Source organism: Cajanus cajan, chromosome 5 (assembly GCF_000230855.2).
Source record: "Cajanus cajan strain Asha chromosome 5, NIPB_CcT2T_4, whole genome shotgun sequence".
NCBI lineage: Eukaryota > Viridiplantae > Streptophyta > Magnoliopsida > Fabales > Fabaceae > Cajanus > Cajanus cajan.
Window position 1 is genome coordinate 52,059,361 of NC_138521.1, and position 72,089 is coordinate 52,131,449.

General features: G+C 39.3%; 4 protein-coding genes across 4 annotated transcripts in view; 3 read left to right on the forward strand and 1 right to left on the reverse strand.

Annotated features, from left to right (window-relative positions):
- The first annotated feature begins 25,672 nt into the window (after positions 1 to 25,672).
- LOC145958070 (uncharacterized) lies at positions 25,673 to 26,851 on the forward strand. Its single transcript, XM_083074531.1, has one exon. The coding sequence runs from the start codon at positions 25,673 to 25,675 to the stop codon at positions 26,849 to 26,851; it is 1,179 nt and encodes a 392-aa protein (XP_082930657.1).
- A 19,161-nt stretch (positions 26,852 to 46,012) lies between these two features.
- LOC109792544 (AP-2 complex subunit mu) lies at positions 46,013 to 52,387 on the forward strand. The gene is made up of 13 exons (XM_020351966.3): positions 46,013 to 46,260; positions 46,421 to 46,598; positions 47,498 to 47,588; positions 48,290 to 48,384; positions 49,301 to 49,390; positions 49,461 to 49,509; positions 49,586 to 49,724; positions 49,992 to 50,108; positions 50,369 to 50,459; positions 50,550 to 50,692; positions 51,002 to 51,116; positions 51,879 to 51,923; positions 52,009 to 52,387. Exons 1-13 carry the CDS (start codon positions 46,178 to 46,180, stop codon positions 52,087 to 52,089), a joined length of 1,317 nt encoding a protein of 438 aa, XP_020207555.1. The 5' UTR covers positions 46,013 to 46,177; the 3' UTR covers positions 52,090 to 52,387.
- A 1,122-nt stretch (positions 52,388 to 53,509) lies between these two features.
- On the reverse strand, positions 53,510 to 54,362 carry LOC109792545 (late embryogenesis abundant protein 18). Its single transcript, XM_020351967.3, has 2 exons — positions 54,136 to 54,362; positions 53,510 to 53,927 (listed from the first exon to the last, which is right to left on the reverse strand). The coding sequence occupies exons 1-2, from the start codon at positions 54,220 to 54,222 to the stop codon at positions 53,691 to 53,693; spliced, it is 324 nt and encodes a 107-aa protein (XP_020207556.1). The 5' UTR covers positions 54,223 to 54,362; the 3' UTR covers positions 53,510 to 53,690.
- A 13,908-nt stretch (positions 54,363 to 68,270) lies between these two features.
- The window catches only part of FDC2 (2Fe-2S ferredoxin-like superfamily protein), a 5,589-nt gene continuing 1,770 nt past the window's right edge, over positions 68,271 to 72,089 (forward strand). The window contains exons 1-4 of the mRNA XM_020350312.3: positions 68,271 to 68,531; positions 68,751 to 68,814; positions 69,933 to 70,021; positions 71,286 to 71,354. Coding sequence (XP_020205901.1) covers positions 68,325 to 68,531; positions 68,751 to 68,814; positions 69,933 to 70,021; positions 71,286 to 71,354 — 429 coding nt within the window. The 5' untranslated portion in view covers positions 68,271 to 68,324. The remainder of the gene's footprint in view (positions 68,532 to 68,750; positions 68,815 to 69,932; positions 70,022 to 71,285; positions 71,355 to 72,089) is intronic.

The window sequence follows — 72,089 nt, forward strand, 5'->3', positions numbered from 1 at the left end:
TTTTTGATATGATTGACCATGACACAAGGCATTTAATCTCTTCTCTTCAATTAGGTTCAACTGATCATAGAGAGCCTGAACCCATTATGCTTCCTCGAGTTTAGTTTCGGCCAATACTCTTAGAGAAGGTACCTCAACTTCAATGGGAATGACTGCTTCCATACCATAAACTAGAGAATACGAAATTGCCCCAGTAGAAGTGCAAACAAAAATGCGATATCCATGTAGAGCAAAAGAGAGCATTTCATGCTAATCCCTGCAGGCAACCACCATCTTCTGAATAATCTTCTTTATATTCTTATTTCCCGCTTCTACTGCCCCATTCATCTTAGGATAATATGGTGAATGATTGTGATGTTGAATTTTGAACTCTTCACACAACTCTTTCATCATCTTGTTACTCAGATTGGTCTTATTATCAATAACGATATGAATTGATAGACCATCATAATAACAAATTAAATCTCTTTTGATGAACTTGACCACCACATTGCTTGTCACAAGGATAAAACAATGGCCTTTTGATGCTTTTGGTTCATTTCTCTTCTTTTTCATTTTCATTGTTTTGATGGTATCATAAACAAGCTAAATTAAATGGGACCATTGTGTTGTTCCTGTTTTGAGGGTGAGCCTTGTTTGAGGTAATTTTTGAGGTAATTGAAGAAAATTTTCACTTTTAGGCTCAAATTTGGGTAGCAAGTGGTATATTTTTGGAGATAGAGAAACATAATCATACATCATTTCAAATCTCAATTGCTTATTTTTAAAGGTTAATCCTAAGACAAAACTTAATGAACTCCATGTTGCTCCTTTTCTTTTTATCTTTTTTTTCTTTTTTATTGTCCTTGTAGACCCCTAAAATTGTCCGGGTCGGAAATAAAGCTTGAAGACTCTCGAAGACTGAAGGATAATCAGCCAGAAGGACTCCTCGAAGGCCCTAGGAGGGTTCTCTGTAGGTCTAGAGGTCTTAGAATAGCTCAAAATAAGGAAGTGGAGGGAAAAAGCCCAATACGGCCGTACTGAACTTAATACGGCCGTATTGAAGCTTCAATACGGCCGCAGCGAAACTCAATACGGCGTATTGAAGTTTCTGAAACTTCAATACGGCCGTACTGAAGTCAATACGACCGTATTGACACTTCAATACGGTCGTACTGAAGTCAATACGACCGTATTGACACTTCAATACAACCGCAGCGAACTCAATACGGGCGCATTGAAATTTCTGAATTTCAATACGACCGTATTGAACTTCAATACGACCGTATTGAAGTTCAAAAATTTCAATACGGCCGTATTGCCCCTGTAGGCCGTATTGCGCCTATTCCCTATAAATATGACGTCAATTGGACGTCATTCCACACTTTCACACTCAGTTTTGACTCCCTCCTTGAGTATTCTGGGGTTTTTGAGCAGTGTTCTGCCCTAGAAATCTCTCTGGGAGTCGATCCGACGAAGTTCTGGAATTCCGAGCACTTAGCTTGGAGATTCGAACCTAGTCGAAGGGAAATCCTCCGGATTTCCATAGTCAAAATTTTATAGGAGAGAGCGAGCGAGCTTGTAGAGCGAGGGAACGCCAAAAAGCTTCCCAGTTTTACTCAATATATAAAAGCACGCTTCAAGAGGTTTCTTCTTAAATCCTTCCTTTTACTGCTTTCTGTGTGCATATTTAAACTGTCATCATGTAGATAGTTAATTTATAATCGCTTATAATAAATAGGGGTAATTTAGTAATTTTATACTGTTATTTTAGAATATAATCTGTCATAGGGAACCCGAAAGGGGCGCTGTGGGGTGCTAACACCTTCCCCACGCGTAACCGACTCCCTTACCCGACTCTGGTTGTAATGGCCAAAGTTGATTTATAAAATCAATTGCCTTATCCCTTTTTCCAATGTTTTGAGTAAAACATTGGTGGCGACTCCACGAACCCTCCTTTTACGAAAACCACTAATCCATGGAGGGTCCCGCTTGGGATTAATATGGATTGGTGAGACGTTTTAATAAATAAATTGGATAGGATCGACAAGGTCTCAGTTTGAGAACAAGTCGTTCTAATAATCCAATACATTCTCAAAACTAAAATAATAAGCGAGCTCGACCGTCTTCGCGACCGCCGAGGCCCGTTCGGGCCGGTGGCGACAGATGGCGACTTCACTGGGGAAGCCTCGAGAGTCAGTCCCATTTAGTGACAGATTATTTTTAACAAATAATAGTTAAAATTACTTTATTACCCCTCACTTGTATGATAACATGTTTATCTATTTGGCCTTAATAACTGTTGTATGTTTAATTTTCCGCAATTGTTTGAAATAAAATTGCACACAAACCTTTGCACACAACAGTTCCCTCTATACCCGGGGGCATGAGTGATTAACCATAGGGAGTGGATGTTAGTACGGCCGGTTGTCGAATGGGTCTATAGGTGCCCGTAGACCGTTGTCGGAAAACATCACTCAAGGTGATAACCATGAACTTGAGTCCGACGGTGCGTTGGAACTTTCCATCGACCTACGACGAGAGGAATTGGGTCCCTATAATGGGGGCACCTTGGGGGCCTTTGACCAAGTGAGAACAGTTAGATCCTCCTTGAATATGCACTTTTCTGCAGGAGACCCCTACCTCGTGATTCGCTCGTGACTGTTCGTGGATGAGTGAATTGTTTGTGTAAATGCTTATGTGCAATTGTTTGTGCATTAATAAATAACCTCGTGATAAGGTCTAAAGAATAATCCCCATGCATGAAAATGTCATGACATGAGAGGAAAGACCATGTGTGAAAATATAATAAAAGTAAGGAGCATAGACATCATTATCAATAATACCTCATGCATCCTCATCATCATTTATAGGTTCACTAATACCCTCTCGATGTGAGTGAAAGAGACCCGTGACTATTGAGATTCTCCGTTGTGGAGAGATAATAGCCTAGGGAGGGTGATAAACTTTCATCTTAAAAAGGCAGCGCCTCAAAGATGAAAGATTATCAAGCTCACATCAAGAGTCTATTCATATCATAAATAAGCTAATTAGAATAAACATTCATTTTAGAAAGTGGCTGGTCACCTCTCTGTCCTCACACGCGCAAAGAAAATCAAGAAAATGGAAGCGCTAGAGGAACAAAACAAGAAGCTCACGACCGAGCTTTCACAGCTCAAAGAGCAGATGGCGCAAATGTTGGAACTCATGCGTCACCATAACATTCATGGATCTCATCACAGTGACCATGGGTCCCATCATGAGGGAGAGGAGGAAGAGCATGAAGAAGATCCTCCACATGCCATACCTATTGGGGCTGGAATCATGATTAAAGAGCCCGAAGTTTCAAAAGAACAATTCCACGCCCTAGAGGATCGGCTAAGGGCTATGGAGGGGCATGATTTTGACATCAAAGATGCCGCCGACATGTGCTTAGTGAGGGATATTCAATTCCCTCCCAAATTTAAAGTGCCAGATTTCCCGAGATACGTGGGATCGACTTGCCCCAAGAGTCATCTCACCATGTACTGCCGAAAGATGGCTGCATATGCCACAAACGAAAAGCTCTTGATCCACTGCTTCCAAGAGAGCTTGGCTGATACCGCACTCAACTGGTATATGCAGCTAGATGGAAATCAAGTATGTACATGGAGGCAGTTGGCCGACGCCTTTCTCAAGCGCTACAAATACAACATCGACCTAACACCCGATAGGTCAGATCTTCAAGCCTTGAGTAAGAAAAATGATGAATCTTTCAAGGCGTACGCCCAACGATGGAGGGAGTTGGCGGCACAGATAGAGCCCCCGCTGTCGGATAAGGAGACGGTGTCCTTATTCATCAACTCGTTGACTGGTCCCTATTACGATAAAATGATAGGGAACACAACGACACTCTTCTCGGACATCATCACCATTGGGGAGAGAGTGGAACAAGGACTTAAAAGTGGGAAGCTAGCAAAGCCCTCCCAATCATTCGAAGCTAAGAAGACCTTTGGGAAGAAGAAGGAGGAAGGAGTCAACGCCATAACCATTTCTTCATCTTCTTCCACTTCGAAGTCAGGAAGATCGCAATTCATCCCTGTGAAGAAGTTTGATAAACTTCCGACCACTTATAGCGATCTCCTGCCGAAGCTAGTAGAAGCCAAACTTCTAGCTCATGTTCCACCAAGGAAGATCGACCCACCTTACCCCGATTGGTACAAGCCACAAGACAAATGTTTATACCATTCGGGGGCACCAGGGCATTCAACAGAGAGATGCCTAGCTCTCAAATACAAGGTCCAAAACCTTATTGATGCCGGGTGGGTCACCTTCGATTCGACAGCGCCCGACGTGAGCAAGAATCCTCTGCCAAAGCAGGAGTAGAGAGAAGAACAAGCCACGATAGGGCCCCTTCATATTTCTCTTTTAGGGACTCATGATCAGTACCCGAGATCATGAGAACCTTTTCATGTAAATAAGGGTTTTGTACAGTTTTAATACATATCAATAAAGAGGCATTTTTCACATTATTCTCTTTTTTGTTCTTTTCTCTCTTTCCTCATTAACATTAATAATTCTAAACCTAAACAGAACCAATAAAATAATTATGTCTGTAATTGTTCGCTCTGACCGGGATCCGAAGGTGAAAGAGTTGAGTTGGACAGTGATGAGGAAACCACTTCTCCGGATCTGCAAAGATTGCTAGATCAAGAAGCTCGTCAAGAGAAATTGGAGACTATAAATTTGGGGCATGGCCGAGAGATAAAAGAGGTCAACATTGGGACCCATATCAGTGATGAAATAAGGACACATGCTTCCACTATGATTATAATAAAATCATTCTTTCTCATTGCTTCTTTTCTTGCTTATAATAAAATTCTAAACCACATTTTTTAACCCTGTTTGAATAAACATGAATGAGGTTAAAATCATCTTAATAATAATAAACCCACATCATTTTTATGTGGAAGTGTGTGTGTCAACTTGGAGCACCTTTTCTTGGCCTCAATAAGTGCCATCATGGATAAAGAAATCCTAAAGATAAAAAGACCCGCTAGGAATCCCACAAAAGGGTGACCTAGGCAAAAGTTAGGGTTACAAAATAAAAGCAAAAGACCCGCTAGGAATCCCACAAAAGGGTGACCTAGGCAAAAGTTAGGGTTACAAAATAATGAACAAAAACAAAAGCCCGCTAAAACTCCACAAATGGATGTTTTAGGCAAAAGTTAGGGCAAAAGAAAAACAAAATAAATCCATGATGGTACCATCAATTGAATTCAACAAGGGGCTCAAGAAAAGCTATCCAAGTTGTCAAAGCACAATCATTAATAACAAAGATGTGCTTAACTTCATAAAGTGTTTAATCGAACAAGCCTAAACACATAAGCCTACCTCGGCTAACCATTCTTACAAAAACCATTTTTTCAAAAATAAAATAATCCCCTCTAAAACACAAACTTCAGAATAAAAAATATCTTTCTCTTCTTTTCTCTCTTGTCCCAAAAGATTTTAGAATAATCTAGTGGAAGCATGGAGAAATAAATCATCACTGATCTGAACAACAAAATGGTGGAAGAACTATGCCAAGAATTCAAGATCCAACACCACAATTCTTCCCCATATCGGCCAAAGATGAATGGGGCAGTCGAGGCAACCAATAAGAACATCAAAAAATAGTGCAAAAGATGGTTGTCTCATTTAAAGACTGACACGAGATGTTACCCTTCGCTCCTCATGGCTACAGGACTTCAGTACGTCCATTTACAGGAGCTACTCCATTCTCACTCGTTTATGGGGTGGAGGCAGTTCTACCCATCGAAGTCGAGATACTCTATCTAAGGGTAATCATGGAAACAAAACTTTCCGAGGCAGAATGGGTTCAAAGCCAATATGACCAGTTGAACCCTATCAAAAAGAAACGGCTGAACGCCATATGCCATGGTCAAGCCTATCAGAGGAAGATCAAAAAGGCTTTTGACAAGAAAGTCCACCCTCGAGTCTACCATGAGGGAAAGTTGGTAATGAAGAAATTACTACCAACTCAAAAAGGGCAAAATCGGAAAGTGTGCCCTAAATCACGGAGGACCATACGTGGTAAAACGAGCCTTCTCAGGAGAAGCATTGATTCTCACAAACAGGGACGGAGAAGAACTTCGATACCCAGTCAACATTGACGTGGTAAAGAAGTACTATGCTTGAAGACGTTGCTTGCATAGGCCTGCTAGGATGAAAACCCAAAAAAGGCGTCCTAGGCAAAAGTTAAGGCAAAATAAAAAGCCCGCCAGTACAAGGGTACTAGGCAAAATAACGGCAAAATTACCCCGTTAGGATACGTCCTAAGCAAAAGTTAGGGGCAAAAGAATAAGATATAAAAACAAAGCAAGCAACGATCACTTGAACCGAAAACCGAAAGGCGGTTCAAGTGATAATCTTCTAGAAGCAAGCGTCTTGCAGTATCTACACTCCTGGCTCAGGCATCTCACCCGAAACGATTAGGGGAACGGGAAGAGCGACAATTACAGATATAATTGTTTAAGCCAAAAATGTATAGCCTACCTTGGCCAGCCATTCTTCAGAAATTTCCTTCTGTATATCTCTCTGTAAAAACACTTGTGAATATCAATAAAAATATCCATTTGTTTCTTTTCTTTCTTGACCATGTGATTATGCCTCTGAATTGGTTTTTCATAAAAATTGTACGAAATTCCATTAATAATCGGTCAATAAAAGAAAATTGGAGGGGTTCCTGTAAAATCCATAATCTCCTGCATAAAGGCTCACAAAAATACTCCCTCGCGTCAATGACAGAAAGTCCTCCAAGAAGAAGAGGATAGGGAGAGCCACTCACTTTTCTAAATAAATGAACAAAAATAAAAAAATTGTATTGCATTTGTGCATCACACACACATTAGTTGCACATTCAAAGACCTTATCATGAGGCAACCGCATAAAATAGAAAAATAGAAAATTGCTTGTGTATGACAACAGCAAACAAAATGCAAAGATTCAAAAAATCAACAGCGTCATACAGAATAACTGAGCCTGGAGAGGCTTGCCGAAAGAATACTCTCAGAATAACTGAGCCTGGAGAGGCTTGCCGAAAGAATACTCTCAAAATAACTGAGCCTGGAGAGGCTCGCCGAAATAATACTCTCTCAGAATAATTGAGCCTGGAGAGGCTTGCCGAAATAATACTCGTACAGAATAATTGAGCCTGGAGAGGCTTGCCGAAACAATACTCCCACAGAATAATTGAGCCTGGAGAGGCTTGTCGAAATAATACTCCTTCAGAATAATTGAGCCTGGAGAGGCTTGCCGAAATAATACTCCTACAAAATAACTGAGCCTGGAGAGGCTCGCCGAAATAATACTCTCTCATAATAACTGAGACATTTCTGTACAGAAAAAGCCGAAAAACAACAGAAAAGGCAAAAATACAGAAAAAGCCAAAAAATGACAAAAAAGGCAAAAATACAGAAAAAGCCAAAAAATGACAAAAAAGGCAAACATACAGAAAAAGTCAAAAGTCGACAAAAAAAAGATTTCACATCTTTCAGAATAACTGAGCCTGGAGAGGCTTGCCGAAACAATACTCATTCAGAATAATTGAGCCTGGAGAGGCTTGCTGAAATAATACTCCTTCAGAATAATTGAGCCTGGAGAGGCTTGCAGAAATAATACTTCCTCAGAATAACTAAAGCCTGGAGAGGCTTACAGAAATAATACTCCCCCAACTGTGCAGAATAACTGAGCCTGGAGAGGCTCGCAGAAATAATACTCCCCAGAGGGAACCTCAGCTCAAGCTCACGGAAAAATCCCCAGCGAGAGCTATCAAAGCAAAATCGACGCAAATCCCCAATGGAAGTGCGATCATCCAAACAGTATATACAAGTCAAAGAACTTAACACTTCCTCAGTGGAAGATAGCTCTCCGACTCAAAGCGCTGAGCGAGGCTAAGCCTGTAGAGGCTTCCTAAATAATACTCTGGGATACAATAAGATCCCCAAATCCCCAATCGCCTACTCAAGAGGCATCCCTGCAAAAAGGAGAAGAAAATCAAAAATATCAATAAGTATTCCCCAAGTGGAATCCGGCTCTTAGCCAAACATCGAACGTCAAGCCGATACGCCTAACAGAAGAGGCTAATCAAAATCAACGACGAAATCCCCCAGCGGATAATAGCCTACACAGAGGCAACACAATCAGAAAATCAAAGAGAGACACCCGAATAAGGACAACCGGGATACTCCACTCACGTCAAAAGGACGTCAGCCAAACATAAGGCATCGCTCAACTCAGAGAGAGAGCATCTGTGTCTACACCCCAAGGAGTCAAAAATTCCCATGGGTACCAACTAAGCAATGCAAGTTGGGACACAAGAACCTATGAATGACTGCACATCCCCTAGACGGATCCCTGCGTTATCCAGCCCTCAGCGGCACAAAATCAGAAAAACAAACCGTCGAAGCAGCATTGTGGACTGTGGAGACAAACTATACTCAACTACCTCATCTTTGAGAGGCAAAGTCTGGAGAGACGATACTCAAACGAAGTCTGGAGAGACAGTACTCAAACAAGGTCTGGAGAGACAATACTCAAACAAGGTCTGGAGAGACAATACTCAAACGAGGTCTGGAGAGACAATACTCAAACAAGGTCTGGAGAGACGATACTCAAACAAGGTCTGGAGAGACAATACTCAAACAAGGTCTGGAGAGACGGTACTCAAACAAGGTCTGGAGAGACGGTACTCAAACAAGGTCTGGAGAGACAATACTCAAACGAGGTCTGGAGAGACAATACTCAAACAAGGTCTGGAGAGACGGTACTCAAACAAAGTCTGGAGAGACGGTACTCAAAGTCTGGAGAGACAGTACTCAAGGTCTGGAGAGACAGTACTCAAGGTCTGGAGAGACAATACTCAAGGTCTGGAGAGACAATACTCAGCCATCAGCGTCGTCAGAGGCACGTTGGTGTTAAACTTAGCTACCGAGGTTGTCAGAAGCGCCGAGGTATGCAACAACCTGGAGAGGCTACTCTATAATTTTCCACCGGAAGACGCTACAAGTCAGAAGGTTGGCACATCACCCGGACAATTGGGTCAACTCCTTTACTTGTCAGCCGGTACACCAAAAGACCGTCCGACTAAGTAAAGGGGGGCAGCTGTAGACCCCTAAAATTGTCCGGGTCGGAAATAAAGCTTGAAGACTCTCGAAGACTGAAGGATAATCAGCCAGAAGGACTCCTCGAAGGCCCTAGGAGGGTTCTCTGTAGGTCTAGAGGTCTTAGAATAGCTCAAAATAAGGAAGTGGAGGGAAAAAGCCCAATACGGCCGTACTGAACTTAATACGGCCGTATTGAAGCTTCAATACGGCCGCAGCGAAACTCAATACGGCGTATTGAAGTTTCTGAAACTTCAATACGGCCGTACTGAAGTCAATACGACCGTATTGACACTTCAATACGGTCGTACTGAAGTCAATACGACCGTATTGACACTTCAATACAACCGCAGCGAACTCAATACGGGCGCATTGAAATTTCTGAATTTCAATACGACCGTATTGAACTTCAATACGACCGTATTGAAGTTCAAAAATTTCAATACGGCCGTATTGCCCCTGTAGGCCGTATTGCGCCTATTCCCTATAAATATGACGTCAATTGGACGTCATTCCACACTTTCACACTCAGTTTTGACTCCCTCCTTGAGTATTCTGGGGTTTTTGAGCAGTGTTCTGCCCTAGAAATCTTTCTGGGAGTCGATCCGACGAAGTTCTGGAATTCTGAGCACTTAGCTTGGAGATTCGAACCTAGTCGAAGGGAAATCCTCCGGATTTCCATAGTCAAAATTTTATAGGAGAGAGCGAGCGAGCTTGTAGAGCGAGGGAACGCCAAAAAGCTTCCCAGTTTTACTCAATATATAAAAGCACGCTTCAAGAGGTTTCTTCTTAAATCCTTCCTTTTACTGCTTTCTGTGTGCATATTTAAACTGTCATCATGTAGATAGTTAATTTATAATCGCTTATAATAAATAGGGGTAATTTAGTAATTTTATACTGTTATTTTAGAATATAATCTGTCATAGGGAACCCGAAAGGGGCGCTGTGGGGTGCTAACACCTTCCCCACGCGTAACCGACTCCCTTACCCGACTCTGGTTGTAATGGCCAAAGTTGATTTATAAAATCAATTGCCTTATCCCTTTTTCCAATGTTTTGAGTAAAACATTGGTGGCGACTCCACGAACCCTCCTTTTACGAAAACCACTAATCCATGGAGGGTCCCGCTTGGGATTAATATGGATTGGTGAGACGTTTTAATAAATAAATTGGATAGGATCGACAAGGTCTCAGTTTGAGAACAAGTCGTTCTAATAATCCAATACATTCTCAAAACTAAAATAATAAGCGAGCTCGACCGTCTTCGCGACCGCCGAGGCCCGTTCGGGCCGGTGGCGACAGTCCTAACTTTTGCTTAGATCGCCCTTTCGGGTTTTCAGTCTAACGGACTTTACATTTTTTCACTTTTTTTTTTATTTTTTGCTCATAAGACTTATCACCATTAAATGTGGTAGATGGTCGGACAAATACTCATAAAATGATAAATTTGCCCCGATAAGAAATCTTCAAATTTCTATTGCCAAACTTTCTAATTGAGAATCATCCAACAGATTTGACTTTTTATGAGGACAAACTCTTCATTTTTGGAAGAATAATGAGAAAACTATGAGATGTAATGGGACAAAGACAATTTATGACAATGAAGATAACAACACAACTTGTTATGCAAGTTAATGAAATAAGTACTTCAAAAGGTTAACAATGATTTTAAAACCATGTCAATTGACAAGTTAATTTGTCAAAGAGCTCATCTTCTTGATTGAGAATTAAATGTAAGTGAGAACAATAATTTCATGTTATTCCCCATTTTTCTTTGTTTCCTTTTTTTTTGAGACATTGCATAAATTTGTTGCTTAACATCCTCTTTAAAAGAAAATAATCAAATTAGATAGTTGTTATTTTTTTTAAAATGACATGAATGAGAAATCAATTAGACCTTTATTTTACTATGAAATGCATGTATAAAAGAAAAATGTTGGAATGACTAATTTGAAATAAAAAATGTTTTTTTTTGTTTTTCTTTTTTTGATTTTTTTTAGAGAAACAAATGCATTTTTCTTGCGATGATAAAGTGAGAATAAATGCAATTATGACAAGAAAAGATGATGGATATGTCTAATGGATATGCCTAACATGATTACTTAATCTAAATAATGCTTATGCGTGAATGTCATGAAAAATTATGAAAATATTGAATGTTATGAGATACATTTTAGACTAAATGCTCAAATGAAATAATGATCTTACTTTGAATTATGCAAGAGAAATTTATTCATTTTCCTTAAGAAACAAAAGTGTCAATGATGATCACAATTGCAATCTTTTAAAGTTGTATGCATGATTTCATAAAAAAAATTTTATGCAAAGATGTAAAATGTATATCATGAATAAATTATGAAATGTAGATGAATGCATGCATGCATGAATAGTTTTGTGGTGATGAATGTTATATTGAAGATGTGTGAGATATGATAAAAGTCAAAAAAAATGTATGATGTGTATTATGAAATGGAATAAAATTCTCTTCTTCTTTTTTTGCGTCATTCGAACGTAAAGGTAGCATATTGCTCCTGTGATACTTAATAAGGACATCCTTAAGTTGAAAACTCTATGGACTACTAACACGTGTTCCTCTCAAAAGGGTGGGACTATAGTTCTAAAATAGATTCCTAGAGCCAATAACCCTTCTTAGGATATTAGTCACAATAATAGGTAAACTATTAGAGGTGATAATACCCTTGAAAGGATCAAACTCTAAGTGAGGCCTTCATAATAACCAAACAAGATGTTCATCAAGAAGGTTACTACTACTCAACCTCTTACTATCCTAAGTTGCACTCAAGTCCGGGCATAGGACCCCACTCATAAACGTGTGTAAAATTATGCAAGTGAAATGTGTGAAGGGAGAAACCTTATACTATCCAATCTACAAAACATAGCACATATGATAAAGAAATAAAATCCTTATATCCTAAAGTTCAAATTACACAACACATATTTATATAATTCATGCATATAAGACAAACAACAAATAAGGAACATAAAAAAAAGGTGAGATAAACATTTTAAAAATTATTAATTATTTTAACTAATTATTATAGGCTTGACTCACAAAAATATCCCCAGTGGAGTCGCCATCTGTAGCAACCTCGATCGCAACGGGATGACGAAAAATAAATTGAAAAAGAGGAGTCGCCACCAATGTTATTTTTTACGGAAAAACATTGGAAAAACCATAAAATAGAAAATAGTCTGCGAAAATCAAATTTTTGAGTTCGGGAGTCGATTACGTATGAGGAAGGTATTAGCACCTCACAACGTTCGTCCTAAAACGATTACCTTTAATTAATTAAACTAATTATTTATAATTTATAAAATATTTATCTCACAAAAATTATCAAATATATTTTATTTAACTAATTTAAATTATGTATTGAAAAAAGGTTAAAATTATTATTGTTATATAAAAAGGAGGATAATATATTTTGTTATTTTTTGGCTCGACAAGATTTAGTTCTTGCTCCTACGTATCTTCATGTGTAATGAAGAATCAGAGTCACGTAGTTCTTTGGTAGAAAATATTTGTGTGTTCATATTTTTAATTAAATTTTATTTTGTTAAATATAGGATTCTTGAACTGTCTCAGCTCATTCACCCTAAAAATATAAAATTGACCAAGGTGTACACCAAAGTCAATTCAATAAAATTGTAATTATAATTATTGTTATAGATGTTGTGATTAAAAAATTTCTTGGTTGGACATTTTCGTTTTTTGAAGGAAAAATTTAAAGATAAGCTGTCACAACTTGTACTTTAAATTCAAAGGTTAAAAAGATGTCACATCTAGTTAACCATTCCTACAATAAAATTTTGATACAATAATTTCATATATTTACATTAAATATTGTAACACTATATTTTGGTATTTAATCACATTTTGAATTTAAATAAGAACTACCGACAGATATAAAAATAAATTAAAAAAATGAGTTTAATATACTCACAATTTTTCGCTACAGTAGCGGTAACTTGTTGGTCTCTTCCTTTGGGTCCCCTCTGGTCCAAGGTGGAGATGTGTGTGGGAAGGGTGTGTGTAGGTGTGTGTAGGTGTCCTTTGGGAAGGTAAGGGTGGAGATATGTGTGTGTTGGGAAGGGGAAGGACGCTATTTATAGACTTTCTGTAGGGATCGGAACGGCCCGTTCTGAATCCGGAACGGCCCGTTCCGGGGTGGCAATTTTACTCACAACGGCCACTTTCGGAACGGCCGTTCCAGTTTGGGAACGACCCGTTCCAGTTGTGGGAACGGCCCGTTCTGGGCCAAAAATTAGAGGTATTTTTTTGGAACGGCCCGTTCCAGTTTTGGAACGGCCCGTTCCGGGCTAGAAATTTAGCCTTTTTTGAAAGGTTGGAACGGCCCGTTCTGAATCCAGAACGGCCCGTTCCGGGCTAGAAATTTTAGGGCTTTTAGGAAAGCTGGAACAACCCGTTCCAGATTGGGAACGGCCCGTTCCGGGCTTGCAATCTTAGCACCTTTTGGAAAGTTGGAACGGCCCGTTCTGGTTTTGGAACGGCCCGTTCCGGGCTTGAAATTTTGTCTTTTTTTATTATTTTTTGTATATACCTATTTTGCTATTTTTTAAGAACAAAATTAATATTTCCCGGACAAAATTGGGTTACTACACTGTCTCTCTATCGAAAATGGTACAGAGGAACATTCGCTCGAAAAAGGTAATTAACCCTAAAGGAAAAACTGATTTCGAAAAATTTTGTCCTAAAAGGATACCTCCTCTTCCAAATGCTCTTTTTGGTTTGGCTAAGTATTTATCTCACCCTCCTTGGGTAAAAACGCTCGACCCATTTTACCTTGAACATAAAGCAATCCCTGTAAAAGATCGAGTTACTTACGCGAGATGTTCCTTGTACGATTTTCCTCGAAGAAGATGGTGGCCTCTATGTTGGGTCGATAATACTAATCCTCCCCCTGGTAAATGACTAAACCCAAGAAAATTTTCGATTTCTTGACTGTCATAACCTCCTTCACTCACTATGTTCTTACACAGCTGCTGTTTTCCAACGTGTTCCTCAACACGATGAGCAAAATCCCGATTGGGAAAGTGATGATAATGATGATGCAAAGGGATCATCATTACAAAGTCGAAAGAGAAAGACCGCTGCTGACAAGGTTTCGTTACGTTCTAAGGTACAATTTTTTTCGATTTTTTGCCCTTTACTAAAACTTTTAGAATTTTTTTCACTTTGCCTCTTCTGGTTCTTACATTGCAGAGTACTGAAACCTCGAAAAAACAAAGAGTGGGCTCTGACAGTACTAAAACTGTAAGTAAACTAACTTGCTCAACAATACAGGTGCTACCTTACTTTTCGAGTTTTCTAGTTATCACAATTGTTCTTTCACTTTCAGGTCTTGACCACGAAAAAACCTGATAAAGGGAAGGGAAAGTTGGTGGCTCCCCTTTCCAAGAAAGCTCAGAAGCCTCCCACTAAGAAGCTTCTTAAAAATGCCATGAAATCAGTGCCTAAGGTATTTATATTTTTTGATTTCGACTGGATTTTCTCATTCAAATTGGATATTTCGAAAATGCTTATTCGTCATAGGGCACCGAAATCATCAATGTCGATTCTTCTCAAGAAATGTCGAGAGATATTCCTCCTGTCACTGGGGCATCTCAACAGGTTTATTCTTGCTCTTTCCTGATTTTCTATCATTTCGTCCGTGAAATGTTTACCAACAACTAACAATAATTTGCTTATGATCTCATCATTGATTTGTAGTTAGCCACGTCTCAGTTGAATGTTACTGAAATAACTTCGATTATGGCCTCGATACAGATTCCTCCTCAGGTCGAAGAGGATAAGGTTCCCCTGTCGGAATCTTTGGTGAATGTGGAGACTTTGCGAGAGTCTGCCCAAGGTGAAGATTCTTTTACCCTCCAACCCCCCTTGAATCCAAACAAGGGTATATTTCTTTTACCTCTACACCTTTATCAGGACTCTTAACGGAATTCTCATATAGCTATTTTCTCTTTTTGTGCAGATTCAACTGAGTCTCCTAGGCCCTTCACTACTTCCCCCTCGACTCAAGGAGGTGCTACCTCTTCCATTCAAGGCCTTTCATCAATTCCTTCCCCAGACTTGGACTTGATGAGCTTCTTTAACGATGAGGATGAGGATATTAACAGTATCTTCGAGGTGTTGGACAACTGGACAAGTGGTCCATCCGGGTCAGAGCAGGAAAAAGAAAAAATTGTCGAGCAAGTGTCTGAGACACCATCTTATCAACCTTTGCTCGAATCTTTCCGATCGAAAGCATATGTAGAAGACCTTGATCAAGCCTTTCTCCTTCCTGGATTTAAGACAGAGGTTGAGCAGATGGTCGAAGATCAGTTGTCTTATTCAGATCTTCCTCCCGAGGTTCATTCAGAGTTGCAGGAATTTATTAAGCCTTTCAACCTCGCATGGGATCTTCGAGGTCAATGGTCCACTGCCTTCCAGGAAGTGTCTCAGATTGAGATCGAAAGCGAGGACGACCGTGTTAAGCTCGAGAGCCTTCGTGAGGAGTTGATTTCCATCAAGAGCTCAACGGCAGAAATGATTTCTTCCTTGCAAAAATTACAAAAAGAGGAGGAAGATATAGAAACAACTATCAAGGCTCTTCAACATGAATTGGACAGAACCCGCTCGAAGAAAGATGGCATCAAGGTCCAGAGCCAAGAAATCAAGCAACGTCAAACAGGTCTCAAAGATGAAGGCAAGGCCATATCTTCTCGACTTGCAAAGACCTTGGAACAGAAGAAGCACTTGGAGGCTCAATGCACTTCTCGAAGGCAAAGCCTGGATGAGGCTTATAAGGCTTTCAAGGATTTTAAATCAAAATTCTGTAATAATTAGATTTCCCTTTTTTATCTTTGCTTTTTTATTTATCCTTGAACAATTAGCACTCTACCCTTTTATGAAAGCACTTTAAATATTTCCCATTTATTACTTTGCTTGCATTCGAATTTAATTCTCTAATAACATACGCATTGCTGGAATATACTTGCTCGACTATAAAGGGACCATCCCAATTATATGACCACTTCCCTAAGTATCGAGATTTCTGGTCTACGGGAAGGATAACTTTTAATACCAGGTCCCCAACTCGAAAGCGTTGTATTTTGACTCTCTTATTGTATGCTCTTTCGACTTTCTCCTTTTGTTGAACAAGGTTTTGTACTGCGATTAATCTTTCTTCGTCTAAAGATATTAATTCATCATACATTAAATTCCAATAGTCTTCAGTAGGCAAATCATTCTATTTTTGCACGTGAATTGATTGTAAATTAATATCTAAAGGAAGAATAGCATCATGCCCATATACCAATTTATAAGGAGTAGTTTTCGTGGCAGCTTTAGGCGAATTCCTATAAGCCCATAGAATTTGTACCAGAGTCTCGTGCCAACTTCGAGGCCTGTTCGATATATGTTTTTTGATTAATCCAATCACTACTTTATTAGCAGCCTCGACTTGACCATTTGCTTGTGCGTAATATGGGGTTGAAGTTACTAGCTTAATTCCTCTAGATTCGGCATATTGAGCAACTTTTCGACCTGTAAACACTGTGCCCTGATCAGTAGTAATTGTTTGAGGAATTCCAAACCTTGTAATAATATGATCCTCGACAAAATCAATTATGTCTTTTTGCTCGACTTCTTTTAAGGGAATAGCTTCAACCCATTTTGTAAAATAATTTATGGCAAATAATATATACTTGTGGCTTTTCGAGGATGGTGGATGTATTTGCCCTATAATGTCAATTGCCCACCCTCGAAATGGCCAAGGCTTAATGATCGAATGTAACTCACTTGCAGGTACCTTTTGTATTGGTCCATGTTTTTGACACTCTTCACAGCTTCGTGCGAACTCGATACAATCCTTAAACATAGTTGGCCAATACAAACCTTTTCTCAACAAAACCCATTTCATTTTTTCACCTGCTTGATGCGCTCCAAAAATGCCTTCATGTATTTCTGCCATAGCTATATAACCTTCATGAGTTCCAAGGCATTTGAACAAAATTCCATCGAAACCCTTTTTATATAATTCATTGGTCAACAAGACATAATTGAGAGCTTGTAGCTTAATTTTTCTTTCGACCTTGATATTGGGATTTTGTAAATATTCGATCAATTTGCTCCTCCAATCTGGTTGACTCGAGGAACCAATACTCATAATCTCTCGATGCTCCATCAATTCATTTTCTGTATGAATTAGATACTCGAGACACTCTTTACCTACTTTATACCCTGAGGCTATCTGAGCCAACTCATTTGCAATGGTATTCGAGTTTCGAGGAATATGTTGTAGCTCAGCTTCATCAAAAGCGTTAAGTAGCTGCACAGCTCGAGTTTTGAATTCAATTAACTTTTCGTTTAAACACTTATACTCTTGCGTTAATTGTTTGATGACTAATTGTGAATCACCTCGAACTGATACTTTCTAGCACCTAACTCTTTGAGGATTTCGAGTCCCGTTATTAGTGCCTGATACTCGGTTTCATTGTTCGAGTATCCCTTATATGTTTTAAATGATGACTTAGTCGGGAACCCTTCGGGAGAGATGATTAAAAGACCTATCCCAGTGCCTAATTCGTGTTTCGAGCCATCGAAATATAATCGCCAAGGCTTGGTGGTTAGGTAAATAATTTCTCCAGTTTCATTCGAATGATCTGCGATAAAATCTGCAATTATTTGTCCCTTAATTGCTTTTAGCGGCTCGAAAGTTAATGAGTATTCAGTTAACGCGAGTGCCATTTGCCGACTCGAGAATGTAACACAGGTTTACACAACATATATTTAATCACATTACTTCGACAAAATATTACAACATCACGAGTTCTAATATAGTACTTCAACTTAGTACAAGCAACATAAAGACTTAAAAATAATTTCTCTAAAGGGGTATATCTAGTTTCTGCTCCTACTAACATTCGACTTAAATAATAAATGACTCTCTCGATGCCATTATCATCATCTTGCGCCAGCATGCCCGCAATAGTCGAATTGCTAGCTGAAATGTACAACTTTAGTTGTTTCCCTTTAGAGAGTGGTGCAAGCACTGGAGGATGAGCCAAGTAAACTTTGATTTCATCGAACGCTTTCTGGTGCTCCTCATTCCATCGAAATTCCTGCTCCTTTTTTAAACGTAAAAGAGGAGAAAATATTTTAGTTTTACCAGGCAAGTTCGATATGAATCTTCTCAAAAAGTTTACTTTACCTAGGAGAGATTGAAGTTCTTTCTTGTTCGATGGAGGTTTAGTCTCCATGATAGCTTTCGTCTTATTTCGATTAACTTCAATTCCTTTCTGGTGTATGACAAACCCCAGAAATTTTCCTGTTGTAACACCAAAAGCACATTTTAGAAGATTCATTTTCAAACCATGTTTTCTCATTCTCTCAAAAGATAATTTTAAATGGCTTAGGTGATCCTCTTTTTGCTTCGACCCAACAATTATATCATCAATATATACTTGTACAAACTTACCAATTAAATCATGAAATATTAAATTCATTGCCCTCTGATAAGTAGCACCTGCGTTCTTTAATCCAAATGGCATCATTACCCATTCATAGACGCCTAAAGCACCTGGACATCGAAAAGCAGTTTTCGACACATCATTAGCTGCAATATAAATTTGGTTATATCCAGAATAACCATCAAGTAAACTCATAATTTCATTACCTGCAGCAACGTCTATCATAGTTTCAACAATGGGCATAGGATATTCATCTTTGGGAGTTGCTGCATTAAGATCTCGAAAGTCGATGCATACTCTGAGTTTTCCATTCTTTTTTATAACAGGCACGACATTCGATATCCACTCAGCATACCTTGAAGTTCTGATGAACTTCGCTTTCAGTAATCTCTCAATTCCTCCCTTAATTTTTTTGATTACTTCAGAAGCGAATCTTCGAGGACTTTGCTTCAAAGGTCTCTTTCCTGGGATCATGGGTAGCCTATGCTCTACCAATTCTCGATCTAATCCTGGCATTTCATCATAATCCCATGCAAAGCAATCTTTGTATTCATGCAAAACTCGAATTATTTCGTCCTTCAATTCCCCTTGCAAGAACTTACTAATATAAGTTACCCTTTTATTTTCGACAGTCTCCAAGTTGATTTCCTCAAGTGGATCTTGAGATTCTAACTTATGTTCTCCCTTGGTTGCTCTTTCGAATCCCAACGGTGAATCATCGAAAATACAATCTAGCTTGGGTTCCAGTTCTTGCTCTTTGCCTTCTTTCGATTGTTCGACCTCCTGGTCTCTTTCTATTTTTTCTTTTTCTGTTTTTCTCGAGCCAACCTGGTCCTCTTGGTTTTTCTCTGTTTTTTCTCTTTCATTTTCTTCGACTTCGTAGTCTACATTCTTTTTCTTTCTTTTTTGTTTTTCTTTTTCCTTTTTAACCTCGAAATCCATCCCCTCTTTCTTTTTTTGTTTTTCTTCGGCCAAAGTGGCCGTGCTATTTTTATCAACCTCATTTGAACATGCCTCTTTACCTTCATCTTCTTCGGCCATATTGGCCGTTCGATCGGCTACATAGGCCGATATTCGAGCTAAGAAGCTCGAGTAAGGATCTTCATCCTTCATTCCTCCAGTGGAGCCAAATCCTTTTCGGCTCGAATCACAAAACCTTTCTTCACGTCCCAGCAGAAAGTTTTCTTAATTCCTTCTTCCTCATCCATCACTCCAGAATTATATGCGTCAAAAGGTTTGGTCTTTGCAAATGCTGTCAATTGTTGATCAGCAAAATACATACCGACCTCATACGTTTTCTGGTCAGCCTCGAGAACTTCCAACCCTTCATCATCGTTCCAGAAGAAGATCTTTTGATGCATCGTGGAAGGGACGGCTCCTACCCCATGGATCCACTCTCGACCTAGCAGGACATTAAAATTTGCCTTGGATGGCGTCACTATAAACATGGTGGTCCTCTTTACACTCCCAATCTGCACATCAAGTAAAATCATGCCTTCAGGGTGTGAAGATTTTCCTGCGTAGTCTGAGATCATTATATTATGAGGCTTCAAATCAGCCAAGGATTTCCCAAACCTCTTCAGCATTGTTTTGGGCAAGATATTCACAGCTGCGCCTCCGTCGACCAAAACCTTATTCACCTCTTGCCCCTCGATCATCAATGTTAGCAATAGAGGCTTAAGGTGTCCTTTCATTTCTTCTGTAGGAGAGTCGAACACGGCAGAGTTGAATTTGGGGATAACCCTCGAGATTTGATTGACCCATATGATCTTCGACTCATAGTTGGGATATCGAAGAAGTCTTCCCTATGGATATCCTCTTGTTCATTCACGGATTCCATAGCCCCAGCGTACTCGGATGGTAGAATGGAGACTACCCCACAAATATCTTCTAGGGAGTCCTCAAAACCACTCTCGAAACAATCTATTATCATATCTTCATCATCTTCGATGAACTTCCGAGATTCCCCTTTCTGAGGTACCGGAATCGAGAAACGGTTTCCTCCAAGACCATCAAAGGTAGCCTTCCGCATCCTTTGCTGTCTTCTCCATTGTGTTTTGGTTAAATTATTGAATGGCTGTCGAAAGCCACGTCCATATCCTCCACTTGCTTCCCACGACCCATTCCACCAATCGCAGGCCTTGGTGGTGCATTCCATTTTCCTACAGGCACATTCGCGTTCAGCACAAAAGTATTGCCGAATCTTGACGAGTTATACATCTCCATCTTCCCTACTGGAGCATTATATTGAGGCATGTGAACCTGCCTCATAGTCAACCCAGCATTCGACCCAGCATTGAGTCTAGCCTTCTCACGCAGCTTTTCAGCTTTATAGCTTTTCATCATTTATGATTCATCGAAAGCCTTAGCCGTAGCTCTATCGAAAATAGCACTGCACCGAGGACACAACATAACTTCCTTATCAGTTTCTTTCTTTTTCGATAAGAACTCAACTAAGCTATCTCCCTCTTTTGGATAGATAGGCTCCTCTTCCTTAGCAAAATCATCCATTAATTCTTCGAGCTTCTCATCCGAAATGGGCTCGATGTTTTCATCATCCTCGACATTGCCTTCGACCATGTTAATAGCCATTGACACTGGTTCCACATAACCAGTATGAGCAGCGAATGGATCAACATCCACCTTCATGTCTTTCTTTTCGAAAGCTAGGCGACCATCAGTAATCACCCTCTCGATCAAATCCCTGAAACGCACACAATTATTAGTCCAGTGGCCATACATATTATGATACTTATAAAACTTCTTTCCTTTTCTCTCTCGAATGGTGGAATTTTATGGTTTTCTAGGAGTACAATTTGTTTATCCTTTAATAAAATATCAAATATCTTTTCTGCCTTACTCACGTCAAAACTATATTTCTTAATTGAATTTCCTTCTACACTATCTCCTGGTTTTAACATTTGACACTGATACGTGGGACCAGGACGCAATTATGCTAAGTTGATCTCAAAATCTTCAGTCGAAATCTCATAATTAGGATCATCACTGAACTCGGAATTTTCTAAATAAGCCACTTTTTCCTTTCGAACAAATTTATCAAATTTTCTTAATCTTTCTTTTTCTAGCTTGATCTGTTCGATTCTTCTTACCTTTTCGGCTAACTGGGCCATATCTCTCAACTGTTCATTTACTAACTTTTTACGTATCGAGAAATCTAACCCTGTTGCTGCAATCCTAACTAATTCATGTTCAGGTATATTAGTATAACATCGAGATTTTAACTGCCTGAACCTATTTAAATAATCATCTAAAGTTTCATGGCTTTGTCTTTTAATGTTCATTAGATCAACTATACTCACTTTCATTTCTTCTCTGAAAAAATGTTCATGAAAACTACCTTCCAATTGAACCCAAGTGTGTATCGAATTGGGGGGGTAAGGTTGTGAACCATGTAAAAGCATGCTTAGTCAATGAACTTGGAAAATATTTCATTTTTAAATATTCATTGTTCGCTAAATCCCCACATTCGACTACATACCTAGCTATATGTTCGACTGTAGACTCAGTTAATTCTCCTGCAAATTTCGAAAACTTTGGGACTTTCATCCCTCTAGGCAATTCGACTTGGATCACATAATCTGGGAAGGCTGACACGAAATAAGGACGTTCATTTCGACCTACATCGAATCCATGTCTATTCAGTATCCTTTATACCATTTGATCTAAGTTATCATTGAGATTTCTATTAGGTCGAACTACATTCTGATGAAAATTTCCATTCCCGCCAAGATTTTCCATTTCATTCAAATTTGCACTCATAGCTCTCGAGGGTGGCCCGTCACCCAATTTATCCCCTATTTTGTTTATTAACTCATACAAAGGAGTCATTATGTTATGCATTTGGGTTGACAACAGGTTGACCATGTCATGATTATTATGGTCCATCTATTGTCGAAGAGCCATCATAGCTTGGTTACTAATACCCGTAGGTACATAACTACCCGGTCGAATCAGAGAACCTTCCTGACTTGTTCCTACGTGTTGATATGGGTCTTGCATAACGAAACCCATGCCATTTGGTCCAGGATTATATCCCTGTGGGGATACGTGCATTTGCGAATTTGGTCCTAAGAAAGGCACTAGCATTTCGGCATGCACTGGTTGGGTATTTCGCCAATTCTGTGCCATACCCCAGGAGTATTCCCTAGTGACATTTGCTAGTTCCTGAGTAACATTTGTTTGCCTAACTGTATTTTCGAGCAACATAGGGGAAGATGCTGCCCCCCTGGTCACATTAGTCACATTATCGGGGTGCTCTACATCTACGTGATTATTATTGTTCGAGTTTGTTTCTCTCTGATTATTAGATGTAGACATGGTCCTTCCACTCCTAAGTCTCATGCAACATGCATACCTAAAACTAGTCCAATTATGTTTTTTATTTCAACAAGTCCCACTGGGCGTGTCAATTTGTTTACGGTGGAATTTGTTTAAGGATTCTTTATATTCGGACTAGCGTGACAAATATTTCAATTTAGGTATATTATGATTTGAATATTACAGGACGAGAGAAGGAAAAGTAGAAGGTTAGTGATTACTTATTTCTAGATGTTCCTCGATAATTAACAAGTAATAATTTGCATGCACGTAAATGCTAAAATGAACAGAATGAACAATGGATATATTCGCAATACAAATCATGGTTCAAATTACATACTGTCCAAGAGTTACAATTAACGCACTACAACTATGTGATTAAGAGAAATAAAGGAAGAAACCTATATTACAACTACTCCTAGAACAAGAAAAGAAATGTGGCCAAGAAGTGATCATACCAAAGATAATTCCTCGCACGGAAGCCATGTGTGCAGGCAGAGAGTGCTTGAGAGTTTAGTTCAAGTATGAGTTTTTCCGACCTTCGTAAAAGAGTGTGCCTTTCATACTTATAGAAATCCTCAAGAGCAGTTATTTTTGTGTACACGTATTATAGGCATGTAACTGTTGTCCACTAAGCCCATTACGTGGGTTAAAATAAAACCTCTCGTAACCGTCTGCCCCACGTGTTTTTTGCCTCTTCGATCCATGTTTTATTAACTGCTTTAAGATAACTACTCAAACTACTTTAAGAAACCTCCAGTAACCTTCTTCATTTATTTTCGAGCACCTCTCTGTTCGACTCGACTAATAGTTTTCGACCCATCTCGCACGTGAACAAATAGGGCTGCTGATACGATCCTGGTAAGTGTTCGACCTTTATCTCCCTTTCGAGTAGTTTCATAGATATAGCTTTCGAGTAGCTTTCGAATTCTGGGTTTCGAGTAGCTCTAACAGTTATATATTTTTCATTATCGAGTTGTTGTTTTTAGTGGAGCAAGGTGGTGTTGTTGTTTTTAGGGTAGAGCGTAGATGTCTCGTTATTTTTTGGTAGAGTGTGGTGGTCGTGATAGGTGTCTTGTGCAAGGAAGTTGGGTGGACTTCTTTGGTGGACCATGTTGTCATTTGGTGGACTGTTTATTTATTTTAATTGAACGACTTAAATTAAACAACTATATCCCTTCACGTGACTATTGTCATCCCATACTAATCTCCCTAAACTTGACTAAGTGACCTTCTATCTCTCATCAATGGTTTTTTAGCACCTGAGAGCTTTTTTATCTTTGCTACAATGATACGAACATTCAAATAACAATTTTTGCATTTCTAGTTGGACCTTCTATCTTCTCATCTTCTACTAATATGCAACACCACGAACTAGGAAGATTGTTGAGTTCTTCAATTGTTATTGAATAGGGTTTAGGGTTTTCTACCTTTGCTACTTGAAAGTTTTTCTACCTTTGGTACAATGATATGAACATTCATATAATGACTTTTGTGTTTTAAGCAACTAAACCCCCTTTAGTGACCTTTGTATTCATATGGAAAATTTTCAGTTAATGAATAATGTCAACTTTGTCTAAGTGACAAATTGTTCACTTTTTTTCTTTCCTCCCTTCTTGGTCACCTATAGAGAACCACATAGAACACTTTATGAATAAACTATTCACACCTAAATGGGATACAACAATGTGACATTCAGGTAGTAGTAGTAACCTGAGGTGGCAACCAAATTGGGACTTTGATCAAGTGAATCCTTTCAAAAAAAAATTAATGCGTCATTTTTTTTTAGTTTAAATTGATATATTATGAGTTCTAATTGGAACGATTATTTGTTTTTATGTCACTTTGTCTAAGATTTCTAATGCATAATAGATTTTGTTCATTTGCACATAATTTGTGTACCGGAAGGACCCTATCGGTCACGTGGACCGGCACGTCATGTCCTATCAGATATTGACGCAGCTCAGGTAACATTTCGGCTCGGCCACGTGAATCGGCTACGTGGACCGGCATGTCATGTACTATCAGATGACACTGCTCGAATACCACTTCGGTCCGACAGGGGGCTAAGAACTGTGCTCTTCCCCTATCGGCTCGGCCAGAAGCCGAGAGAGGACGTTTCGGTCGTGTTGTCTCGGCTCGGCCAAAAGTCAGCATCGAATAATTAGAACGACGATTATGATTAGCAAGGATAAGTACATGATTAAGACATAATCAGCTGATTAACATCGTATTACCTAATTTGGTAAATGTCAGAGAAGGCCCACCATGCTCAGGCCCATGTCAGGTATTATAAATAGGTCACACGTAACGAGGTATGTCACTGTTCATGTTACCCTAGAAAATCGTGCCTGTCCTGACTTGAGCGTCGGAGTGCCTTTTGCAGGTACCTCCCCCCTCTGAAGAATCCACTTAGAGCTCCCATTCGGCCCTCTCACACCCCAGAAGATTACGAGTGTACCCTCAGACAGGTACATTTTGGCGCCCACCGTGGGGCCGAACCGACAGCTTTTGAAGAAGACGAACTAGGTACTATTTCGAAGAGACATAATGGCAAAGACGAGGAAAACACAAGCTGAAGACCACCGATCTGAAGACGAGCATCAATCTGAAGCGGATACTGCCGAGACGCTTGACGAGACCAGCATGGCCGAGATGGTACGACAACTTAAGGAGGAAATGGCCGCCATGAAGCAGTAGCGAGAGAAGGACGCTCGCGAGATGGCCGCCTTGAGGGAAGAGAACGCCGCCCTGAAAAATCAAAAAGATCCCACATGGAAACCCTCTGAGCCGACTCACACCCAGGGGTCGTTCCACTCGCTAGGACATACTTCTTTCCCTCACACGTCAACTATTGCCCCGGGGAACCACGCCTCGGCTGCTCAGGTAACCGGCCGACCCGCGTACGTTCCGACAACCGGAGCACACCGACACCCTTTCACCTCAAACATTATGCAATCCTCCCTTCTCGACCATTGGAAGTCCCTCCTGATAGATAAGTACGATGGGACCACCGACCCTGACGAGCACATCGACATTTTTCTTACCCAAGTCACTCTCAGCACCACCGACGACGCTGCCCTATGTCGTATCTTCCCAACATCCTTGAAGGGAAGAGCATTGAGCTGGTTTACTCGCCTCCCGGCCAACACGATCGACTCTTTCAACACCCTCGCATCCCAGTTCACCATCCAGTTTGCCACCAGCCGACCCCACCATCTGACCTCCCTCGCACTGGTGAGCATAAGACAAGAAAAGAAGGAATCCCTTCGGACCTTCATGAGTCGATTCAACAAAGCGGCTCTCGAAATCCGAGACCTCAACCCGGCCGTTGCCCTTCATTATTTGACTACAGCTTTGAAGCCGGGACCATTTGCTAACAGCATCTGCAAGAAACCCCCGTCTGACATGGACGACTTGAGACGTCGTGCCGACAAATACATACAGATGGAGGAACTCGCAAAATTTCGCAACCAGGCCAGGGCGGAGGTAGCGGCCAAGGTCGAGAAGCCGGTTGAAAGCTCTTACCGTAACCGTCCCAAGGACCTCGTTCCAAGAGATAAGCCTGTGCGAGGACTGAGGTACTCCCATTATACCCCGCTAAATACTAGCCGATCGACTGTCTTGGACCAAGCACTTGCCTCGGAAGTCCTGGCAGTGCCGAAGAGGGCTGCGACTCCTCCTCGTGCCGATACTACCAAGTCTTGCAAGTATCATCGTAACAGGGGCCACTCGACTGACGAGTGTGCGGCCTTGAAGGACAAAATTGAGGACTTAATCAAACAAGGCCAGCTTCAACGTTTTATCGACCGACCTCGTTCTCCTAGATACGATGATCGACGACATCGTAGGGATCAGCCTGATCAAGACAGGTCCGACAGGCGCCCCTACAGGGAATGAAGCCGATCAAAGGGCCGGAAGGAAGACAATCCGACACCCCAGCCCCGAAGAGTCATCAACACCATTGCCGGTTGATTCGCAGGCGGTGGTTCTATCTCTTCGGCACAAAAGAGACACCTCCGAGCCGTCCGAGCTGTGCACACAGTTGAACGCACTCAACAAAGGATGCCGGCCATCACGTTCACTGAGGCCGACTTTAAAGGCATCGATCCCGATCAGGATGACCCCATGGTTATCAGTGTTGAGATCCATAACTGTATTGTTCGAAAGATGTTGGTCGATCAAGGAAGCTTGGCCGATATCTCTACTGGAACACCTTCAAACAGCTCGGCATCCCAGAGGCCGAGTTGATTCCTTACAATGAGCCGTTGGTCGGATTTTCCGGTGAACGTGTCCAAACCAAAGGATACATCAAGTTATCCACTCGCTTCTGCTTCGATGGAGCCGATGCTCGAGACATCCCGGAAAAATACGTGGTTGTGCATGCCAACACGTCATACAATATCCTTCTCGAAAGACCCTCCCTCAACAAGTTGGGTTGGGTGCGATCGTGTCAACCCCACACCTAGCCATGAAATTCCCTTCCGAATCGGGTCGGATCATTACCGTCCATGCCGATCAAAAAATGGCTAGGGAGTGTTATTTCGCTAGCCTTCGGTTACCTCGGCTTGAAACGGCCGATTCGCGTGGAGTGAAACGAGTGCACACAGTGGCCCAAGAACTTGATACAATTGTGCACTTCGACCCTCGAATGGAACAGGATGAGAGGGTCGAACCAATTGAAGACCGACATCCTATTGTCATCGGGCCGACCGACCTACACGTGACCTACCTGGGCTCCAATTTGTTTGCGATGGAAAGGCGCAAAATCGGACAAGTCGTTAGGAAAAACAAAGATCTGTTCGCATGGCGGCCGGCCGATATGCCAGGTATCGACCCGAATTTCTTATGCCATAAGCTCTCGGTTTGCCGAGGGGCGAAACCGATAGCCCAACGAAAGAGGAAAATGGGGGAAGAGAGGAAAAAAACAATAGAAGGCAAGGTCTCTAAACTCCTGGATGCGGGTTTATCCGAGAAGTCCACTACACTACATGGTTGGCCAATGTGGTGATGGTAAAAAAGCCAAACGGCAAGTGGCGGATGTGCACAGATTACACTGACCTGAACAAGGCATGTCCGAAAGACGCTTACCCTCTGCCGAACATCGACCGACTCGTCGACGGGGCGGCCAGCCACAAATTTTTGTCATTCCTTGACGCTTATTCCAGGTATAACCAGATTCGAATGCACCCCCGAGACGAGGACAAGACGGCGTTTGTCACTGAATCAGCCAACTACTGTTACCAAGTGATGCCGTTCGGACTAAAAAATGCTGGAGCCACCTACCAGAGACTCATGGATAGGATCTTTCATGAACAAATAGGCACAAGCATGGAGGTATACGTAGACGACATGGTTGTGAAGTCGGCTGATCTTTCTTCTCACGAAGCCGACCTGGCCGATGTCTTTCAAGCACTACGGAGGCATCAGATGCGCTTTAATCCGGACAAATGTGTATTCGGCGTCTCGGGCGGCAAGTTCCTGGGTTTCATGTTATCAAGTCGAGGCATTGAAGCCAACCCGGACAAGTGCCAAGCTATTATCGATATGAGAAACCCGTCAAATTTGAAAGAGGTTCAAAAATTAGCAGGTCGGCTAACAGCATTGTCTCGTTTCCTGCCATGCATGGCTGGAACCTCCAAACCGATTCTAGGTCTTCTGAAAAAGGTGAACCGATTTCAATGGACCGACGAGTGCAAAGCTTCTTTTCAGCTCTTCAAGGAACAGCTTGGTACCCCGCTTGTGCTGGTCAAGCTGACACCCCGGCCGGGAGGTGGTCATATACTTGGCGGTCTCTAGCGAAGCCATAAGCGCCGGACTAATACAGGAACAAGAAGGCCAACAACAACCCATATACTTCATAAGCCGAGTGCTTCAAGATGCCGAACGCCGATACCAACTCTTGGAAAAGGTAGCGCTAGGACTCATATATGCTGCTAGGCGCCTTCGACAGTACTTTCAGAGTCACAAAGTGGTGGTCCGAACCGATTGCCCAATCGCTAAAGTACTGCAAAAACCAGAATTGGCTAGCCAAATGATGGCATGGTCAATCGAACTATCCGAGTTCGATATCCGTTTCGAACCTCGAGGAGTCATCAAATCACAGAACCTAGCTGACTTCATCAATGAATTGTCACCACTCGGCCATTTTGAAGACAGCACTTGGACAATGCACGTGGACGGCTCCTCCAATGACCAAGGTAGTGGAGCCGGGATCATCTTGGAGAGTCCGTCCAGCATCACCTTGGAATAATCATTACGTTTCGGCTTCCGGGCGTCCAATAACCGGGCCGAATACGAAGCCTTATTGGTCGGGATGAGATTGGCATCTGAGATAGGAGTTACAAAAATCACATGCTGGACCGACTCAAAGGTTGTCACCGAGCAGGTGAACGAAAATTTTCAAGTCAAGGATGCCAATTTGCTTAAATATTACCATCTCTTCCGAGGGATGAGCAACCAGTTTCAAGAAATACAAGTTAAACACACGCCGCGTGGGAGTAACGAGAGAGCCGACCAGTTGGCTCGGCTAGCAAGTAGCCGCAAGTCGGGACAGCTTCGGTCCACAATACATCTAGAGTTGCCCACCCCAAGCGTCCGACAAGATTGCCTGCCGGTAGATGAAGCCCCGCAAACATGGATGACCAGTATCTGGAACTTCATAACTAACGGCTCGGAACCAGCTGATCCGATTGAGGCCAAGAAAATCCGAACCCAAGCGGCACGATACTCTGTGGTGGCAGGAGAGTTGTATCGGCGAGGGTTCTCCACACCCTTATTGAAATGCCTTGACCAACAGCAAGCCGACTATGTCATGCAAGAAGTTCACGAAGGAATTTGTGGATCCCACTCAGAAGGAAGGGTGTTAGCTGCCAAGGTATTGAGGGCCGGCTACTATTGGCCGACCCTTAAAACCGATTGCACCGAATATGTGAAGAAATGCAAGCAATGCCAACAACACGGCAACCTAATACACGCCTCGGTCGAGCAGCTTCACACGGTTAGCGCCCCTTGGCCGTTTGCCTTATGGGGCATTGACATTCTCGGCCCTTTCCCACTCGCCAAGGGTCAGTGCAAGTTCCTAGTAGTAGCCGTTGATTACTTTACCAAGTGGATCGAAGCCGAGCCGCTTGCCACCATCACGGCCGCCAATGTCCAAAAATTTGTATGGAAAAACATCATCACCCGGTTCGGCATCCCATACGCAATCATTTCCGACAATGGGCTTCAGTTCACAGATAAAAAATTCAATACCTTCTTGGAGAACCTCGGCATCCGGCACAGATTCACATCCATCGAACACCCCCAGTCCAATGGTCAAGCCGAAGCAGCCAACAAGGTGGTCCTCTCCGAATTGAAAAAGCGCCTCGGCTCGGCCAAAAGATCCTGGGCTGAAGAACTTCCCGAAGTTCTCTGGGCATACAGGTGCACGTCCCAATCAAGCACAAGAGAAACTCCGTTCCGGTTGGCATACGGCACAGATGCCATGATACCAGTCGAAGTGGGCGAACCCTCGTTCCGACGCACACATTTTCATGAAGAGTCCAACGATGGCGCAATTCGAGCCGAATTGGATGTTGTTGATGAGGTCCGAGATAGATCCCAAATCATAGCCGAAGCGTGCAAACAAAGAATGTCTCGACGGTTTAACTCCAAATTAAAACCACGAAATTTTCGGGAAGGTGATCTCGTTTGGAGGGCATCCGGTTCGGCACGACGCAACCCGAGTGAAGGAAAGTTAGCGGCAAATTGGGACGGCCCCTTCCGCGTCCGACACGCCCTCCAAAACGGCGCGTACAAGTTGGAAGAATTATCCGGCAAGGTCATTCCTCGGACATGGAACTCTACCCATCTCAAGACCTATTACAGTTAGAATTTCACTCTTGTAAATGTCTTATGGTGCACTCTTTTCCTTGAACCGGTCTTTCTTCCTCTTAAAAAATTGTGAAGAGGTTTTTGGCCGGCAAGGTTTTTAACGAGGCATCCAATCATCAATAATAATACAATTCAGATATTTATGTCTTGATTTATATTTCCGCAAAATTTACAAGTCTTCCCTCCCGAGACGTCTCTCGGCCAAGGATGTGGCTTTCACTTCAAACTACAAGTCTTCCCTCCCGAGATGTCTCTCGGCCAAGGTCGTGGCTTTCATTACAAGTCTTCCCTCCTGAGACGTCTCTCGGCCAAGGATGTGGATTTCACTTCAAACTACAAGTCTTCCCTCCCGAGATGTCTCTCGGCCAAGGATGTGACTTCAAACTACAAGTCTTCCCTTCTGAGATGTCTCTCGGCCAAGGATGTGACTTCAAATTACAAGTCTTCCCTCCCGAGATGTCTCTCGGCCAAGGATGTGACTTCAAATTACAAGTCTTCCCTCTCGAGACGTCCCTCGGCCAAGGATGTGACTTCTACAAGCAATCCCTCCCGAGAAGTCCTCTCGGTTAAAGGTATGACTATTTCAAGTCTTCCACGCGTTAAATACAAATTAAACTACATTCGGCAAATTAGTTATATCGACGTTTGGTCAGAAACACTTTGATAAAAGCAGTAAATTGCATTAAAAAGACACAAGGGCTCTAACGGCCCGGAATTACAAGAAACTAACAGGGCACTATCGGCCCTAGCATACAAATTTATAAAATCACCCTAAGCCTGTGCCTTGGGCTCCCCTTGGATTGAAGGCTCCTGCTCGGCCACTTCCTCCTGCACATGGCCGCCTCCACTCGGTTCGGCCTCATGACGAACAGGAACTTCAGTGTCCGGCTGCTCATTCAGCGGGATTTGGGTCAAATTGACATATTTCCCCCGATAGAAGTCCATGGTCATATCAAGTTGAAAGTCCAGAGGCAAACTCCCAAAATGTCGGGCTTAACGAGCCGCTTGGGCGAAGCCGGCTTCATGCTGAGAAAGAACCTTGCTCCTGGCCCTCTCCTGGTATGCACCGAAGTCCTTCTTCTCGGCTTCTAGCGCCTTTAGCAACGTAGCGGACTTCTCAGCCTTGACCTTTAGAAGATTCTCCAATCGTTGAACCTTCAAGGTCAGGTCATCATTCTGACGACTCCGACGGTCCAGCTCCGCTTCACATTTCTTACCATGCCCTTGTGCCTCAGATAAAGCCGCCAATGTTTCCTGCACGGACTTTTCTGACTCAGCCAGCTGTCGGCGAAGCCCGTCGGCCTCGGTGTTCGGTTGCATCATAATACTTTGAGCCAAAGCCAGGGCCCGAGCTTGCAACTCGCAGAAAAAAGTCCACTTATGGGATGAAGTCATCTGCCCCAGTACGGATTGCCCCATCTCTGAAGTCAGATCCTGACTCAAGTAATCTTGGGCACTGACATTCGAGGCCAATAAGCTGGGACTCACAAGCCCTTGAGGGGCCACAAGAGCGGGCAGCCTTTGTTGTTTTTGCCGGCGCGCCTCGGCCTCGGCCTCAGCCCTTCTTTTGTTCTTCACCCTTTGGGCATCCTGGTTGCTCTTCTCCCTCGGCTGCGGTTGAGACCGAGCCGTCTCACGGGCCGGAGCCCGGTCCTCCCCATGTGGAGCCGATTGCTTTACAACTCGGCTTTGGATCAGGGCACGAATATCCAACTCGTCGTTGTAGTTCGCCATGATACCTGCACAAACACTAGTCAAAAACAATGGCAACGCAGGAATTTAAATAAAGGACAAACACTATACCAATTAAATCATCAACAGGCTGGGCTGATTTCACGAGACGAACAAGATCTCGGCACGGCAATGGCCGTGGCAGCTTCTCCAACACTTCCAAGTCAGCTTTCTCCTCAGTAGACATCTTGGACTTCGACACCACGTCATATTTTCTCGGCGACTGAGTCCAATATAAAGGAAACAAGGCATTCCCTGCACCATCAAAAAAATACTTGTTGCCGTTTTCTGGCCGAATCATCACCTTAAAGAATCCCACTTTGAATCTTTTATAGGAGGTCGTAAACGGCTGAAGTAAACAATGCTCCGCCCGAACCAATGACAGCCATTTCGCCTTCTTCGTAGGCCGACACGAGTAAAAATACAAGAACAAATGGGGAGTCGGCTCGATACTGAGTGTCAGACACAATTGCCAAAACCCTTGCATCGCGGCCCAGCTGTTCGGATGTAACTGGGTCGGCGCAACATTGAGCAAATGGAGCACACCCATAAAAAACTTATCAAAAGGAAGAGTCACCCCCAAATCACGAAACAAGTAGTCATACACAAAAAAGAAATGGTATCTACACTTCCCTCAGCCAAGAAAAACAAAATCTGATTCTCATGACCCATCGTTTCGGCACGAGTTGAAAAAGAAACCAGATGGCACTTCACGCTCTGGAAGCGTAACAAAATTTTTTGTGTCGAACAACAAAGCGATTGAGCTCTTGTCAGTATACCGAGAAAATACACTGCCCACCTCCCCATGAACCCATCTATAGCCAGGGACTTCTATAGGGCCGAACTGACGCGAAGTCGAACCGACTCGGCGAGTACTCGGTCGGCCCTCGGTCACCTCGAGAGAAGAAGCCTCCTCCATACTTTGCGACTGCTTGAACCCCTCAACAATTTCTACGCTAACCGACCTCTGCGTTGCCGAATCTGAGACTCTTGGGTGAGAAGACCCACGCGAACCCGTATCAGTAGAGGTATCCCTATTATTCCCAGTCGAGCCAGCTTCTGAAACCCTATCTTCTACATTTATATTTAACTCAGCCATTGAAACGTACCTTAATCGGAAGTCGGCCTCGGTCGGAAACTTGCACTCAAGGTTGATCTCTACGTCGGCTCGGAGCAATCGCACGCTACAGTTAAGTGAACACACAAGGATTTGGTCCCCACCACCCCTATTTATAGTGTTTTTGAAATACGAATGATAACCGCTACTCCTTTAGGGACCGTCAGATCAATATGATCCAACAATCCACGGGATCCAACTTTTCAATTCCCTCTCATCATTACTTTACCGTTACCAACCCAACGATTATAACCCCTCACCTTCCCACGATAATGTCCCACGATTAATGCTTAACGGTTATAACCCCTCACCTTCCCACGATAATGTCCCACAATTAATGCTTAACGGTTATAACCCCCACTTTCCCACATTCATGTCCCACGATTAATGCTCGACGGTTACAATTCCCCACTCCACCTCAACCGTCACAAAATGTAAAGTCCCTTTTACCCTTTACGTCCTTGCACTCCTCAAGGCTGGGGGGCTTGTGTACCGGAAGGACCCTATCGGCCACGTGGATCGGCCACGTGGACCAGCACGTCATGTCCTATCAGATATTGACGCAGCTCAGGTAACATTTCGGCTCGGCCACGTGAATCGGCTACGTGGATCGGCATGTCATGTATTATCAGATGACACTGCTCAAATACCACTTCGGTCCGACAGGGGGCTAAGAACTGTGCTCTTCCCCTATCGGCTCGGCCAGAAGCCGAGAGAGGACGTTTCGGCCGTGTTGTCTCGGCTCGGCCAAAAGTCAGCATCGAATAATTAGAACGACGATTATGATTAGCAAGGATAAGTACATGATTAAGACATAATCAGCCGATTAACATCGTATTACCTAATTTGGTAAATGTCAGAGAAGGCCCACCATGCTCAGGCCCATGTCAGGTATTATAAATAGGTCACACGTAACGAGGTATGTCACTGTTCATTTTACCCTAGAAAATCGTGTCTATCCTGACTTGAGCGTCGGAGTGCCTTTTGCAGGTACCTCCCCCCTCTGAAGAATCCACTTGGAGCTCCCGTTCGGCCCTCTCACACCCCAGAAGATTACGAGTGTACCCTCAGACAGGTACAATTTATTTTATAAAATCGGAATACACGTTTTTATTATTATTTGTTGTTATCGGATTAAACACAACAACTATTATGTTTGAATATTTTTAATTATTAGTTAAAAAAATGGTGTGTATAAGGCATGCTGAAATTTCGAGTGTACTTGGAGAGGACGAAGAAAAAAGTTCAACTTGAGGTTTGTTAAAGTTAGATAATAGGATTTTGAATGTTGCTCTAACGCAACTTTACCCAACAGTTGGGTTGCTATGCAAGCTTTTTTTTCTTTTTTCATTTTTATCTTTGTAGATATTGTCATGTAAATCTTGTACCTAGTTTATTCATTTACCATTATTATTGTTGTCCTTCTGAAAACATCAAGTGGGTGTCTTTTACCCACGTACCTGGCCAAAAACTCCTCAAATCCTACACCTTTTCTACAAAAACTTTAAAGTAGAGTTCTTCAAAATTAAAGATTAAACCTAAATGTCATTTTCACTTTTTTTATAAAGAAAACAAGCCTTTATTTCCCTTATATTAGTCCTGTGATCGTCTTTAGTATGACACTTTATCCATTGACTTCCCTTTTGTTGAAGAGGTTTCAAACTTAAAGTTTCTTGATTTTTTACCCCGAAATCTCCCTTGCCAACGACTAATAAACCTACACAAATCTCCTCACCCATCTAAGGATCTTAATGGTAAGCAAGCAAACTTCTTATAATTCATTTATTTTGATTTTGTTTTGATTGTTGACTTTTTCCTTGTTTTAGGTATTATGGCATTATTTGGAGTCAATGTTCCCTCCTTCCATCAAGTTAGAAAGGAACCCTCCAATCCCAATAGGCACAACCCCTAATCCTCCCATAGATGTAGTCTTTCCTTGGGCCAGAGGAAAGAAACTTCTAAAGGTGCTATCGGAGCCAAAGGTCTGAAGCGTAAAACTACCATACACTTGGGGGTCGAGGTTGAGAAGCAAAAAAGGCTATAGAAAGAACCCAGTTCTTTCATTGGTCATTTTACCTTACCTACAGATCTTACTTCAAGTAGTTTTATAACCCCAACCGTGAAGACTAAGGAGATCTTTGGGCAAGCTATTTTTTTCCCTCGAGGGTCGCAACTTTCTCTCACAAGAGAATTCACTTATTACATAGTCTTTATTGTGTGAATAATTGGGTCATTCTATAGGAATTTCTCAAAACTTGTTTATGGAGCCCATCGCTAAGATTGACAAGCTTTGACATAAATTGAAGGAATCGAAATCTCCCTCGGCTTTGCCTATCAACACTAATCAAGAACTCACTATCGACAATGAAAAATATGATGTCAAAGATTGTAGACTTCAAAATCTCATTGACAACCTTAAAGAGAAGCTCAAGGAATCCGAAGAAACAAAAAAATAAATTTACTACCAAGTATGAGGATTGCCTTGAGAAGACCATTAATGGGAAAAATTAAGTCGTTGCTACTCATGAAGCTTATAAATCCATGGCTGGTGATCTTATATATAAAGAACATGGTGAGGGGTTCCAATATGTTGTTCGTCAAGTTGTGCACTTTCTTGAGATTCCCGATACTGTTCAATTTGACATGGGTAAAGACTTTTATCAATGGGGAATTCATGAACATAGATGACACATGTCTGAGGACGAGCCTTCTATTGATGATGCTTAACTGTCTTCATCCCCCCGATCAATGAAGCTCACGAGGAGGTTGTCAACGATGAAAATTTCGAAGAAGATCCGATGGCTCCTCCTTCTTAAATTATCTTATGTTTTTTAAGGTTGATAATGCCTTTTATTATTTTGGAATATGATTTTATGAATGATACATGTTTTCCTTTATCAACTAATCTTTATTTGTTACTTTTTGTACCATAGGTTATATAAAAAATTAACATTTTAAAAATAAGAACTATAATTTATGTATTCCTCGTCATCTTATAAAAAGTTGATGTTGCAGATAAGAAATGCAATTAGTCCTTGTCCACTTATAAAATAAATTCTTCTAAGTTAAAAAATTGAAGCTATAAATAAGAACTATAAATGCATAGAGCTCGTTTCATTACAATTTTGTCCATAAAAGTCTTTTGTTTCACTTATCTGATAAGTTTTGTGAGACCCCGTTCCTATTTTTTTTTCCTCTTCACTCACTTCACTCTCTATTCACTTTGCTAATTCTCTCTCAACCTTGTATTCCTTTCTTTGCTTGGATCAAATCCATTCCTTGGTGGTTGTAGGTGAGGGGTAGTGTTGTGTGAAGCTAGCTGGAAGCCGGAAATCCTTTTCTCTTTTCTGTTGAGCTTTTTCTCTTCTCCTCCGCTGTCCCGAAGCTCAGATTTGCGCACCGAGGTAAGGGAAGCTAGGTTTTGCTGATTTTGGGTTGTAAATGAGTTCTAGAAGCTCATTAGTTGCTTGATGATGGATGATTTTGGCTGAGACTGAAGAAAACTCATTTTTGGGTTTTCGGGTTTTGGGGTGAAATTTTGGGTTTTTCTTGTTTAATGATTGCATGTGTAAAAAGAGGGGATTTTTGAACTGTTGGTTGAAAATTTGACAATTTGGCTGGTTTGCATGTGCTGGAAATGTTAATCTTTGCAGGTTTTTGAAGAAATTTTCGAACTTGGTGAGTTGCTGCTGGCTATCACGCCGGCGCAGTTCTTGGCGCCGGGCGCGTGACCACTAGAGGGCTCCATTTGTGCAAGCCCGCGGGGCGCAAGGGTGTGTGCGCTGGGCGAGCTTGAGAATGTGAGCCTTTGGATGGGCCAGGCCGGGCGTGGTTGGACCGCGCTGGGTGCGATACCTGTAAGTGACATTGCTTGTGGGTTTCTAGTGTTGCGGGCGTGACCTTGTCTCGTCAGGCGTGGAGACTCCGTGGGAGTCTCTGCCAAAGGTGGCGCCAGGCACAATTGTAATTGCGCTGGGCGTGAGACCTTGGGGAGGTCTCTGTCTACCCTGCACCGAGGGCGGGTTGGCATGTCGAGCGTGTGAGATCTTTTGGGGTCTCTGCCTCCTAGCACGCCGGGCGCAATAGGTATTGTGTCGGGCGCGTTGGAGCCCTGATGCTCTCTGGTTGGGCCATGCCGGGCGTGACGACCACGAGTGCGCCGGTGTGGATGTGTGATTACTATATATGTTGTTAAGTGTTGAAAATGCTGATAATTGTTGATGTTTGCTGAGCTGAGATGTCATTGATGAATGTTGTTATTGCTGTGCTGTGAGTTGTTAATGCTGAATTGTGATGTATAAGCTGAGTTGCATAAGGCTGAGCTGTTGTAGGCCGTAAGGCTGAGCTGTTGTAGGTCGTAAGGCTGAGCTGTTGATCACTAAGACTAGAGGATATGTTTTTCAAAATTTCTCATCCCATTGTGTGGATTGAGGTAGCTGTGGTGCTCTTAGAGCCCAATTTGTTGAAAACCCTCCCTGGGAAGCTGACCCTTGGAGTGGTCACTATGTTGTTCTCCTCTAAGTACTTAGTTGGTCCTGTGTGTGGGCAAGGTCGAGGCACACGTGTACAAAGTGACCACGGTATAGGGGCAAGGTTGAGCTATACCGCTTACAAGCTACCAAATCTAGCTTATATGCGTGACGACACATTGTGTGTTTATTGCTGTTTATGCTGTATATGTGATGAGTTATATGCTGATGACGTGCTGATAGCTGTAGCTGTTTACCATTCATGTATTTAGATATATATATATATGTATGTTGATTCTTTTCACTAGCTTACCCTTTGTTGTTTCCATGTGGTTTGGACTGCAATGATCATACTATGTATGGGAGCAGAGCAGGGTTAGGTTGGTGAGTTGATGCAGGTCTGCAGCTGGCAGATGGAGCTCATTCTTTTTGATGATTTTGCTGTTTTAGCTTTTTAGTGTAGCATTGTTGGGTGTATTTTGTATACTCTGATTCTTAGCCCTAGATTGGACCTTGTATATATATTTTAGTTGTTTATATATATATACTTGCTCTTCTTTGTGTGGTGCGTGGTGTTGAGTCGGGTGTGATGGCCAGGCGGGTCGTTACACTTTAGTGGTATCAGAGCAGTTCAAGTCTAGTGGGCACTCTGTGGGGGTGGTTCCTTTAGGTTTTTGTTGTGCTGAGCTCTGTGTTGTGTTGCTTTACTATGCTAATTTATTGGTTAACTGTTGTGTTGATGATTGTTGTTGGTTTAGTTATTGTATACAAAAAAGGTGTTGTTACTTTTGTAGATAATGACTAGAACCAATGAACAGATAGACCGTGCCATGGAGATGATGATTATGGCTATGCAGCAGCAAAATGCTTATTTTGCTAGGATGGACGTTGATAGAGTTGCAGCTGGTGTAGCAAGGCCAGTGGGGTCACAGGAGAGCCAGAATCTAGCTGAGTTTTGGAAATGCCATCCTCCATAGTTCAAGGGAGACGCAGACCTAGAGGTAGCTGACCACTGGATCTGTGAGCTGGAGAAGATCTTCACTATGTTGGGGTGTTCTCAAGAGAGGAGGCTGACATATGTTGTCTATATGTTAGTTGGAGAGGCTGAGCATATGTTGGTGGAGAGGTACTCACCATATGCTGACTGATAGAGGTGTTGTTGATTGAGAGTGCTTCAGGAGGGTGTTTTTGGATAAGTACTTCGCAGAGAGCGTGAGGCACGCTAAGGAGGCTAAGTTCATGCGGTTGCACCAGGGTGGGCTGTCTGTATCTGAGTATGCGATGAGATTCGAGCATTTGGCTCATTTTTATTCGCAAGCTATATCTGAGGCTTGAAAATGCAGGAAGTTTGCTGAGGGTCTGAAGCAAGAGCTGAAGAGGGTGGTGGTGCCTATGGCCATCACTGAGTTTCTGGCCTTAGTGGAAAAGGCGAAAGTTGTTGAGCGGTTGGAAGGTGGCAACCGTGTGACTAAGACCGTTGAGGGACCAGCTGGGTCCAAGAGAGGAGGAAATCAGAGGAAGCCCTATGATAGGCCCCAACCACAACAAGGGGGTCCTGTCATTAGGCAACCTGCTAATGCTGCCAGTAGAGGGAGACAGGGTGGAGTTGCCACTCTTAGATGTTTCAGGTGTGCTGGACCCCATTTTGTTAGGGATTGTCCACACACGGAGAGCCGGTGTTTCAGGTGCCATCAGATGGGTCATGAGTCGACCAACTGTCCTGCTAGAGACAGACCGGAGAGGGGTGCTCAGAGGGGTGATGCTTAGAGAGGCGATGCTCGGAGGAGTGATAGACCTACTATTGCTGGTAGAGTATTCGCTTTGACTGGGGCTAAAGCTTCTACTTCCTCAGATCTTGTGAAGGGGAAGGGTAAAGCCGCTGGTAAGGATGTCATGTTTTTGTTTGATTCTGGAGCTTCCCACTCCTTTATCTCCTATGCTTGTGCTGCTATGCTGGGTGTTCTGGTGTGTGATTTGGGGTTGAGACTGCTAGTGTCGACGCCCGATTTTGCTTTGGTAGTTGCTTCTGAGTTATGTGTTGGCTGTCCTATTGTTGTGAATGAGAAGAGGTATAAGGTGAACTTGATTTTTTTGCCTTTGGTGGACATTGACATAATCTTAGGGATGGATTGATTGTCTACCAATCGCATCCTTATAGATTGTACTAATAGGAGGTTGATCTTTCCTCAAGTGGAGGAGGAGCTGTTGATTTCAGCTGGCCAAGCTGAATTATTGTTGAGAGATGGAGCAGAGTGTTGTCTTCTGCTTGCTGTCATGAGTGTGGAGACCGAGAGGGTCATTGTTGAGATAAATGTGGTGAGGGATTTTGCTGAGGTATTCCCTGATGAGGTGCTTGGGTTGCCTCCTACTAGGGAGATGGAGTTTAGCATTGACTTGGTTCCAGGTGCGGGGCCAATGTCGGTGGCTCCCTATAGGATGGCCCCAGCTGAGCTGGTTGAGTTGAAAGGTCAGTTGGAGGACCTGTTGGAAAAGTAGTTGGTGCGGCCGAGTGTATCGTCGTGGGGTGCTCCCGTGTTGTTGGTTAAGAAGAAAGATGGAGGTAGTCGACTTTGTATGGATTACCGGCAGTTGAACAAGTTGACCATTAAGAACAAATATCCACTTCCCTAGATAGATGACTTAATGGATCAGCTGAAAGGAGCATCGATTTTCTCGAAGATTGACTTGAGGTTAGGTTATCACCAGATCAGGGTGAAGGAGGGTGACATACCGAAGACTGCTTTCAAGACTAGGTATGGTCACTATGAGTATGTTGGGATGCCGTTTGGTGTGACCAACGCCCCGGCAATGTTCATGGATTACATGAACAGGATCTTCCAGCCCTTCTTGGATAAATTTGTGGTGGTGTTTATTGATGACATCCTGATTTATTCAAGGACCCCGGAGGAGCATAGAGAGCACTTGAGGTTGGTGCTGGAAATTTTGAAGGCGAAGCAGTTGTACGCTAAAATTTCAAAATGTGAGTTCTGGTTGGATGAGGTGAAGTTCTTGGGACATGTGATTTCAGTTAAGGGAATTGCTATTGATCCGGCTAAGGTGGAGTCGGTATTGCAGTGGGAGCGTCCAAGAACTGTCACTGATATTTGGAGTTTTGTGGGTCTAGCAGGTTACTATCGAAGGTTCATTGAGGGATTCTCCAAGATAGTAGCGCCTCTAACCCAGTTGACAAGGAAGGAGAAATCGTTCATTTGGACTAATGCTTGTGAGAGGAGTTTTGATGAGCTGAAGAAGAGGTTAACTACTTCTCCTGTGTTAGTGTTTCCCGATTCTGGTGAGCCCTTTGATGTGTATTGTGATGCTTCTCACCAGGGTTTGGGGTGTGTGCTGATGCAGAATAGGAAAGTAGTGGCATATGCTTCAAGGCAACTGAAGAACCATGAAAGAAATTATCCTACTCATGACTTGGAGTTGGCAGTAGTTGTTTTTGCCTTGAAGATATGGAGGCATTACCTTTATGGTGCTTGGTTCAGCGTCTTCAGTGATCACAAGAGTCTGAAATATCTGTTTGATCAGAAGGAGCTGAATATAAGGCAGAGGCGATGGATGGAGTTTCAGAAAGATTATGACTTCCAGTTGATGTATCATCCTAGGAAGGCCAATGTTGTGGCAGATGCCCTGAGTAGGAAATCCATCCACATGTCTAGTATGATGGTGAAGGAGCTGGAGCTGGTAGAGGAGTTCAGAGATCTGAATCTTTGCGTGGAGTTAGCTCAAGATCACATTAGTTGTGGGATGATTACCATAACTAGTGAGTTCTTGAGGCAGGTTGGACAGAAGCAGTTGCAAGATGTTAAGTTGGTGAAGCTTCTTGGTTTGCTGGGTACCAAGAAGGCTGTTGGTTTTGAGATGGGCGGAGATGGAATCTTGAGGTTTAAGGGCAGAATTTGCCTACCTCATGATGTTGAGCTGAAGAGAGTTGTGATGGAGGAAGGCCACAATATTAGACTTAGCATACATCCTGGTATGACTAAGATGTACCAAGACCTCAAGAAGACTTTCTGGTAGTCTGGTATGAAGAATGAGATAGTTGAATATGTGGCGGCCTGTCTGACATGTCAGAAGGCGAAGGTGGAGCATCAGAAGCCGAGTGGATTGATGCAGCAGATGGAGATTCTGGAATGGAAGTGGGATAGTATCACTATGGATTTCATTGTGGGGTTGCCTAGGTCGGCTAGGAATAGTGATGCTATCTGGGTGATTGTTGATCGGTTGACCAAGTGTGCACATTTCTTGCCTGTCAACATCAAGTGGTCCTTGGAGAAGCTGACGCAGTTGTATGTGAGGGAAATAGTACGGTTGCACGGGGTGCCTTCCAATATTATTTCAGACAGAGATCCGAGGTTCACTTCCAGATTTTGGCAGAGTCTACATCAAGCCTTAGGCACGAAGCTGAAACTGAGTTCTACTTATCATCCGTAGATGAATGGTCAGTCAGAGAAGACAATCCAGTCCTTGGAGGATCTGCTGAGGGCTTGTGTGTTAGACCACTTGGGAAACTGGGAGGAAGTCCTACCGCTGGTTGAGTTCACGTACAATAATAGCTTTCATGCTAGTATTGGGATGACGCCATTTGAAGCCTTGTATGACAGGAGGTGTAGGACTCCTCTATGCTGGTATCAAGATGGTGAGTTAGTGGTTGTGGGACGAGAGCTGATCCTACAGACTACTAAGAAGGTGAAGTTGATTCAGGAGAGGATGAAGACTGCTGAAAGTAGACAAAAATCTTATGCTGATAAAAGGCGAAAGCCTTTGGAGTTTGCTGAAGGGGAGCATGTGTTTCTGAAGGTGACCCCTACCTCTGGTGTAGGTAGAGCACTAAAGGCAAGGAAGTTGACACCTAGGTTTATTGGTCCCTATCTGATCATACAGCGTGTGGGTCCGGTTGCTTATCGGTTGACTTTGCCACCGTCTCTTTCAAACCTACACGATGTATTTCATGTATCTCAGCTGAGGAAGTATGTCCATGACCTTGGTCATGTGGTTGAGCTAGATGATGTGCGGGTGAAGGAGATTTTGACGTTTGAGAAGTCGCCGGTGGCTGTGGTTGATCATAAGCTGAAGGAGCTGAGAGGCAAGTCCATTGCTCTGGTAAAGGTGTTGTGGGATGCAGCTACTGGTGAGGCTACTTAGGAGGTGGAGCAGCAGTGCAGGGAGCGGTACCCTTTTCTTTTCCCAAGTAAGTCTGTTTTCGGGGACGAAAACTCCTGTTGTTAGGGAGGTTATGAGACCCCTGTTTCTATTTTCTTTTTCCTCTTCACTCACTTCACTCTCTACTCACTTTGTTGATTCTCTCTCAACCTTGTATTCCTTTCTTTGCTTGGATCAAATCCATTCCTTGGTGGCTGTAGGTGAGGGGTAGTGTCGTGTGAAGCTAGCTGGAAGCCGGAAATCCTTTTCTCTTCTCTGTTAAGCTCTTTCTCTTTTCCTCCGCTGTCCCGAAGCTCGGATTTTCGCACCGAGGTAAGAGAAGCTAGGTTTTGCTGATTTTGGGTTGTAAATGAGTTCTAGAAGCTCATTAGTTGCTTGATGATGGATGATTTTGGCTGAGATTGAAGAAAACTCATTTTCGGGATTTTCGGGTTTTGGGATGAAAATTTGGGTTTTTATTGTTTGATGATTGCATGTGTAAAAAGAGGGGATTTTTGAGCTGTTGGTTGAAAATGTGACAATTTGGATGGTTTGCATGTGCTGGAAATGTTAATCTTTGCAGGTTTTTAAAGAAATTTTTGAACTTGGTGAGTTGTTGCTGGCTATCACGCCGGGCGTAGTTCTCGGCGCCGGGCGCGTGACCACTAGAGGGCTCCATTTGTGCAAGCCTGCCAGGCGCAAGGGTGTGTGCGCCGGGCGAGCTTGAGAATGTGAGCCTCTGGAAGGCCCACGCCGGGCGTGGTTGGACCGTGCTGGGCGCGATACCCGTAAGTAACATTGCTTGTGGGTTTCTGGTGTTGCGCCGGACGTGATCTTGTCTCGTCAGGCATGGAGACTCCTTGGGAGTCTTTGCTAGAGGTGACGCTGGGCGCAATTATAATTGCGCTAGGCGTGAGACCTTGGGGAGGTCTTTGTCTACCCTGCACCGAGCGCGGGTTGGCACGTCGGGCGTGTGAGATCTTTTGGGGTCTCTGCCTCCTAGCACGCCGGGCGCAATATGTATTGCGCCGTGCGCGTTGGAGCCTTGATGCTCTCTAGTTGGGCCATGTCGGGCGCGACCACGAGTGCGCCGGGCGCGGATGTGTGATTACTATATATGCTGTTAAGTGTTGAAAATGCTAATAATTGTTGATGTTTGCTGAGCTGAGATGTCATTGATGAATGTTGTTATTGTTGTGCTATGAGTTGTTAATTTTGAATTGTAATGTATAAGCTGAGTTGCATAAGGCTGAGCTGTTGTAGGCCGTAAGGCTGAACTGTTGTAGGCCGTAAGGCTGAACTGTTGTAGGCTGTAAGGTTGAGCTGTTGTAAGCCGTAAGGCTGAGCTGTTGTAGGCCGTAAGGCTGAGCTGTTGATCACTAAGACTAGAGGAGATGTTTTCGAAATTTCTCATTCCATGGTGTGGATTGAGGTAGTTGTGGTGCTTTTAGAGCCCAATTTGTTGAAAACCCTCCCTGGGAAGCTGACCCTTGGAGTGGTCACTATGCTGTTCTCCTCTAAGTACTTAGTTGGTCCCATGTGTGGGCAAGATCGAGGCACACGTGTACAAAGTGACCACGGTATAGGCGCAATGTCGAGCTATACCGATTATAAAGTGACTATGGTATAGGGGCAAGGTCGAGCTATACTGCTTACAAGCGACCAAATCTAGCTGATATGCGTGACGACGCATTGTGTGTTTATTGCTTTTGCTGTATATGTGATGAGTTGTATGCTGATGACGTGTTGATAGCTGTAGCTGTTTACCATTCATGTATTTATATATATATATATATATATATATATATATATATATATATTGATTCTTTTCACTAGCTTACCCTTTGTTGTTTTCATGTGGTTTGGACTGCAATGATCATACTATGTATGGGAGCAGAGCAGTGTTAGGTTGGTGAGTTGATGCAGGTCTGCAACTAGCAGATGGAGCTCATTCTTTTTGATAATTTTGCTGTTTTAGCTTTTTAGTGTAGCATTGCTGGGTGTATTTTGTATAATCTGATTCTTAGCCCCAGATTGGACCTTGTATATATATTTTAGTTGTTTATATATATATACTTGCTTGTGCTGTAGTGTTGAGTCAGGTGTGATGGCCAGACGGATCGTTACAAGTTTGATACAAATATTGTTTTTACCTTTAATATTGAAACTAGTAGTCCTTGATTATATTATTTAATGATGTAAAAAAGAAAAAATACCTATAAAAAACACTTTAAGCTTAAGTTAATTATCGATCTTAAATAAATCAATACAATCAAAACTGTAATAAATACTAAAAACATATCTTCTCTTTATTATTTATTATTTATACTAACTTTATTAAACTTGAGTCCAAATACTAAACCAATCAACAACCAATATACATTTTATAAAGTCTTTTCATTCTTTATAAATTTATTTGATCTTGATATGAATTGAACCTTTCGATAATGTCATCCGATATAATAATTAAAAATAATTATTTTAAAATTTTGAATTTAATCAAATTGATTTAGAAATAAAATTATGTTGATATTTATTTATAATGTAACATCAATTTAAACATTATACAAATTCGATTATAATTCATCTAATAAATTACAAAATATCCCATCCGATGTAAACTAACTACTAAATTATTGTTGCTGTAAAAAAAAAAAAAAAAAACTACTAGTTTTTACAGTGAGATTATTACACTCGACAATATATATTCACAAGATTCCATAATTGTTTGTTGAAAATTCGACGCACTCTCGTGTCTGAATCCAATTCAACAAATCGGCGACAACGCCTTTCATTTCTTGTTGCTCCGTCTCGAAACCACTAATACGCGACAGAACCTCCGTATCTTACAACCCTTAATTGATCTTCCGATAAAGTGTACCGGAGATGCCGGTGGCCGCTTCCGCCGTGTACTTCCTCAACCTCCGCGGAGACGTTCTCATCAACCGCCTCTATCGCGACGATGTCGGGTACTCTTTCTTACACATTCGCATTTTCATCGATACATTAGGTTTTTTCTTCAATCGTTACGCGCGTTTTAATCATAGCTTGTATTGTATATAGCGATATCATGGTTTCGTTATTTGGAACAATTGACGTGGCTATCGCTAATTGATGGTTTTATTGCAGGGGAAATATGGTGGATGCTTTTAGGACTCATATTATGCAGACGAAGGAGCTTGGTACTTGCCCTGTGAAGCAGATTGGTGGATGCTCTTTCTTTTACATGAGGATCAGCAATGTCTACATCGTCATTGTTGTCAATAACAATGCTAATGTGGCTTGCGCTTTCAAGTTTGTTGTTGAGGTACTCCACCTCTACCTTTCATTCACCTTTATCTGAGGTGAAGGATTTGTTGGGGTTATTTGTTAAATGATTGCTTGGTGTTAACGAGATAGGAGGAACCCTCTAAATTCTAAAAGTTAGTCCCAATTATGATGAATGAAATGGACTATGAGAAGAGGGTTGTAAGGTGTAAGCTACCATGACTTTAGTGGAGAATCAACTATAAGTGCTGAATTGTGGCTTGACTTCAGATTGGAACATGACACTTACTAAGGGTAACGTAGATCAATTAGGGTTTAATAACATTTGTTTTCTTGGCTTTGCCATCTATACAGAGAGCTTTTTTGTGTTGTCAATGTTTTTTTTTCTTGAATCACGAAATTCAATAAAGTAATTTTACGTGTTTGCTAATTAGTAGTTGTTTATCTTTGGATTGATTTCAATGCTATGTGTTTATTGGTCAATGGACCTACTAATAAGTCTTGGAGATATTATCTTGTATTCAGTAGTCAGAGAGTCACTTAACAGTCCAGTCTACCAACAAAATCAGCAAACAAGCCTTATCTCTGTATATGAGGCTGATCAATTGTCAACATTAGACTATATCAAAAACCTAGTTTTCTCAAGAAGTGCTAGCTACATACTCTTTTTGATGGATTCTTTATTGTTGGATTAAATTTAATTGAAACTACAGTGTCATGAGTGAGGTTCATTAAATAGGAAGTGAGGCCTACAAAGAATTGTGATTTCTAATAAATTTCAGCCAATAGTAAAGTGTTCAAGAGTATGTTGCAAGTGTTTCTCATAAACACCATGTAGATCTTTTTAAATGGTTTCTCTTAAAGTTTTACTACTTGTCATGATTAAAAAAATGATCTTTGTGCTTTGTGGTGGCTGATAATTGTACTTTTTACTTCCAGGCTGTTGCATTGTTCAAATCATATTTTGGTGGATCTTTTGATGAAGATGCAATTCGCAATAATTTTGTACTCATTTACGAGCTTCTAGATGGTATGTACTTTATAGTACAGGGGATAAACTATTTTCCTTCCACGATCTTGCTTTTGATAATTTTTGTCTAATGTATGTTTTAAAACTTGAAACTCAATGCAAGGGTTTTAGTTTCTTGTAATTTTAAAACTTTCAGAAATTAAAAAAGTATAATGTAGCAAAGTTACAGCTGCCCAAGTTTCTTTGAGTGAGGAATTATATATGTCAATTTTGGCACTTATTCAGAAGAGAGAGATGCCTGAATATGATTGTGCATCTTAGAAATTAGAATATATTTTAAATTTTTAATGATATTCATATCATTTAAATATAAAATAAGTTAGATAACTACCATAACCAGGCTTTTAGCTGCAAAGAATATAAAAAAAGGTTATGAATGGTTTCAACTGACAAAAAATTCAAGCAAACAAAGCGAAGGATACAATGTGTTCCTTCCTCTCTCGATGCTTTTGGTAAACTCTAAATTCATTATATTGGTCTCATGTATCAATGCTCTTGGTTGATAACTATTAGATGCGTTGCTTTGTGAATCTATTCTATATTATTGAAAAGATATACAAATATATATATGTTTACAGGTTTAATTTTTATTTTTATTTTTTTTATTTTAGTGTTGAAGGCGAGAATAAATTCTGTGATAGAGAATAAACACTTGTAATTTAAACATGTGAATGATTATTACGTACCTTTTTTTTTTGCAGAAATTATGGACTTTGGTTACCCACAAAATCTTTCACCAGAGATCTTAAAGCTTTATATCACTCAGGAAGGAATCCGGTCCCCATTTTCATCCAAGGTTAACCAGAAAACACTATTGTTGGTAGTAGCTACCATGAAGTAACAAAATAAAAAAGAAATCTCAAAGACTACCACATAGATGTATGAATGTATGAAAATACCAAGCATAAAATAATATACAAGACATTTGCTCCATATCATCAATTTATTTCCCTTTACCAAAACTTCTTTGCTTTTCTCTTCACTCCCTTGATGTTAAAGTTTAAAAGATGGAACTGTGCTACCTCTATTCTTCCAAACATGACCAGAGAATTGGCTCAGGCCAAATTGCCATCTCTAGGTTGGCTACTTAGGTTGATGATCTTATTGCTAAGTGCTAACCTTTAATTGCAGATTTAGAAGATCAAGAATCATATTGATCTAGTCTGTGTTTTGGTACTGTGTTGTCTTTAGCATATGTTTCCATATAAGTGAAACATTTATGTTATGTAACAATGTTCACCTTTTTGTTAAACGCATACTACTCAAGTTGACATTGTTGCAAACTTTAAATTATTTTGTACTTGCTTCATATTTGTAAGGAACAAACAAACTATTAAGTTTGTACGATAAGCTATCATTTATCTTCAATGTTTCTGGTTGATAAGGCATGGGTTATACCTATGGTCAGGTTTTCTCTTACTTCACTAATGTCATAGTACTTTGAACTTTTTTCGTATGAAACTTTTCCAACACCTCTTCTCAAGTCTCAAAATTAAGTTGAAAATTTAGTAATTATAAAATGAAAAAATGATGATGCAAACATTTTAACTTCTGTCCATAAAGAGCCTATATGCAATTTCTATTACTAAGTCTCTTAGTGTGTTGCAATGTTTATCTATCTGTATATTTTTAACTTGATATGTTTACCATGTTGTGTTGAGTATTCCATTAAATCCTTTTCTTGACTATATTCTTTGTGCACTAAATAAAAGCTTACAGATAAACCTGTTCCAAATGCGACTTTACAAGTTACTGGTGCTGTTGGTTGGCGGAGAGAAGGTCTTGTGTACAAAAAGAATGAGGTAATGTCACATCTATTATTTACAATTATTTCCATACAACTTGTGTTGTTATAACATTGACCTATTGCAGGTCTTCCTAGATATTGTGGAAAGCGTAAATCTTCTGATGTCTTCAAAAGGTGGGCTGTGGATTTCATTTTTCTCCATATTGATATTTGCTAGATTGCCTGCCTGCTTACTAGTTTGTGAATTTAGGCAGTATTCTACGTTGTGATGTCACTGGGAAGATTCTTATGAAGTGCTTTCTTTCTGGAATGCCTGATTTAAAGTTGGGTTTGAATGACAAGATTGGTCTTGAGAAAGAAGCACAACTTAAATCCCGTCCTACTAAAAGGTAGTCTTCATTTGCACTGATTTCCCCTTTTTTGCCTGCAAATGATTTTTATCTTTAAATATTATCATTTCAAGTTCGTGTCTTTATGTTCTCCTGTTATGTTAGCATTAAAAATGATTTGTTTTAAATGGGGCTGTTTGTTTTCTTGCTTTTACACTTCAGTTCCTATTCTATATGCTGTACTTGGAGGATATTTTATGTTATGTTTCGCCTCTTTCCCTTTTCTAATCTCTTTATTCACATCTTATCAACAAATCCATGTTGCAGTGGTAAAACTATCGAGCTTGATGATGTCACTTTCCATCAATGCGTAAATTTGACAAGGTTCAACTCAGAGAAGACTGTTAGCTTTGTACCACCTGATGGTGAATTTGAACTGATGAAGTAGGTTCTTTTCTTTTAATCCTATCTCTTGCTATCTAATTTCAGAAATCAACATCAAATATCCTCTTTAATGTTATTTTTTTGTGAGGGCAGAGGTTTAACTATTTGTAATTCCCTCTTTGTCCTTCAAACTTATTTAACCAGTACTTGGTATTACAAATAACTAACTATAGGATTGGGTGGATTCATAAAGGTGTTATAATTGCTTTTGGTTTGTGTTTAATACTTTAATATCGGTTAACATAGTTATATATGGGCAGGTATCGTATCACTGAGGGAGTTAATCTTCCCTTCAAAGTATTGCCAACCATCAAGGAACTTGGTCGATCACGGATAGAAGTTAATGTTAAGGTTTGAAATTTTACATATTGGATAACCATTCTCTTGATGATTTGCCATCCTCCACTTGTTCATTCATTTTTTTGGGTACATATTTTATAGGTAAAGAGTGTTTTTGGTGTAAAAATGTTTGCACTTGGTGTTGTAGTCAAGATTCCTGTGCCGAAACAAACAGCAAAAACAAATTTCACTGTTACATCTGGCCGAGCAAAATACAATTCTTCTATTGATTGTTTGGTTTGGAAGTAAGTGTCTTCACTGTGATTATTATTTGAACTATGGTATTTCACTTTATTATTTCATATTTGAAAAAGTTCCAATTATTTTTTATGTTATTAATGGGTACCATTTAATGTGTTTTCTTAGGCAGAAGCCAATAGTGTATGTTTGTATGTATGCATGCATGCATGCAAGTGTGTGTATATATATGAATCAATTGTTATTCTCCCATTTGCGCCCCACTCTTTTCCATTTATACTCTAGTTTGTATTGTTTTTCATTATAGTAAACCAATCATTCTAATATCATCATTGGTTGCTTTTCCTTATTTATAGGATTAGAAAATTCCCTGGGCAAACTGAGTCAACCTTGAGTGCCGAAGTTGAACTTATTTCTACAACAACAGAAAAAAAATCTTGGACTAGACCACCAATTCAGATGGAGTTTCAGGTGTGTTATTGGTTTACTGGTTATGTGAAAATGGGCTAGTTTCATGCTACATTTGTTCTCACTTCCTGGTGTTGTATGTTGTTTTTTAAAGAAAAATAATTTATGTTATTATCATCGGTGCTAAATGCATATGTAATCTGATATATGAAGCTCTGAATTGCAGCTCATGTGTATTTGTTATTGTTTGTTATAGATAGAAACAACTTGCATGTAACCATTGTTACTTGGAGGAAAAGTGCATATAGTAGGAATTGGAATATAAATTTTTTATTGGTCTGAAGCTCTTGAACTTGGGTCAATCATCAGTGGTAGTTCCAATAACTTTTTAGTTTTGGTTGTTACTTTTAAAATTAATCTTGAGAACTTTGACATCTCTTGTGATTTTGGTTCATCCTTACTATACTTTTAAGATGTTGCAAGGAAAGTACTTGTTCTGAGTTAGTTGAAGGTAAAAAGTGATTCTGATTCATAAACAAAATCAAGGGACTGTTTTGTTTGTCTCTCGGAAGAAATAATGGGAGTTAGACACGGGATTACAATCTTGTTCATTCGTCAGATGTCCATCTGCGTTGGTTTAAAAGCAGATGATCAAATAATGATTTATTTTTGCTTTTTTTTCTTTTCCTCATTTTGGCCAAGCTTGATGGGACTATTGATCCTCTGCTGTTGGCTAAATTTCTGAAGAAATTTATCATACTCACTTGTGGAACTGTCTTTCCAAACTTTCACTTACACGCACTTGTTCTATATTTCTTGATGCAGGTTCCCATGTTCACAGCATCTGGTTTACGTGTTCGTTTCCTCAAGGTATCCATCTCGACCAACCGTACCCTTTTTTATGCATCCTTTCACAACTAAGCGGGGTTCTATCTTTTTTATTTACTCTTTGTAGGTGTGGGAGAAGAGCGGGTACAATACCGTTGAGTGGGTTCGTTATATTACAAAAGCAGGATCCTACGAGATTAGGTGTTAGACACAATTGGTATTGCTGGGTGGAGATTGAAGCAAAATCCCAAATAAGTGAAGGCGCAGCTCAAGCTAGTTATCCAATTATTGCATACGATGAGTTTCTTATTAACGCGGAATGAAATGTTCTGGCATTACTCAATGTGTTGTCAATATAATTCTGTGTGAAAATCGGTTTTAATATATTTTTTTTCCGAAAGGCCAGCTTGTTATTGGAAACTGATATTGATTCTATCCTTGTACACTTAATATTTTCTTTAAACATCGATTTGTTGTAATGATAATAGTATTTGAGTTTTGATTTATTTCATGTAAATGAACAACGAAATGTCAGTACTATCGGTTCCTTGACAATAACTTGATTTTCCCTGAATAAGCGAAGCAAAAAAGATAACAAAAAAGCTTCCTCAATCTCTGCATTTTTATTTTAAATAATTCCACATATTGAGTTCTTGAGCAGTTGGAATAATTATAATTTATGAATAATATTAAAAAATAGTTTCGGTTTAGCTCAGGAATACACACAAGTTGTATACGTATTATTTGGAACCCAAACACTAGTGGTTGAGGGGAAAATATTTTTCAGTTCAGCTCGAGAACACACATTGTATTCATATATGTTTGGAACCCAACACAAATAGTGAATGAAAAATTTAAATAGAATAATTTATTTATTTAAAATTTTTTAAATTTTTTGAGATAATTTTTTTGAAATAAAATACTGAGAATTTATAAAAAATTTTAAAATAGTAAAATTTCAAATTTTTTAAAATAAAAAAATAAAAATTTGAAATTTAAATTTTTTTTTCTTATTTTACTTATATATTTTTTTTCTTATCTCTTATCTCTTCATATTTTTAATTATTAAATATTTTTAAATATTTTTAAAATTATTAAATATTATTTAATATTTATTTTTAAAATTATTAAATATTTAAAAATTAATTAATATTTATTTTTATAAAATTTAATTTAAAAATTTCAACATATAAATATATTTTAAAAATTGAAAATCAAGATGATAAAACTAAATTATCATATTCAATTTAATAATTTAAAATTTAAAAAATTTAAATTAACTTATTTAAACAAAATATTTTAAAAATGATAAAAATTAAAATCAAAATAATTCAAATATTAAAAATTTAAAAATTTAAAACTTTATAATTTGTAAAATTTCTCGTCCAAGAAATTGAGACATTGAGGAAAGAAATTGAGACATATGCTTGAAGAACTAATTTCATCGTCGTCAATATTTTATATATGTTTGGACGCCAGGTCAAATTACAGTGCGTAATAGAAGTTGAGAGATTGTAGCCTTCTGGATATAGTGGGGCCCTGCAATTAAAACAACTTGGCATTATTGTATTTTTCTGTTACTGATATGTTGTATTGTGATTCTGGTGGTCAAATGTAGAGAGAAATGGTGCCATGTGGAATTCTCTAAGTCGTAGAATTATAAGAAAGGGGGATTCCCATTGGGTGAAATGAAAGCCATTCTGAAATATATACATGGAAGGATTAAGAGTAAAAGAGACCATTCTTATTTGATGTCTACGACTGCAAGCTCCTAGAAATAAGAATAAAAAGAAAGTGCAAAAGAGAGATCTATATATGTTTGTTGATGGGAGAGTTTCCTCCTGGTGGATAAGACAAATGAGTGGCTCCGGGCATGGGAACTGCCCCAAGTGGCTGGTGCTGAGTCTGAGTCTGAGTCTGTAGCTTCTCCGCTGCATGCCTGGCTCTAGCCTCATGAAGCTCCATCCTTGCTTTAGCTTCCTTTGCCTTTGCCAGATCATGAGCTATCTCTTTCTCCACTTCTGTTCTTGCCAACGCTACATCCGCCTGCTCCACACAAAACTCAAACCTCATGATTCACCCTTTTGCTCCAAACTTTTATTTTATATATCAACTTTGACAAGCTTAGCATTATCTTATTTTGTTGTTGAAGAGGTTAGGCCACATATAAATAGTATAACACAATTCTAACTTTATGATAAACACAACAAGATATATGTATAGAGATGTAAAAGCTCAAAACTCAAAAGCTGACCTTCTCGTCTATTTTGGCTTTATAGATGTCGACCTGTTCCTTGGCTGCACTGGCCATGTTTTTCAGCTTCTCCTTTGAGGCTTGCATCTCTCTTTCTATATTATCAAGTGTTGAACGATTTGAATAGAAAACTCAAGTTGGCGGAGGATTTATATGAGAAAGGAAGGTGAGAACCAAAGAAAGGCAAGATAAAAAAAGAGCATGGTAAGCTAGGCACCCTACCACCACTTGTTCAACATGCAAAGCTATTCCCACCAACAAGCTGCCACGTTCACAAATAATTAGATATATATAGCTTAGCGGTTACCCTAGTATTAACGAATGAGGACACTTCTTTAAAAATAATTGACGATTTTAATTTTATTTTTGTACAATTGATTATTTTAATTTAAATATACATTAATAATGTTACATAATAATAATAATAATTATTATTATTATTATTACTATTATTATTATCATTATCCATAAATTAGTATATTTGATTTAAAATAATCTCATTTAAAATATTTATTATAAAAGTAGTTAGGGAATTGGACATAATTATTAAATATAAATATATGTTAAAAAATATTATTAATGAGACTCGAAATTTATAAAATACTAATAGTTTTGAAGAAAAAAAATTAGCAGCTATTTTAAATGATTTTTAGTTGTAAAATTTTAAAATTACGATCAATTTCTAATTTTTCAAATTTAATTTTACTTCTTTTCTATTTATAATTTTTAATTTCAAAATAAACACATGCACTTTGAAAGTTTTCTATCTTGTTAAAATTAGTTCTATTTATGTGGAATAACATCAATAGCAATGACAGTGGTACGAATGATAATAATGACAATAATCATAATATCGTATGTTTTAAATATTTTATTTAATTATATGATTAATTATTATTTTATTATAATTGATATTATTTTAGAGCTCTAAGAGTTAAGAGATCATGAGGGTTGTTTATGAGATAGTTAAGTCAAAATTAGGTTGATCTAATTTAAGAAAAAATATATGTTTTTTTTAATATGTGAACATTATAAGTTCATATATTTTAAGAAAAATTAGTGAGATAAACTTTGGAGCCGAAGAAAATTTTCACTTTCTCTTATTCACCCAAAATTTCAAAAACTTCTTCCTTAGCTAGCCAACAACGCTAGGTTGTTAGATTCAGAGCTTGGAGGTCAAGAAATTCGAAGTCGAGGACCATATAGAGTTTCATTTTCTTCTACCTCAATTCTTTTCTCTTAGAATCACTAGAGGTAAGGGAAGCTTATGATTAATAATTGTTTGTTGAAATTGTTGATTTGTTGTTGGAATTCATCCATGTATGGCTGTTTTGACAAAATTAAGATGAGTTCGTGGATTGTAAATGGGTTTTTGGTTTCTTGGTGGTATGGAAGAGAACTTGATGATTTTAGAATTGTGATATAGTTGCATGTGTTGATCAAGCTCAAGATGAAGACATGGGTTTAGTTGGTTTTAATGATTACAAATAAGCCTCTTGAAAGATAAGAGTGCAAGTTGTAGTATTGGTTTGTATTTTGAGTCTTTTGAAAGAAAAGAGTGCAAGTTGTAACTTATTTGTGTGTTTAAAGCTTTGTTACTTGTGTGTTTTGTGCCTGATAAATAACTTTGCCTTAAATCTCTATCTAGATAATGATCGATGAAGAAAATAAGTTTTAAAATTGGTTTGCAAAGAGAAATGGTATGAAAATTGAGATATTAAGTTTTTACTTAAAATAATCGATTATCTTAAGTAATAATTGATTATTTGTTTTGTTTCCTAGTAATACGAGAAAAAATTGTTGTAATAATCGATTATTCAGCAAAATAATTGATTATTTCATAAACTAGTTTTTGGAATAATCAATTATTGTTTAAAATAATCGATTAAACTGTTCTTAGTTGATTTTCATATTTGCTAAGAACAAAATAATCGATTATCCATGTAAATAATCAATTTTTCAGTTAGAAAACTTATGATGAAAACCTACTTCCTAAAGATCCCTTTGGAAGAGTTAAGATCAAGAAGAGTGAAGGATGATAAAGATGGTTGGAAGAATTGTAGAAAATTTACCCTTATTTTGTAGGATACCCTACATTTGGAGGCCTATCTTACCTTAAGGACTCCTATTGATTGTTTTACATTTTTTCTTCTTCTTAGTAGTGATTGTATAGGATATTTTTAACCATGTATTTTAGGTCAAGTAGTATAAGAAATTTTCTCCTTGTATTTTTCTTTAAGGGTGTAATTAGTAGTTTAGAGGAGGTGTACTAACCTAGGTCAAGTGGTTTGGACATCCAAGCTTAATGAACAAGTCATCCAAGCTTGTTAAATAAGTCACATGGCCTTGATAGTGACATCTCAACAAACTAGTCAAAGTAATCATTAGTCTAGTAGTTGTTGGAGTTAGCTTAAGCTAACCTAGGTTATTTTTAAACTAAGATTAGCTTAGCTTACTCCATAAGCTTCTAGACAACTAAATAGACTTGTAGAAAGTTAATAAGGGTTAGTTAGCTTAAGTACAAGATAACTAACCATGGTTATACTTGATCATGGTTAGTTTATCTTGCACCATAAGCCAACCAAACTCCTATATATAGGATTTCCTTATATTGCCTGAAGTTACTTTGAGTTTTATGTGAACTAGATTGAATTTTCTCTAATTTTCTCTCTCAAAGCTTGTTTCTTCCTTGAAACTTGTTCCATTTCTCTTATCCTCTCTTGAGTGTAGTGAGACTTGGAGTGACTTATCACTCATAGAGTGTGGCGTCAACCAAAAGGGGGTTTCTTCCTCTTCATGTGTGATGGATAATGGCTTCTAACACCATTGGAGGCCATTGAAAAAGTTAGGAGGAGACCAAGGAGGAAAGATCTGTTCAAGAAGACTTGGAGGAGAACTATATCAATCTAGTCTCTCCAAAGGGTTTTCCATCAACTTATATACATCATTTTTCACACTTAAAACAAAGAGATGTAAATCTTTTTGATATCTTTTTCGAAAATACTCTCTGAAAAACGTTTTTCTTTGCAAAAATGGATTTTTTAACCTTTGTGGTAACCTTAAGAAAGATTTCAATAATTGAAATGATCATCATATTCATGGAGTGAAAGGTAAGTTACTTTGGTTAATTCACCTACTTAGATTTGTTATGTACATCAAGTGAATTCACTCCTTAACTTTTGTATTGTGTTTTTTTTTAAGTAGGTTTCTTAAGAAGGAAAATCTTGTAGTGGGATGCTACAAGTAAGTCTTTCTTGGGGTGCAAGAAGCTTTAATAGTGTAGAAGTGCATTGCATATGATATTGTGATTGAAAAACTTATGATATTTAAGATTAGTGAAAATTTTCAATCAGGTTGATTGAGGACTGAATGTGGGTCACAAGTGGATGTTGCTGAACCAATATAAATTGGTTGTGCATTTTTGTCTCTCCCAACACTTGACTTTACTTTCTTGCAGCTTTATTTCTATGCTTATTGTAATGTGTTGTGAGGCATAAACATTGCATATATAATTGAGTAAGTTTATACTTACATTGAATCTAAACTTAGTATCCTATATACAACTATAGATCAATATACTTCTTTAGAAGGATTTAGAAAAGTTTTTCAAAACCAAGAAAGATGTACAATAAATTTATAAGCAATTAATTCACCCCCCCTCTTGATTAGGCCGTCTTTTCTAACATGTTGTAAGTAGTGCTGGAAATGGTTGTGCATATGTGGAAAATATGATTGTAGGTTGGTCATTTGTTGCGTTTCAGGTGGATTGAGCCAAAATGAGATTCTTCCAAGTGCAAAAATTCTTGTCACGCTAGGTGCGCCTTCATAATGCTGGCGGTAGTTTAAGTTAGGGGCTCTTTGCCCTAATCACTTTGGAAGCGAGATTGGTAGCGTTGGACGTGGATCAATGAAGAGCTCTATGACTTAGTCATGTCGAGGAGTGATGGGCATTGGGCTTGAGTACTCACACTATAAGAAAATTGTCATATAGTGACACACATACTTATAGTGACACTATACATGTCATTAAAATTACTTTTACACATATAATAAATACAATGTATGTTGATATATAGTTAAAAAGTGTGAGTATAGACTATAGTGACACACCAAATATGTTGTTAAATCTCATTCAAAATCAACACTAAAATTGTGTGTAACTATATGCCAAATAGATATATATACCTACATATATTGTATCTATAGTGACATTTTTTATATGTCACTATATGTAACATTTCTTGTAGTGTTAAGGAGCTCTCTGACTTGGTGACGTTATACCTGTTAGGATACAAACAAGTCCCACATCGATAAAATAAGAGAAAAAATAACAATTTATATAATACAAACATACTTCAATGATTGAGAGGCCTTTTGGGTAATGACCAAAAGCAAAACCGTGAGGGCTAAGGCCCAAAGAGGACAATATCTCATCATTGTGTAGTATGTTTGTGTAATAACCTTATAAAAATAACCCTCATAAAATATCCCCTCACACAAATACCATAAAATAACCCCAACAATGGTATTAGAGCCGCAAGTTAGATTCGTTGACAACCAATAACCCTTATAACCCCTCATAACTCATAACATATAATGTGATATATAAAGATAGATTCCGCTGCATGAAAGGTTAGGTCCCTTGTTTGAAGGGAGGATTGTTGGGATACAAACAAGTCCCACATCGATAAAATATGATAAAAAAATAACAACTTATATAGCATAAACATACTTCAATGATTAAGAGGCCTTTTGGGTGATGACCAAAAGAAAAACCGTGAGGGCTAAGGCTCAAAGCGGACAATATCTCATCATTGTGGAGTATGCTTGTGTAATAACCTTATAAAACAACCCTCATAAAATATCCCCTCAAACAAATACCATAATAATAATCCCATCAATACCCTGAGTGGTGTCAAGCGTGATCAAAATAGAGACTCTCTGTCTAGACAATGTTAGAAGCTAATATTGTAGTATCAGGTGTGAGTCAGACAGAGGTTCTCTACCTTTATATAAGGTCGGGCATGGGTTTAGTCACGCCAAGCACTATTGACAAAGAGACTCTATACTTTATCCAATAAGTCGAGGCTAAACCCTAAACCCTAAACTCTACTTTATCCATGCCAGACATAGGTAGATTGGTGTTGGACGTGAACGAGCCAGAGGCTCCCTACCTTAATTAATGTCGAATGCGAGAAAGATGACATCAGGCATTATGTGTTAAAATAAAATGTGGTGTTTTAAGTGGTTTGAAAGTTGAAGTATAATCTTTCCCTTATATGAATAATGATGTTTCAAGTTGTTAAAATTGTAAGTTAATAATTGATTGAATATTGATTAAGTTGTAAAGTTATATGATGTTTATAATTGATTAAGTTATTAGGTACGTGAGGGAGATACTTGTCTTAGATGAGATACTTGTCTTGTCAGTGATAGTCCTTTTTTAAAGACATAGTGTCGCAACCCGAAAATTTTCGATCTCGCGACTAATGGTTTAGACATCCTTTTAAAAGTCTCATTAATTAAGGAATGCCCGGACACCAGACTAATTCTTAATTAATGGTTTTGAAAATAGGTTCATGGAGTCGCCACCAATATTTTACTCAAAACATTGGAAAAAGAAGAGGTTTTTAAAGATCCAACTATGGCCTTGATAACCAGAATTGGGTTCGGGGGTCGGTTACGTGTAGGGAAGGTATTAAGCACCCCTACAGAGCCCTCAATCGGTACCCTATGATGAAGTTAACATGATAAGAATAAATTAAATATTAAATCCCCTTTAATAATATTTATTTACATGCTTGAAATATAAACTAAGCGATTAACCCTAAAATATCTACATTATGACGTTTATTATAACAAAAAAAGAGATAAAGATGAGGAATAAAAGGAAGAGAAGAAGATTGACTAAAATACCTCTTGAACGAGCTTTATTGGATCTTCAAATATGGGGCAGGTGCTTTGTGGCGACCTTTCACACTACAATATGCCTCACAGGTCTCAAGAAATATAATAGGAGGGAGAGAGAATATAGAGATGCGACACAAATCTCAAGAAATACAATAGAAGGGAGAGAGATAGAGAATTTTCATGCTCAAAGGAGTCTTATTCAAAATTTCTCTGGCCGCCCGGAGAACTGTCCTCGAGGCTTCAATTTATAGGAATCAGAAGGGGCTAGAACGGCCTGTTCTGGCCCAATTGTAAGGTGCAAATTTCGTGCACTGGAACGGCCCGTTCTGAAAACGGAACGGCCCGTTCTAGAGTAGAAATTAACACCAAATTTGCCTTTCCAGAACGGCCTGTTCCAAATTTGCCTTGTTTGGAACGGCCCGTTCTGGTATTGGAACGACCCGTTCTGCCTGATAAATTTTAGGTGTTTTTAGTTATGTTGGAACGGACCGTTCTGATATTGGAATGGCCCGTTCTGGGGTTCAGAATGACCCGTTCTGATTTTGGAACGGCCCGTTCCGATTTTGGAACAGCCCGTTCCAGGATACTAAAACCACCTTATTTGGCCGTTAGGCTTTCTGATGTCCTATCTTGTTGTTTGCCTGCTTCGGAAGCTCCTTCCCTTCATAACAGAGGTCCATTTCTTTGTTTGTGTGCCCCCAGACGAAATTAGGTGTCTACAGCTGCCCCTCTTTACTTATCCTTTGGAGTAGCTATGTGTTGCTTTTCCAAAGGCAAGTAAAGACGTAGACATTTCGTCCGGGTCTCCTCCTCGTCTCTTTGGTGTTGGCGCTTCTACTTTCCTTCTCTTGGATATGTGTATTTGCTCGTGTCTTCGCCCTATAGAGCAGTTGAATGTTGGTTGCATAATCTATTGGGTAACAAGGCTAACAAACTATACACCTGATCTTCGATCTTCAAGTAGATGCTCCATTGTTTTTCTTTTGATAATGCGTTCTTTTATTTGTAGTTTGTTAAAGAGGGAGTATTTTCGTAGCTCAACTTCCCTCACGGCTTTGTCGTATACCGGATTGAGAGGTGACTACAGTCTCTCCAGACCTTTCCCTCACGGCTTTGTCGTATACCGGATTGGGATGCGAGTACAGTCTCTCCAGACCTTTCCCTCACGGCTTTGTCATATACTAGATTGGGATGCGAGTACAGTCTCTCCAGACCTTTCCCTCACGGATTTGTCGTATACCGGATTGGGATGCGAGTACAGTCTCTCCAGACCTTTCCCTCACGGCTTTGTCATATACCGGATTGGGATGCGAGTACAGTCTCTCCAGACCTTCCCCTCACGACTTTGTCCTATACTGGATTGGGATGCGAGTACAATCTCTCCAGACCTTCCCCTCACGACTTTGTCCTATACTGGATTGGGATGCGAGTACAGTCTCTCCAGACCTTTTCCTCATGGCTTTATCGTATACCGGATTGGGATGCGAGTACAATCTCTCCAGACCTTTGTTGTATTTTGAGGAAATTGTCGGTGCCCTCATTGGTTTGCTTGAATTTTGGTAGATATTTCCCCAAGGATGTTGGGCAGGAGGTGTGTCGTGATGCCTCTAATTTGGCCTGCTTTTGTCTTTTGTTCAAATGCTGTCAATTGGAATTTGTGTTTCCTTTTTGGATTTTCTTGTTGGTGTTGTGGGATGAAAGACTGCCCCTAGGTGGATGGGCAGGAGATGTTTGATGTGCCCCTATGTTGGTGGGCGAAGTGGATGGATGACGAGAATTCTGGTGCTGCCCCTGTCGTGTAAGTATTGTGATGTCTCTTCAGGCGCTTGTTGCGGAGTCCTTTTGATTTATTGATGATTGATTGTTTGATTGTTGACGGATGCCCCATGGTGAGTATGGATGCATGGATGCACATGAAAATGCAAGACAAGAATGGATTGGATTTTTTTATTATTATTTTTTTTTTTTGTAAAGTGAAGTTATACCCTTTTGTGCACACTTGTGCCCTATGCATGTTATGCAATGATGCCTCTATGCTAATGCTTAAATGCAGATTGATTTTACTTTCAAGAAATTAATCTATGCGCATTGATCAATGACATGGATTGTTAGCCTTTTAGCCGTGTCGAATTTAGTATTGCTTTTTTGAACTTGAGGTTTGTGTAGTTCAGCCCTCTCGCTCGTACCGGATATGATATATTAGCCTTTAGATTAGGCGTGCCTAGACTCTGTTCTAGGACACCTCCATCTTCTCCTTGTGAGTGTTCACTGTGCATACTTCGTGTATCTCTCAAATTTATCTTAATGTCATATAGGTCAAGAGGAAAGAAAGGAAGAGGATATATATATATATATATATATATATATATATATATATATATATATATATATATATATATATTTGTAAAAGTTTTGGTAGAAAGGATTTTTTTTTAAAATGGTTTATAGAAGAATGGTTGGCCGAGGTAGGCTAGTGGTTTAGGCTGATGAACAAGCACATTCAAAGTGAGGAAATCATTTTCTACGTTGGCTTATTATTTCCTTCAAAGCTAAGCGATGACTTAGGATTGTGTATCGATTAAATGATCTTCCCGGGCCGCCTAGCTCGGGATGTTGCTTTGTCCTAACTTTTGCCTAGTCTACCCTTTTTGTTTGTGGGTCTCCTAGCGGACCCTTTTTTTTTTTGTTTTGATCCTCATTTTTGCCTAGGCTACCCTTTTTGCTTGTGGGTCTCCTAGCGGACCTTGTCCTAATTTTTGCACAGCCCCCTTAGGCTAATGAACAAGCACATTCAAAGTGAGGAAATCATTTTCCGCGTTAGCTTATTATTTCCTTCAAAGTTAAGCGATGAATTGATTAAATGATCTTATCGAGCCGCCTTTCGGTTTTCAGCTCGGGATGCTGCTTTGTCCTAACTTTTGCCTAGGTTACTTGAGATGTGTTCCCTAGCGGACGTTTTTTTTTATCCTCACTTTTGCCTAGGCTACCCTTTTTGTTTGTGGATCTCCTAGCGGACCTTGCCCTAATTTTTGCGCAGCCCCCTTAGTGGGTTTCCTACCAGGCTTTTGTCTTTGCAGCATTTGTGATCATTTTTCATTCCTTCATTGAAGGGGATGCCCCTTGCACTGATTTCATTTGGACTTTTATCCACAAGTCATGCCCAATTTGCTTGATCTTTATGTGTTTTTTTATTGCGTATTAAGCCATTGTTTCTAATGACGTCCTTATTTCAAATGTACTTGTTCATTTAAGGTTTGTTGACGAGGCTTAGTGATAGAAGAAGTAGAAGAAGTGATAAATGGACTCCTCCTTAACTTCTCCTAGGCACAGATCTTCTTCAAAGGAGAAAGTTCCAAAGTGTTGCACACTTTAGAAGGATGAGAACTCGCGGATTGAAAGGCTTAAGCCTAGAAGGAAGTATCCAAGCTTAACAATCAAGAGATTGCTCATTTCAAAGGGAAGGAGAGTAAGGTTTCCTATGGTGTTTGAAGGCACTCTCTCTAACTTCTCTCAACTCCGGTGACTCTTGAAGAATTTGCTGAATATGCAATCAGAAATTCAATATATGTTCAAAAGTGAATACAAAAATGTGAAGGAAGGGATTAAGTATGCACGGAATTGAAGCACTTAGGCGCCTAAACTAAAGCTACACAAATTGGCGCCTAAAGTTTGAATTCAAATTTGAAATTTGAATTCAAACTTTGGTGCACATGTGTAAGTCCGAAAATTTAGGTACCAAGGTGCATTTAGGTTTGATTTGAGAGTTATTTAGGGTTAATTTGAGTGGCACATGTTCAGCCACCTATGGTGCTAAACATGTGACTCAAATGTAACTTAAATGACTTCCAAATTAAACCTAATTTAACCTAATTAGCATACTTTAGTATTCCTTGTATTTTCCTATTCTAATGACCTAATTACATTGGTCAAAAAATTACAATGGAAAGGAAAAATTACAAGAATGAAAATGAGCCCAATATTGGGTACCAAAAGCCCAAAGGCCCATGAAGCCCAAAACTAGGCCCAACTAGCCTAAAACCTAAAATGCTACTCTATGTGGTCCAAAATACAAGACCAAAATATATTCAAACTATGCTAACAAAAATATAATAAGAATGTTAATAACAAGATAGGCCCATGTTGAAACTTGGTTTGGGCCTTCCAAGCCCATAGGGCCCATTGGACCTTAACTGGCCCAATCTTCCATGTCTAGCCCACTCCTCTTGGATCTTTGAGTATGTCACCTCTCGCACTCCAAAGCATGATTCCATCACTTAGAGTAGATAAGAGGGAGAAGAGAAACGAAGTAGAAAAATGTATGGCATTAAAATAGAATTTTTAATCTACACGTGCCCATTTAATGTAGCTCGAAGGCCCGGGCATGCCCCGAGTCCGTGATTCATACACAGAGAAGTAGAAGGAGGTTGCCCCTTAGAGAGACCTAGGTCATCTGACTGTAGAGCTAGTCCTCCACTTGCTTGGATGTGGCACTTTAGAAGATCTCGTGTAGAGGGAGGTCATTTGGCTTCTTCTCTCGTGAAGGTGTTGTCAACCCATATCCTGAGACTTTCCTGAGTAGAAGTGATGATAGAGCTTTTCATGGAGTCTTGCTTCTCAAGAGGAACATTTAAGCTGTCTCTTGATTTTCAGCTCGAACAAACATTGCCCTTTTTTTTGTGTTTTTTTTTTGCCTAGAACGCCCTTTGCGGGTTTTCATTCTAGCAGCTTCTTAACAAGCAATGCTTATCTCTTGTTGAAATCACCTTTTGAGAAAGCTCTATTCACTTTGCCTTAGTGTTTGAGGGATTCGTCCTCCTCATGTTCCCTTTATTAGCTTGCATCTCGTTAAGAGTGTGGATTCATCCATTCATAGTCATTTCTCGTATTTCGCTTGGATTTCACGGTTGTACGACACGACTTTATCCTCTTTGGGGCAAGAGTTGACGTCTTAATGATTGTGGAGTTCTTTACCCTAAAGTCTTTATGCATGGCTTACTTTCCATTACTTTCGATTAACGCACATAGGTTAATTTCCTTTTTTATTCTCATTTATTCTTTTACAAGGAGGGATGAATGTAATGCAGAATGTAGAGAAAGTTGAGAATAATAAATATCAGTCTCATTGATTTGTTTATTTTTGAATGCTCAAATAGATTTCGACAGTATTAAGTGACAATCTATATTAGATTCTAAGAAGACTTACTTCAACAAACATATCGAAGCAGGGGCCCAACCATAGTATTTTTTAAGAAATTGATTTGGGTTTTTCTTTATAGCACAAATACTGCCGTATATTAGAGCATTCACTTTTCTTAACTTTCTATATGTACTGCCACCTAATCCTTCTTAGCTAATAAAATAAAATGAATGAAATTAATGAGCTAATCTAGAATGCATGTCATTTTTTTTTGCCTAATCTTTATCATGTTTCTATTATCTAAAGGGGAATGATGCATGGTAAAGATGAGATTTCTTTTATTGATTTTTTTTTTACAAAAAGGAAACTACCTATATGATGTTAATGGAATGTTGACCTAAGAATGTACAAAGGGGTATAAATTTTTTATTATTATTTTTTATTATTTTTTATTATCTGTTTGTTTATTTTAAAATTCCAATCCATCTTATTAGAACAAAATAATACAAACAAATGCACAAACACATGCTCAATCAACGTACACCCACGAACGATCGTGTTCAAATCCTTGGTCTATGGTCTCTGTCAAGAAAAGTGCATTGTATAGGATGGTTCTAATCTCACTAGTTCTCAAGGCTCCCAAGGTGCCCCCATTATAGGGACCCAGTATCTCTGTCGCCGTCACCTGGCAAACTCTAAGGTCTGTCGCAGTATTTCGGGCTAGAGTAACCGGTTATCACCTTGAGTGTGATTTCTGACAAGGCTCGCAGGCTCCAAGGCCAAACTTGGGCCGGTCGTACGTCAACCACTCCTTATGTTTAATACCCTCATGCCCCCGGGTGTAGGGGGAACTGTTGTGTGCAAAGGTTTTGTGTACAATTTGTATTCCAACAAGTGCAGAATTCAAACAGGCAAACAAATATTAAAAGCCAAGCAAATAAACAAACAAAGTAAAGGGGAAAAATACTCAAATTATTATTCTTATTTTATTAACTTCATCATTTATTTGGGCTTGACCCTCTTAAAACTTCCCCAGTGGAGTCGCCATCTGTCGCAACCCGAAAATTTCCGATCTCGCGACTAATTGTTTAGACATCCTTTTAAAAGTCTCATTAATTAAGGAATGCCCGGACACCAGACTAATTCTTGATTAATGGTTTTGAAAATAGGTTCATGGAGTCGCCACTAATATTTTACTCAAAACATTGGAAAAAGAAGAGGTTTTTAAAGATCCAACTATGGCCTTGATAACCAGAATTGGGTTCGGGGGTCGGTTACGTGTAGGGAAAGTATTAAGCACCCCTACAACGCCCTCAATCGATACCCTATGATGAAGTTAACATGATAAGAATAAATTAAATATTAAATCCCCTTTATTAATATTTATTTACATGCTTGAAATATAAACTAAGCGATTAACCCTAAAATATCTACATTATGACGTTTATTATAACAAAAAAGAGATAAAGATGAGGAATAAAAGGAAGAGAAGAAGATTGACTAAAATATGGGGAAGGTGCTTTGTGGCGACCTTTCACACTACAATATGCCTCACAGATCTCAAGAAATACAATAGGAGAGAGAGAGAATATAGAGATGCGACACAAATCTCAAGAAATACAATAGAAGGGAGAGAGATAGAGAATTTTCATGCTCAAAGGAGTCTTATTCGAAATTTCTCTGGCCGCCCGGAGAACTGTCCCCGAGGCTTCAATTTATAGGAATCAGAAGGGGCTAGAACGGCCTGTTCCGGATTCGGAACGGCCCGTTCTGGCCCAATTGTAAGGTGCAAATTTTGTGCCTTGGAACGGCCCGTTCTGAAAACGGAACGGCCCGTTCCAGAGTAGAAATTAACACCAAATTTGCCTTTCCAGAACGGCCCGTTCCAAATTTGCCTTGTTTGGAACGTCCCGTTCTGGTATTGGAACGGCCCGTTCTGCTTGATAAATTTTAGGTGTTTTTAGTTATGTTGGTACGGACCGTTCTTATATTGGAACGTCCCGTTCCGGGGTTCAGAACGACCCGTTCTGATTTTGGAACGGCCCGTTCCGATTTTGGAACTGCCCGTTCCGGGATACTAAAACCACCTTATTTGGCCTTTAGGCTTTCTGATGTCCTATCTTGTTGTTTGCCAGCTTCAGAATCTCTTTCCCTTCATAACGGAGGTCCATTTCTTTGTTTGTGTGCCCCGAGACGAAATTAGGTGTCTACACATAAAAATAAAATAGTGTGAATAGAACTTGTATGTTGACATGTAAAAAAAAAATCTTATTTGTTTGAATTTCTTTTTGTATTTTTTCTAATATAATAAATAAATTATTTTTTAGTGTATTTGTTTAAATTTTTTCATTTACTTCTTAAGTTTAAATATCTTTTTTTAGGGGAAGCTTAAATATCTTTCTAGTCTATATGAAATAAGTTAGTTCTGAGTTTGATCTTTATAATTTTTTCATCTTTATAAAATTTATAAATATTGTTTTGGTCCTTACAAAATATTTTTTTGTCTTAGTAAAATGAGTAAAATTTGATATTAATCTCTAAAAAATATATATTTTTATTATTCTCATTCGTTTGAAATTTAAAATCATCATTTTTTGGTCCATAAATATAATTTTATGGTAAATAAATAATATATTTCAAAAATTTATAAAAAAAACTTTAAATGTCACACATTAATTTATATCACTAACAACTATGAATAAGGTCTAATATTGTCATTTAAACTTTTAATTAATAAATAAATAAAAATAAATAAAAATAATTATATAATAATATAAATTAAAAATAATGTTTTTAAATTTTATAACAATGAAAAAATAATTTTTTTTACAGAAATCAAAGTCAACATTTAGTCATTTTTCATGTACTAAAAACATAATAAACCTATCTCTTAAAAAATTATTTTTTTGTAACATATTTTTTTTAAATTTCAAACTTGTCTCAAATTTAAAAGTCTTGTTGGATGTTAATATGTTTACTGAAGTCCATGGAGGAGTGTTGATAACCGTACACGTGTTGAAGAGTGGTTGGAAGAGAATCTAACGGTTGGCGGAGAAGGCGCGTATTGTTCCTCACCTTGCTCTCGTTATCGGTTATCCCTTCACTGTGTCTGTGCGTGCTGTGTCATCGCTAGAACAAGAATATGGCACTTCCCCTTCTTCGAATTCCCGCCATTCCCCTTACCAACCACCAACCCAACGCCCGCCGCAAAACCACCACGCCCACGGCGGAGCTCCAAACGGCGGTGGCGCGGACCGGTTACCAGTCTCCGTCTGTTGGTGTTCCCACTCATAAGGTCACAGTCCACGACAGACAACGAGGAATCGTTCACGAGTTCCTCGTACCCGAGGTATGATCCTTCCCGTTCCACCATTGTCCTCGATCTCGATGCCATAACCCTCTTCAGTTTCATTCCCTGTTGCAACTTGCCTCTGCATGCTATTAATACTTTATCCTTTTCTCTTTTCTAGCACTATTGCATGTCGATTTCGGTTTCCGTGGTTCAATAGGATAATGAATTATTGGTCCTTATTTGTATGTGAATGTGACTGTGATTTATGAAATGCAGGACCAATATATATTACATACTGCTGAGTCCCAGAATATTAACCTTCCATTCGCCTGCAGGCATGGTACTTACTTTTATCCTATTTGTTTATAATTTTCTGTTATTTTCTTGCGCAGGAATTTGTGGAATTTATGCCTAAATATGTTTGGTTTGAAAATGTTTGGAATTTATTATGTGTCTTTATACATTTAGTAAATAAAAATAAGAACAAAAATTGAAGTAAACTTTTTCATAAGCTAAAACTAACTTATATGAATTAAAAATAAGATTTTGATGAAGCTAATTGGGTGAACTTCTACAAATTAGTTTATGTATAAGCTAATTTTAGTTTATAAAGAAATTTATTTCATTTTTCCTTTCTACTTTTTTCTTAGAAGTGCTTTTGAAGAAGGTTACCCAAATAAGCTCATTTCATTTTTCCTTTCTATTTATGATTCAAATCTTTAAATGTTGTTGATATTTAAATATATTATCAATTTGTTTTTAAACTTTTAGAATGTTGTTGATATTATCAATTTGTTTTTAGGATTAGGATGCTGTTAGTATTTAAATTTTGTATTATATTTTAGTTCTATATATGAAGTGTGTGCTCGGAAACCCATTTAGACCATATTGAACAGAGATTTTCCAAATTCCAATGCACAAATGTAGAAGGAACTCTAAGGATGGATTGAAGTTCAGTTGAACGGAATTGATTTCCAAATACACCCTAAATTATAGTGTTGGAATTTTGTCGTACCCTTGGGAGATGATATACTTCCTATTTTCGTTTGTTCCTATTAGATCAGATGCTACAAGATCTCTAAGCCCATGTTAGTCCTTCATAAGATTTTTAGAAGTCGTTAAAAAAATTTTGTGAACCTATCATGTCTGGTTTCTCCATCTAAATTATTAATTTATTACTAATGACCTTTGCTGATGATAGATTCCATTTTGTCCTGGGTTTTATAAAAATATTGATAAAATAGGTGATTGTTTAAATTAGTGTAAAGTTTTTTTTTTTCATCTTATTGGGATATGGTAATTGTTTAATTGCTGAAGTTTGTCTTTGTAGATTTCCAAAGCATTATTGATACTTGTTCTCTCTGCTGCTTTTATTGCCTTCGTGATTGAAATATGTTGGGTCTGTAATGTCATTGATAGCTTCCTGATATTGTGCTTCTTTGGAATCTTTTATTGCAGGTTGTTGTACTAGCTGTGCTGTTCGTATAAAAGATGGACAGATTAGGCAACCAGAGGCACTTGGGATATCTGCCGAGTTGAGAGAGAAGGCACGTATAACTTATCTTTATTCTTTGTTTATGATTTTTTTAAAATACATGCTTGAAATGGTAATTTTGACTTGTTAAGTACCAATGCACAATTTTCTCGTGTTATGCTCAATATTAATAATCAGCATTTTTCCCATTTTTATTTGAAGTTTTAAGAGCAAAAGATATTGAGCACGAATCATGGTAAAACAATTTCGTTTTGTTAGAGTAAACTGTATTCTATTAGTTAGAGCTGTCTTTATATTCTGTTGTATCTAAAGTTGGTTGTATTATATCTAACCAACTATAGTAGTCTATAAATATCAATCAATTGGTACCTCTCTAGAAAGATTATCAACAATAATTTTTCTCTGTTTTCTCTCAATTCTCTCTATATTGCACCATTCTAACAAGTTTGTGCATGTTACTGTAGAGTAGATGAGGATGGATTAGTGGTATAGAACCATATGCTTTGTTCAAGTTTTGAGATACTAAATCCAAACGCATTAGTCTGATGTCTTACCTGTCAATAATTTACCCTATTCTCTTAGCAAATAAAAGGACATTGAAAGTTATGTCTTTTGTCATAGTGTCAATGCACTGAACTAGTACTTACTATTTTCCTTTAATTATTTTCATTAGCTGTAATTATGATTCAAAACCGAAATAAAAATCAACTGTAACACTATGAACCACTGTACATGTACAGACATTCTATTAATGGGATGCTGTTTCCTATACGTTAACCTGGACAAAAATATTTGTATTCTGATGTTTAGCCTCTTCCATGGTTACCTTGCACTATAGTTTTCAGAAAAGCTAAAATATAGAAATATGACTTTTTGGTTTGTTCCTGCAATGAAAAGAACAATGAGAATTGAAAAGGATTTACTTATTCAAATAAGGGCTTATTTTAAATCTTAAAAGTACAGCTATTTGTAATTTTTTTTTTTTAGTTTATTCCTGCTCTGATTGTATGCATAGTTTGCATTTTGTTTCCTGGGTCAGTGTCTCAATTCCAGAGCCCTTGTACAAATTAATAAATTAGATTAGATACATACAACGGAACAAAGATGTTTCCCACCTTATGGTTAGTTTGGTGCCATATGCAATAATTGTTCCTTTTCCATAAATAAAAGTTAAATAGTTACAACTTTGGGGAAAATGTTATATAATAATAATGACAGTATTTATCATCATTGTCATCATCATCTTGTTGTTATTAAAATTTTCACTCTTTTATTGCTGAGTTGGACAAGTGTGTGAAATTTTTATTGCATTTCAGGGTTATGCACTTCTTTGTGTGGGCTTCCCAACCTCTGATGTTGAAGTGGAAACTCAAGATGAAGATGAGGTAATGAGCAAAATTACAATCTTAGTTTGATACTAATGGATGCCAATCAGATCAACTTTAAGGAAATGTTTTTTTATTTTGATATTGCTAGAATATCTACAAAATATCTTTACCATATCTTTAATATTTTTTAATACTTTTTATGTGATTTATAGAATAAATCATGGAATCAATGTCATCTAGATGAGTAAGCAATCTTAGAAGTTATTGCCTGATTTCATTATATTTCCTGATTTTCCCCAATTTATTTAGTGTTATAGTTTTGTTTTATCAACGGACTAGAGCTTGTACTCACTAGTACTCGATGGAATTATTTGTATGAAAATGGCCTTTGAGTTGGTATTTTGTATCACATTGTAATACGCCATATCAATCTAAAGAAGTATCTATACCCTCCATAATACTATAATTATGGCATGGTATCAAGTTAGTACAATCATCCTTTGTGTCCTAGTCGGTTAGTCCTGTCATTTTCTCATTGTCATGTTCTTTAAATCTGAAATCCACTCCGAAGATTTCTATATCTGTCTATTTTCTATTTTTTGGTTGTGACAAATTACAAGAATCAAGGGGTTTTCCTTTTTTTGGGTTCCTTCTACCCGCTATTGGTTCACCATGTTTCACTTTCTGGCAAGCTTTTTCCTTTTATTTCCTTCTCAGTATGCTTAAATTAAATCATCGTCTTTGCTGAAGTTCTTCCTTTCTATGGTATTATTGTTGGTTTTCTAATCTTGG

Bases quoted from the DNA above. Each gene is read 5' to 3' on its own strand.
- LOC109792545 (XM_020351967.3), bottom strand. From the start codon at position 54,222: ATGCAAGCCTCAAAGGAGAAGCTGAAAAACATGGCCAGTGCAGCCAAG. The intron at 53,928-54,135 runs GTCAGCTTTTGA...TGTGTGGAGCAG, and splicing joins AAGCCAAAATAGACGAGAAG to GCGGATGTAGCGTTGGCAAG.
- LOC109792544 (XM_020351966.3), top strand. From the start codon at position 46,178: ATGCCGGTGGCCGCTTCCGCCGTGTACTTCCTCAACCTCCGCGGAGAC. The intron at 46,261-46,420 runs GTACTCTTTCTT...GTTTTATTGCAG, and splicing joins CTCTATCGCGACGATGTCGG to GGGAAATATGGTGGATGCTT. The intron at 50,109-50,368 runs GTAGGTTCTTTT...ATATATGGGCAG, and splicing joins GGTGAATTTGAACTGATGAA to GTATCGTATCACTGAGGGAG.
- LOC145958070 (XM_083074531.1), top strand. From the start codon at position 25,673: ATGGCCGCCTTGAGGGAAGAGAACGCCGCCCTGAAAAATCAAAAAGAT.